A 51,399-nucleotide genomic window follows, 5' to 3' on the forward strand; every position below is an offset into this window, starting at 1 on the left:
TATTTTTTTCATCTAGTGATACGGTTGCATAGGCTAAGATTAAGTACTTATGTTATCCCAACCAAGAAAAAAGGTAAGTAGCAATGTAAATAAATATATTCGTGTATGTGCATTAAGTTTATGCGTTTAACTTCATCGGTTACATCATATACATGCAAACTGTACGTGAAATCACATTTTTTTTTCACACTTCATATATATATATATATATATATATATATATATATATATAAGATGAGATTTGAATTCTTTTGCATATTGTAAATTTTTTTATATCTAATTAATTGTGAGATTTCTAATCCACTAGTATTAAGAATTTGAATTTATAAAATTAACTTTTAAAATAATAAGGTTTACATTGATATGATATATTTGTTTCCAAGCGTGTGGTGTGGTATGGTATGGTTGATTAATTCATTGGTTTGTCATAAATATGTTATTGTTACTGGATGCATGTTTTTCTCTCTTTACTATTTAGATGGAAACAAATGAAAAGGCTAAATAATATATACCGTATTTAAAATTATGATATTAAAAACATGTGCTTATAACAATTTATAAGACAATTTCCCTTTTCTTCTTCAAAATAAAAGGAGACTAAAGTTTTCTTAAAATACACTCAAAACAACAAAATAATATGTATTAATCACTTCTAATTATATATTCCTAAAAATATTATAATTAACAATTTTTTAGTATATTTAAAAAGGTGTTTGGTTTCTCTTAAAACATAACATTGAAAATATGTTTCTTAAAACTATTAAATTGAAATTAATATGCCAATTAGCTAAAAAGAGAGAGAAGTAAAATGAGTTGATTCGTGGAGAATTTAATCTGTAATGCATGCATGGAATGAAAAAGTGAGAAAGATGTATATATATAGTGAAGGGAAATAGGAAATCCAAAATGGGTTCATCTTTGTAGGCTATTTAACAGCATATTGATGAAGGCATGGAAGTGATAGAAGCATGGTTGTAACACAAAGTGAAAAAGTGAGAAAATCTGCAGTTTTTCTGATGATGAAAAGGAAGCAACATGAAATCTGATTTTGAAAGCAGTCTAGACAATAATAATATATCACAAGATCCAAGATACTCTCAGTAGTTGCACCCAGCCATTGTGGTCCCATTTCTAAACTTTTTTAAACTAAAAAAATTACGTCTTTCAAAGTATATTTATTTTTTTGGAAAGAAAATTCAGAAGCAATTAAGACGAAGCAGTTACATTTATGGATATGCCATTTTTTTTTCTTACAACAGTTACCACTGCCATGTGAAGTTTGGTGTGCCGCATGTGAAAATTCCTTTTTTTTTTTTTATATATATATTATTTATTACTTTTCCTCATCTCTGCAATTAATTAATTACTGCACACCCTCATAAAGCTTCCATTAAAGTAAAAAAAGTAAACAACAGACAAACCTAAATTATCAACTGCATTCTTCAACACAATACTCACATGTTAGCTTAGTAAATCTATATTTTTATTCTCAAATCTTGCTCCTTCTTCTTCTTCTGTTCAATGCTTTATAGAATCAAAATAAATTGGCATAGATATAAAAACATATTCTAATATATCCAAAAATAATTTTACATTTTTAAGAGCAAAAAACAATTTAAATATACATTTATCTTTTGAGAATAAAATTATGAAGAAGTTATAAACTGTAAAACAGATAATATCTTATATAAATAATTAATTTTAAAGATATTATTTCAATGGGTTAGAACTTCAAACAAAGCATAAATTTATCTTAGTAGCATAAATAAAGTTATTCTTTTTCTCTTTATTTTTATAATTATAATAGAAATAATGTCATTTTGTAGCACTATAAGGATATATATATAAAGGCTTGAATATATAAGTGGTCCTATTTGTTGTTGTTTTAGTATTTTTTGTGTGGCATAGAAGTACTTATTGTATCTAACAAATTGACCATAATCCATATAGTTAGAAGAAAAAGGAAAAACATATGCATATAGGTAAGTTGCATACAGTTTATAGGCATGCAGATGAGAATAGAACTCTTTGCCAACAGACAAATTTTCATTGTTGATTTTCATGAACATAGGATAGATAAGGGACCACTCATGCTACCTCCAATTCTCTATTTTCTTCTTCAAATTATATCATTTTTTTTTCTTAGAGTAACTTTTTGGTGAACAATAGAAGAATTTAACAACTATTCAATGATGTTTTAAATACTTATTTTTGTGTTATTTATTTATTTATTTATTGGTGTTTCTTGGTTAGCAAATACAAAGTGTAATTTGTAAATAGTATAGAATATTTAATTTGTTTCTGGATTAATGAACTCTCATTCACACATCCCATTTTTAAAACATTGCCAAATGTCATTTTTTATAACTTAAAATGATCATTTTGGGGTGTGTATTTTTTTTCTTATTTCAGAAAAAGTAATTTGAAAATATAAAAATAGTTTCAAAATAAGTGTGTTTGATTTGATTAAAAATTGAAAAAGCATAAAAACATCAAAAGTAATAATTTTAAAGGGAAAAGCCCCCGGCGAGGATCGAACTCACGACCTTTCGCTTACGAAGCGAACGCACTACCACTATGCTACGGAGGCTAGTCGATATCAGAAATTTCTCATTTTATATTATTTTTTGCAAAACAGCAACATGTCTAAATTTATCAAATAAAATATAAGCACATTGATTTATTTGTCTTTCTCAGTCTGTAGCCATTATCTTCTAATTTCTCTACAACTATCCTTTTAATTAATTAATTTTATCTTTTCATTAACCGTTCAACTCCGAAGAAAGTTTGCAGCATAAGTTATTTTCAGTTGTAGCCATTGAGTACAAAATTCAGTGAAGTTGATTCTATGCCTACATTTTCCAGTTTTTTTCTCGCATGGAAATTGGTGGCCTTGCAGAAGACAAACTCAATATCAGAAGCCAAAGTTATAGCTGACACACAAGTTCAACCATCAATTTTTGAGAATACTGATGATGTAAATCCGTCTTAAAGTTACTTGCTTCACAGCTTAGGAAAAACAATCAAAGCTCTTAATCCTTAAACTTTCATGGATTGATACAAAAAATATTATTTGTAAATGAACAAATGAAATGAACTACTTTCCAAATAGCTTGCTGTGCCTACTGTACGTTATTCCCAAGCTTTCATCAATCACAAATTCATCAATTAAGTCCTTAAATATCTGTCTCTCAACATCCAACACAACCCCGGGTAATTCACCAAGGAAACCTGTCCAATTTTCCGAGTGACGCATCACATCTTCCCCTAGCATACTTTTCAGATCATCCCCTTCATCTTTGCTATCTGGTTTCACATATTTAAGTTTTTGTATCTCAAAGCATAGTTCTTTAAGAAGCTTTTGTGCAGTGACGAATTTCCTTGTAAGTCCATCAGGCTTGAACCATGGCTCACGAGAAGAGCCAAGCTTTGTACGAAGAATCTCATTCACAGTATCAAAGATTAGTTTCCTGTGCCACTTCTCTGTATTTAGCTTCCTGTAAGCAATTTTTCCATGGCTGCCCCCTTCTTTCGAAAGCAAACTACTTAACTTGGTTTGTTCCAACACAAGGAATAACTCAGGATTAATGGGATGACCTGATGAGTGATGTTGAAATGTCAGCAGCTCAGAACTCAAAGCTCTCAGAAGTAGACCTGAAGCCAATAGTATCTCAGCAATGTATCTGTGGTCTGAGTTTGTATTTTCACAAAGAGAAGCTATGTAATCGATTCTAGTTTCATCATGACTTGAGTTTAGCTGTCTAAGCTTTTGAATAAGACGACCTATGCTTTGCAATTTCTTGTGGTTGATCTCTCTATATCTTATATTGTTAATCAAGAGGCCTTCTGCTGGGCTCCACTGATCTGTATGATAATTTTCTTTAGATTCTTGAACCTTTTCAACTGCAGAATTTGAGCTTATAGGTAAATAGTCTATATGAACGGACAAATTTTGCTAATTATATATTAGACTATTACATGTGAAATATACACATTAAAATTTCTTTCTCTAGTGAAAATTAAGATTATGCCAGGAAGAAAACATAAAGCCTAAGACACCTTGAATGTGATGCTCATCGCACTTGCCTTTGAGAAAATTTGAACGTTACTTAATAAGGATGGCTACGAACCAGAAAAATCAGTGGCTCAAATACAGTTATGCATGGTCAACTCTAGTTGTGGTCAATCCATCACAAGAAAAGGATTTCTAATCTCTTACAGGAGGTAGCATTTCAGGTAGGATTTCTTGTAAACATAAAGTTGTAATCAATCTTGAGGATGAACTGACTGACAAAGCCAAGAATTTCTCTTTTTTAATCTGACTATAAAACTCAGTTTTTTTTTTCTTTTTTATTGTGATTTGGAAGACAGAAATATTACCTTTACGAGAATAGGATATATTCTTTACTGGGGATGGCATACCGAATTTGTATACTGAGACATCAACATCTGATCCGAGACTTGGATGATCAGAGACGTGTGTTGTAAGTTCTGCAATTGACTCATCCTCATCCCACCTCAGAGTTGATTTCTGCAAAATTAAGTAAAAATTACATATCGACTGATAATTGGAATATATTAATCCTAAAAGTTTTAATGTTCTCATTGAATTAATCAGAAATATTGAATGAAAAGAGCTCATCGTAGTTCTAACCTTATGCATGGATCCTGAAACCAAATGCTCAACAGCCTTCCTAGATGGGCATTGGCCATCAGCAACTTCAGCAGATTGTAAATTGCTGGTAACTTCAATATCCATCTTTGAGTCGAAAGAGATACTGTCTGATTGCAGAGATACTTCGTCCCACTGGCTACTTAAACTTCTTTGTTCATTGCTAGTCTCACTGAGTCTTTCATCACTGCTCTGTGAATTAGGGACTTTAGGTCTCAGTTTTTGACTGGGAGAACCTGAGTGTGTTGTCTGCTTAAAGAACTGCCTTCTGGGATTATTTGAATCTGATGATGGGGTAAGAAGGCAAGGTTGCTTCTCCGATGCTGACTTCTTCTGTTGCATTCTTGGGCTAGCAGATCCTGAACTCTTTACTGAGCTTGGGCCATTTTCTTTTGGAAATTGTGTAGAGCTTGGTAGGGATTGTGTGGATTTTATAGTCTTGATACTATTCGCTTTCTTTTCACTAAAACTGGTAGAAGCATCCTTGGGACTGTTTCTAGGAGACCGGTCTTTGGCTATTTGACTGGAAGGTGTCCCTTTTTTACCATGTACATGTACACCATCACTCTGAAGTTTGTCGGAATCAGAAAGTTCATGAATTGGAAAGACTGAAGAAGCAAAAGGTCCACTTTTTTCAACAATTTTTGCTGGTTTCATGATCACTATTGGTGACTCTATAGCCGTTGCAGAATCAGATTCCCAGACTGTTTCCTGCCTCGTAGAATGCTGAGTTGAGGTCGATTTTCGTTCATAGTCTCTTTTATTTCTAACAACATTTGGAGCTTGTTCTTCTTTTCTGGTCTCTAACAGACCCTTTACTTGCATTGTTTCTAATATCCGTTTGAGTGCTCTGAGATCCCTTCCAGATTGTTTAAATTCAAGATCCTTTAATCTATTCTCAATCTCACTATAAACTGAAGGAAATGAATCCAGGGTTCTTGCTGTAGGCTTTATGACCCTGGAAGTTAGTTTGTCAGAGCTTAGGTTCCCATCCTGCTGCTTCCATGGTGCAGGTTCAATGGGAAACCTTGTACTCAATATTGGTTTGACAACCAAATCAGGATTCTTCCACCGTGGGGAAGTCATCTCTTTCTCTTTCAATGGGAATTCAGTGAAATTAGAAACTGGAAGTGGTGTAACGAATCCATTTTTCCCAAACTGATCATTACCTTGAGTGGAGTCAGTTTCACTCAAACTTGACTTGGTATCAGTAGCCACATTTGATTCTGGCAATGCTTCCAAGCCCATTAACTTTGCTACAATACTAGGTGGCCGTCTCTGAGATGCTGAACGCTGTTGTAGACTAGAAATGTTGTCAACTGAGGTGGAGGCGTCACCTGTATTGGAAGTTCTTGAGAGGTTAGTGAGTTTTGAATCAGAGCCGTTTGCGCGCCATGAACCTTCCCTACTGTCCAGTGAAAGTCTAGGAAGCTCTTTTAGCTTTTGTGGGCATTTCAAGGTATCATGCAAATCAAAAGATACCTCACATGTTGTTCTTCCATCATAAGAAAACCGAGGAGCATCCTTTGAAATGGAATGCCAATGTCCATCTTTTACTTCATTTGATAATCTAGGAAGTTCTTTAGCTTCAACATAATGCCGAGGTGTTTCTCTAAGGATAGAAAGGACTCGCAAGGACTCCTTTAAATCAGTAGGAGTTTGCTTTCTATCAACAGATTTAGACATCTGAAATTGTCTAGGGGAATCCCTTTCTTTGCACAGTCCTCTGGCTTCCCTATATATACACTCCTTCACCACATCCCTCAGATCAAGGGATGGACATCCTAAATGGGGAGAGGTACTTGCTTGCTTCATGACTGGGTCCCTCATAGGAGTTTCAGGAAAACCAATCCGATCAAAGGGAGCATCTGCTTCAGCTTTATAGTCCAAAGAGGACATGGATGATGAACAAGACGAAGAGAATGAGGTTCTCGATGATTCAGCTGAAATTTTCTGCTTATCACTCATACCCCTCATATCCTGCAACAAACTCACGAAATGGCCTAAGTTTAGTTCCATTCAATTACGCGCACTTCAGACAAGATGGTAGTTTCAGCACATTACAGACAAGGGTGAAAACAGAATTTAAGCCACTAAATTTAGATGAAACAAACAAAATCAGAAAATCCTGGAACGATTTTCAGGAAGATAACAACCAATTCTCAGCCTTTTTACATCTGACACAAGTAGATAGTACAAATTTACTCCACCTAAATTTTGATCTGGTAGCATAACTTCCATTCCTCAAATTGAAATATTATTCAAGAACTTGTGAAGCATAAACGGTATACAATTTGTGAAACATGTAAAGGAAGGTTCTTACAGCTGTTGGTTGCGTCTGGTGTATGATATTAGAACCTCTTTCCAGACTGTCATAATTGAAGAGGGAATAACCTAAGACAAAAACAAAACGTTAGATTCGAACACTAGAATCCTTGTGACAAATCAACCATTAAGAAACAGCACTGGTGATAAAACATATGAAGTCGATGAGCTGACATAAAATAAATTTATAGAAACACGTGACTAGCAACTACCAAAGGATTACCTGGATGAAGCCTCTTCTGGGTAATGTGGGGAGAGGAAATAATGTGATGACGATCAAAGAGTTGGAAAATCCCAGTCATGCATCCTATCTGCTTTTTTAAATCTGGGTTGTCATCTGCTAAAGAATGCAAGAACTTTGCTGCCATATCTACCTCTTCTCGAATTAAACTCGACCTCTCAACTACCACAATCAATTACAATTACTCCCTCTTCATGAGAGCTTCATGATTTGTACTCCAAATCTACCAACACTACGAACTGCAAACGAAGCTTGCAGAGTCAGTTAAGCAACAATTAGTATAACACAGAATCCATTGTGGCTTAAAGATATAAATACTTGAGCCCCCTTTGCTCACTAAACTTTAGTCCAAACGCAGTTAATAAGACAACTACAACTCAATGGAGCAAGTCTCCTCGTCTGTGTTGTGCAGTTCCATATGCAGCATTCACAAAGAGGTTGAGTTCCATCCTAGCTACACATAAAAAAGTAATTTCTAAATTACAGGGCCACGGTAAATATTTCATGCAAAATATTCTCTAATTGATTTCATCAAATAATATATAGATTTGGTTCCTTCCAAAATAGAGTAAATCTTGCCGACAGTACTGTCTTTCCTAAAATTTTCAATTAGAACTTGTAATATCATCTGGGTATTGGTTTTACCAAAAAATAAAGAAACAGGCAAATTAAAAAGAGCCAATGCTCCTTAAATTTGCAGGAAAAAAACGCAGTGGAACAAATATACACAATAGCTTGAACCACCTAAATGAACTAGTTTCAACTAGTTTCATTATACAGTGCAAATGAATTTCTGCATATCCAAGAAGATTGTCTTAATGTTTCTCCTGAGAGAACAATTAGAGAATCGTGAAAATGGACACCCAATCTGGTCAGAGCTGGATCAGAAAGTCCATGTCTTTTGTTTTGGTTGTATATTATATATAGCATTTTCATTGTAAGAAAGACAACAAAATTGAGAAAAGTTTAGTGGGTCAATTCAGTTGTCCTCCATACTCAGATAGGCCATTTTTATTTCTCTTTCCCCCACAAATTAGGTGAGGGGACCATTTGCGTAAAACAGATATATATTTTTTAAAAGAATTTCAACTATATACATTTTTAAAAAATTTAAAACGCCATAATACATTTTTTTTTCTTTTTTTAGCAAATTGTATGTTTCAACCCGTCTTAAATTTCTTAAATCTTTCTGTTTGTGTAGATTACTTTTGTCCTACAATTGAGTTTTTTACTGCTTCAATTATGTAAAAAGTAAACTTTATGATATTGTGTTTGTTGTTGATCTAATATGTATCATTCCACATATATCAATATTGGTAATCTTATTTGTTAGTGAAAACATATAAAGTTTATTTCGAAGAAACATTTTGATGTCATGAAAAAAAAGAGTTAAATGCTATATCTTACAGTTAGATTAAGATACTGATAAAGATATTTTCTTAAAAATGTATTTATCACTCTTATAAAGAATACTGTTAAAACTTTGATATTTAATTCAACCAGTGTTTTGGAATATCAAGTTGTATTTTAGTGAGATTCATTAAACATATCACTCCACTAAGTGTAAAATTCTTATAAAATTACTCACATGTATCCAATTAAGCAGTTATGATATTGAGAGTTTTAGCATAATAACAAAATGTTAAGTGACTGAGTTAAAAAGAGTGTGTTTTAGGTTGATTATGGAGCTGGTTGGATTCTGAACTGATATGTAATAACCACAATAATATTTTAATTATATCGTGGATTAGATAGTATACTATTTCTATCTAATTTGTTTAAAACGGATATTAAAATATCCACTACTCATCATCCATAAATAATAAATATTTACAGATAATAACTACCCGCTACGAGTTTTATTCACGGATACATGTATTTGCAGGTTTTTTTGCCATACTAACTGTGACTTGGTAATTTATTCCCAACATCCAAAGCTTGGACTTTCTTTCAAACTATGTCAGCAAATATTGTTTAATGCAAAGTCTTAATCTTTAAAACGACAAAAGGTTAGTTTTGCAATCATGAAGAAAAAATTAAACCCCCTTTTGCTCAGAGGTTGCACCAAGCAAGAAATTAAAGTGTCGCACGTAAGAAACCATTATGTTCTTCTTTTTTTTTTTTTTTGTCAAGTCAAAGATAATTTCATAGTAGCACAAAGTTCCATTTCAATAGTCACTCCTACAGTGGAGACATTTACATTCTAAATCTACAACTCACTGTATTTATATTTATAGCTAATTTGATGATGAATAATATAATAGACCAGTAATCAATAAATTTGATTGGTATAGATTCTAAATAACTTTGATGTTAAAATCATTTTTAAATTTAATTTAATTCTATAAAATTGATTTATAAAATAAAATTTACATATTTTTATATAGTGTAAATTAATATTATAATTAATTAAGATGAGATCTTGAACATATACTTTAAGTATCTTTTAGTATTAAAATAATTCTCACTAGCATTATACATTTTGAAAATTAATTATACTTTATATTTAGACTGAACTTGCTCTATGTTAATTTCATATAAGGGAGAAAAATAACTTTACCTGTACTTTTTTTCTCCATCTTTTATTTCAAAATCTTGCTTATAAGTTTCAGTTTCTTCCTCTCACTATATACTTTTACTACTTCATTAATTTTCACTCTCTAAAATATTTTTGACTTTTATAAACTTTCTGCAGCGTAGAACATGGTGGAGGTCACCATTTGCTTAGAAGTAACAACCGATAGTAGAAAGAATGAAGGTTTACTTGTACAGGTTGATATTATAGTTGCAATGGAAATAGGAGTGATGACTTTTGCAGTGATTAGGAAGCTTCAATGGTAGAAAGTAAGAAAAAAAAACACGACAGAGGAGAATGCTGGACATTTTTTTGTGTTTCGTGTCAGTTTAAGAGTTGGTTTGACCAATTGTAATAAATGACAACTTTAATAAGTTAACACACAATGATTAATATAGTGATTAATATAGCCTTGACTTTGCACTAATTAGCGTCTTTAGTCTCACAATAAATGGGTGTTATATGACCAAATAAGGTGAAGAATGAGGGATAATTGGGAAAAGTAGTAAAAAAAAGAAGAGTTTTGATAGTAAGAAAAGATGTGTTCATCTATAATTAAAGCGATTTGACTTGATTGTACAAGTTGATATCATTGAATGAGTTAATGGTATGTGCACGCAGGCAATAAGATGATCACAGAGATTGCATTGATTTATCTGCGGTGCTAGTTGATTGAGTAGGGTCGAGAAATTGAAAGTGACGGTGATTGTAAATATGGTGTGACAGAAAAGTAAAGAGAGAGCAGATGAATCCAACCCCACGTCCATAAACACCAGCTAACCTATCATAATCATTTCGACCCCATTTTCCACCAAACATTTATTAACTTTCTTGTAAGCCCTTGCTCCTCCACCAGCAATACTCATCTCTACACTCTACACACCCACTTCAACCAGGGAAACAATTATAACATGCTTGCCTTGTCACGGGTGAAGTCTGCCATTATTTAATGACAGACGTTAGAATATTCAAGTAAATATCCAATGATAATAGTCAACAAAATTTAGATCAAACCTAATATGGTCATTGAAATGTAGCACATGTCAAGTTCAAGAAATTAGACAGAAAATCGCCGTCTAATTGTGTGCTTTTAGGTGAATAGGATTGGGAGAAGATGCCAGAGAGATCTGTACCGTGTCACTTTTAACATGGGATTTCTCGTGATTTTTATTTACTTGTTGGATTGTTACCATCATTTTGCTGCTTGAACAATGAAAACAGATCAAATATGTGGGCACAAGAAAGGTATGTTTTGCAATTGTTGCAAGCATGTACTAATAGAATTTTGTATGGTAGAAAATATGACTCAAACACTAAAGCATCCTTCCATTCATGGCCCAAGCTTTCAGGAAAGAAAGCTAATACTTGTGGACACCACAATTATACTTGAGACCTTCAAAGTATAAATAAATAAAAAATTAAGAAAAATAACATAAAACGTTATAGGAATAGAGGAATTGAGGAATATTAAGGAAGTAGATAAATGTTCATGAACATTCTTTTAAGGATAATGGTGTGGTTGGCATTTTGATAAAACTGAGCATCAAGATAATTCATCCTTTTCTTTCCAATTTCACACTGAATTCTGTTTTCTGTTTTCCCACTTTTAATCTACCCAGAAAATCCTCATCTACGCCACTTACAGCTTCAGTGCAGTAAACTTAATCCACAAGGACAGGGCGCCAGATTAGCAACAAATAACGGTGCTCATTACACCTCAGAGACACAAATGTCTCAATTCAACTTCAGAAAAATATGATAAAAGAAAGAGTCCTACAAGATGAAGAAAGAACAATATAGTAACTCTCGAGATTTGCAATTTAATAGGTAAAGCTGCATTTGGAAATAATATTGATGCCCAGGCACCAATGAAACAAAATTTTCTTTCCATGCAATAAATGAAGGCAGGCATGACGAAACTCGGTAAAATAGAACTGCTTCTATGACTACCTAAACCTAAAAGTAATAAAGGTTTTGTTCAATTAAAAGTTCAGATCAAAGGATGTCAATGAGCACCAGTGGAACATGTTAGCCTATTTCACCAGTCAGTTATATTGACCTCTACGATCACCTTGAGAAGAGGAATGTACAAATCCCTAGCAGACAAAATTATCACCAGCCATTATCTTATGTGTTCAAATTAATGTTGCTGCTTCGCTGCATTCTGTTGTTGGAGTTGTGGAATCCACCACTGCACCTACCAGTCATTGAAAAATTAATCTTACTGAAGAATTATGGTGCATAAACATTGTCAAGAAAAAAGAAATAACATCAAAATAAAATAGAAAATCCTCTGTAACAGAAATCTACTCTTTTTTACCGTATTCTTAAATAATACTTACCCTCTAAACATAATACCCCCTTTTAACATTAATTATTTTGAAATCTTAACTCAAAAATAATATAGATAAACTTGTGGTTGCATATCAATACAACATATACCTTGAATGCGCGATCAACATCTAGTCTACAAAAAAGAGCATTCTTTTCAGGGAAATGGGCACGTTCCATACCGCAATGGAATATTTAATCCAAGTTTTCAGGTTTTAAGTAATACAAACACATGTGAAAAAAAAAAAAGAGAAATGCATCCACCATCAAAATAATATCTCCTTATGCCAAAGAGTGATGGGAAGTGAAAGGGTAGAAAGAAAGAAAGAGAATTAGTGTGAAAAATTAAAAAATGAAGATTGTTAGGATGAATTGAAAGTAACATGATTTTATCTGTTACTAATGATTCATTTATTATTTTTAATATTATTTTAGCAAATTCTTTTTATTATTAGAAAAAAAAAACACTCAGTTGATTATGGTGGGCCGTAATCCCACAATCAATAAATAATATATACAAAAAACTCTTCAAAATTGTGTTGCATCTTCTACAACTCTACAACTCACCACAAGTCAATTCTGTTTCTTCTCATTTCTCACCAAAATAACATGATGATTTAGACTGTGAAGCCCACTAAACATTCTTATGAAATCACTGCAAATCACCAGTTCCAAATGCTCACGATTAGCACAAATCCACACACTTCCTTCTTTGCTAAAGTAAAAATAGACCCTCAGGGTTCTCCGGATTCAAGCTGGAAATGTTTGTTCCCTATCCAAGCCAGTTTGAAACCCTACCTCTGAAAATATGCTTTCACGTAACAATTTAAGATTCAGTGATAGTTGGTTCATGAGTTGGTATAGTTTTTAAAGCCTTTGAGTATGTAAGCAACTGTTCAACCCTTCCGATCCGTCCAATACAATTGGGCCCAGACAGGCATGTAGCATGAGATGGTATGTTAGATCTAACAGTTTAATTTTTGGAATAGTAGCTTTATGATTTAACCCCCCAAAACAAAAGTGATTTAATGAAAAAGACTAAGTGGACAAAGTACTTCATACCTTGATTTGACAGGCACAAAACACTCTCAGATGCAGCAGGTTTCTGAAATTCAGTGTTGTAATTTGGAGCATCAAATTTTGTATCATGTCTTGTAAGTTCAAAGTTGGAAATTGGCACATTTGTTTGATCATTTGTTTGCACCTCATCTCTGGAACATATCACATCATTTGCACCATCTTCTTTCAAGTTTTCACTTAAGGATATGGGTGTTTCATGTTTTTCATCATTTTGATTCAAAGCAGCAGCTTCTGGTTCTTGGTTGGCAGAAACCTGCATGATAGTAATGGATATAATTATATATAAAATAAACTTTATAAAAATATCACCCGAATGTTCCCAAGGATACAAAGTTATTTGATTGGCATCAAATCATCTGATGAGACTCATTTTCTCATTTCCCATCTTTCAAACATGCACACAATTAGATCTAAGCAAAGGAACTATTACTGCGAAACTGACAACATTTTATCACTGGAAAGTTACATTATATATAAAATTGAACATATTTTAACCCATGGAAAATTGGCAAGCAAAAAATCTTCATTGTACAGATGTCCCACGAATATATCAAATGAATTGCATCAACAATAGTTTTTCCTGAGAATTCTATTGACCAATCTGACAGCTGTAATCAGAGAAAAGATATAGGAATCATTACTCAGGCCTTTCTCTATAATTCTAAACAGAAGTAGAGAGAACAACTTCACCTTATGGGTATCAGAAGCATCAGCAGTCACTGGGTTACTTGACATTACCACTGCAATGGATTCAGTGCGGTGTTCATGAGATTCTGAACTGTCTCCATAAAATGCTTCTTGGTTTTCCATTTGATTTTGCTTGAGTACTTTAGGAGTCTTTAATTGGTTAGAGTGTATACCATTCAAGACAACACTATCAATCTCACTAAGAGTCCTTTTCCTGCTTTGTGATATAAGCATAAGTTTAAACAAACTTATATAAAAAAGGAACTTAATTTACCAACATATTGAAAGTGAAAGAGACTGGGGAGGGGAAGAACTCTAGAAAACATACCTACTGGGAGTATGAGCAGAAGAGTACAGAGAATTTGGCTTGTTTAAAAACAGTATTCCACGAAGAGGCTTTCCATCAATAACAGTTTCAATAGTATATCCTTCTGAGATGTTTTCAGTGACCTTGGCTTCAAACATTTTCTTTCCAGGAGGTAGGGATTGGTTTACTGGGATATTTAGCCTGCCTGCATTTATGATAGTGGATATTTAATTGTCCCTAAGTGGTACTATAAAATATAAATAGTCATTATCATTTTAATATTTTTGTGCTCCTGGCTCATAAATAACGGAAATCAAAAACTATTAGGAATCATTCTCTTATTCATCACTGACTTATTAATTGTCATAACTACAATCCATATCTAAGTTTGATACATAGTAGATGCAAGAACTAGATCTTCATGAACACAAACTTAATTAATTGAATGTCACGGAGAGTCCAACAAGGAACACCAATTCCTGCTGCCTTAAATTTAATTAGCCAAACTACACTAATATTTAACTGTGAGCCCCAACAGAATGTTGAAGAACTTTTTGAATCCCACTCCCACATACTAAGATAGATAGGATAAAAGTTTAAAAGTTGTGTTGGTAGATACAGGTAGGGGTACAATATGTATTTTTTAAAAATGTAGAAAATGGGTGTGATAATATGCACAAAATAAAACAAATCCATTTATCCATATATCGTATATCCTACTCAGGCAAAGGAAAGCAGCCATATAATATGCATATCAACATCTTATAAACGTACAGTATGGATATATCCATCCATATATCTTAGTTTAAAGCCACAGGGTTTAATTGCCCAGTTAGATAGCATGGAAATAGATGGAAAGAGTGAAAGTAATATTTTGGTTGAAAGGAAATATAGAGGAACGCACTGACTTCACATTTATTTCTCACCAATTTTCCTTTATCTTTCTATCTTTTTCCTTGTAGTTCACTACTTTTAACCAAACACCTTTAATATTCACTTTAATTCTAACATGTTTGCACTCACTTTATTTCATTTCCATCCACTCTTTTTCTTTTCTCTCAACCAAATGGACTCTAAGAGAAAAATGAGACTTTGCTATTCATGAATTAGAAATTTGTATAAAGACAACAAATTCTTACTTTGCTGGCTATAATTCAACACTGACATGATCTGGCCCATATCAGAACCAACACCATATCTTGCTAGAACTTGATTTTGGCTAGGATTGGGATTTTGTTCTTGGCACTTCAATTTCAATTGCTTCCTTAAAGATAACTTCTCTGGTCTCTGTTCACTTTCCCGTGCAATCCCTAAAAACAAGATATACATCACAATTAGTAAGAGATAATACAGAAATACCAAAACCAAAGGTTATGTCATAAAATTTAATACTAGCAAAAAAATGACACTTTGCTGAACCTGTATATAGGTAATACATATCATCCAGGGCCTCAAGACTTTTATTACAACCACCTATGAACACAAGAACACCCCCCTTAAAAGGGTCTAAACAGTCACCAGCCACAGAAAATCTAGCAGACGGACCATTGGTTGAAGATGTGACATTTGTCCAAGCGCCAGTGTCTATGGTTTAATAAGAAATGAAAGATTATATGAGGAATCCCGACTTAATCAACATTGATCAAAAAGACAAACTATCATGTAATTTTCAGAACAGAAAATAGGAATTGATTAATCAATTAAGTATAAGTCTTTCTAAAAATTGAGAAATTACCATATATATATATATATATAACATAATTGTCACTGAAACAGTAATTTGGGAAGAGTTGGAGCAAGACCCAACATTAATTTACAAGCTAAAATGACAAACGCGACCACTTCATCATCTCATGATTGAATATTTTCTAAAGAAATGTGGAAAGCTTTTTGCACCGATGAAATGTGCAGAAATAAGTTTGCCAAGTGCTGCTCCATCACGACTAAATTCTCAACTTAATAGGTAAGAATTATAAAAGTCACGGAAATGGCCTTCACAGTAAGGTTCTATTTAATTAAACAGTTAAACCACAGTACAACACATGCAAAATCTTAAAAGTGAAAAAATTATTCGTATAGGCTATAAAGAACATACCAATATCAAGCATATAAAGGTCATTATAGAGATTTTGGGCATCTGTAAATCCCCCAAAAACGAACAAGTTCTTGCCAAAAGAAACAGTTGAATGACCAGCTCGAGGAGGCAATAATTGGCCTGATGTACTCAGCTCTCTCCAGATTAAAGTATCTAATGATTACAGGCATTTCAAAGAAAATCATTATATTCTGAATAAAAATCCTTTATTTTGCACGATTAATTGTACATTTATATTTGTAATACAGGTACTACAATTCATTAAAATTGAAAGTAAAAGATGGAACAGATCGATACCAGTATCAAGGATATGGACATCGGACAAGTAATAATCATGTCCATCTTCACCTCCTACTACAATAATTTTATTTTTCCAAGATGAACAAGAGTGGCTATCACGAGGAGATGGTGGAGTGCCTGATGTAGTAGCACACTTCCACACAAATGTCTCTACAAAGGAATTATCAGCATAACTAATATGTAGTCATTAATCAAAAAGTAACAGACAAATTTTCAAATGCAATCGTGGAAGGAAAATATATGAAAAACCAACTAAAGTGCTGAAAAACTCCACAGTCAGAACCCCTACTTCTCTATGAGGTACCAAACAAGAGCCGTCTCATTTCATTCTCAACTGAAATCATAATAAGCATCTAAAAGCAAGGCAGGAAATATGCAATTGTGCCAAGTTCAGACATGTTCTTTCAAAAAGAAAATCAACAAACTTGGAAACACTAGGCAATTTTAACACTTTCACCGAATCATGTAGGAACTAACTTGTCCCCTAACCCACATTATGATATGAGAAAGTCACCTGTATTTAGTATGTAAAGATCATTGTAGTAGACCTCATTATTACTATCTGCAGATTTTCCACAACCACCAAAGATGAATAGGCGTTTTCCAACAACTGCTGCACTATGACCCTCACGTGCCGGTGGCCCTTGTCCTCTTATGGTGGGAGAAACCCATGTATGCAATGCTAACAATGATTTAACCTCAGTGAGTGAAATAGTAAATAGATAAATAACAGTCAATTAGACATAACTGCGTGACATTCTCAGATTTTAACTTAAGCAGTAGATTTCAATGTCATTGTCCATCAAAGGTTCGGGACCACGTCTGTCCAGGCTTACACATAGACCATTGTTTCAACTTGAGCTAAAGAACATAGATTATGGTTTTTGAAGACAAAGATGGGTGGATAATTTAGATATGAGAAAAAAGACTCACAAGTGTCCAATATGTGCAAATCCTTGAGAGGGTTCATCCCATCCGTACCCCCAAACACAAACAGATTATCACCAATGGCTGTGCAAGTGTGGCTGTCTCTAGGAGTAGGTGGGGAGCCTTTTACGGTGGGTTGGCTCCAAGTCTGCTTCACTGCAAATCACAAATGAGGAATCAGAAAATAAACAACACAAGACTATTTTCACATTATCTTGCCGGCCAGAGAGAGCCCTAGAACAACAACAAGCGCATAAAAAAAAACTGAAAAGTATAACATAAAATAATACACTCTATACCAACATCGAATACAAAAAGTATCCATTTTTCAGTTGCACAAAACCTATCAAATGAAAACGAAAAAACATATTCCAACAAGAAACGCATCATGGCATCAGGACATGAGGAAGAATAATTAAATAAAAGAGTGGAGGCAGTTACCAGTGTCAAAGACATGAACTTGGTTGGTTTGACAGTTATCTTTGCCGTATCCACCGAAGACATAGACAAGTCTACCACCTTTGACGGCGTTGCAGGTGTGACCCCACCTTTTCCCTGGCCCATATACTTCATTTCCACCTCCACCACCCTCTGTGCCTATCGCCTTCACCTCAACCTTTTCCCACCTCATTTTCGACAATACAAAGAAATCAATTTTTTCTCTCCACCCCGATAAAATATAATATTTAAAAAAAAAAAGATTTTTCAGATTTTTTTAATTCGAAAATATGAGAAAGAAGAAACTGAGTGAGGGTGAGGGCGAGGGTAAAATCAAAACAGAGGAAGATGACATACTTGCAAATGGGGAAAATTTGAAAAAAGAATGTCAAATAAAAGAAATCAGAGAGAGAGAGAGTGTGTGAAGCTGGTTTTGGCCTATAAAGACAAGGTCAGTAAAAAAAAAAATTAAGGAGAGAGATGGGGTGAATCTGATGAAGAAGGATGGGTATTTGTGTAAGAGGTGGATAATTTTCCATCGTCTGATGGATCTCCATTGTGAAACGTGGTAGCCATCGGTTAATTTTCTTTAATATATGATAATGAGTAAATAGAAAATGCAGTTAAAGAGTTCTAAAATATAGGTTTCTGTATAAGTTTATAAAGAAAATGTTTTGTTTAAGAAAATCCAAAGGGTTAAATTGTGTGAGAATCATGGATAAGATATTAAGAACTGATTATTATATTTGATTTGATAATAATTTAACAATATATGCTTTGATACGTTTAATAATAATAATAGTAATTATTATTATTATTATCATAGATTTTGAAATTGTTTATACTTTTACCTTTTATAAAAGAAATTATATTAATACAATATTGGTGTGTTTTCTTAATATAAATTTGTTAATTTTTATAGTTTTTCTTTCAAAAGGTATATACATTTTAGTTAATTTATACTATTTTTTTATTTGGCTAACTATAAAGAATAAAGCTGGACAATACATTAATTATCATTTAACTACAAAAAATTATATATGAAAATGTTTAATTTTTGTAATAATTATTTTGAAATTACAATAAGGATGACTAATGATTCTTATTCTTGCTGTGGAAGTGTATTAGTATTATTTAGGGAAAAAAAAATCTTTCTAACTTTTCTATTATTTTTCTGTCTATGTTTTATCCATGATCAATGATTTAGGTCTACGTATTATGCAATTGAAGATTTTTCCTTCTGCTAAGTTTTCAACAACGCAATATTAGAAATTGCACATCAAGGAAGTGAAGTCTGGTACATACATGTGGACAATAATATAAAAGAATGAACAACATTCGTTGTAAAATTGTTAGAAAAATATTTCAGACTTAAACATGTTTCCTTTTTATTTTTTTTTTTTTTAATTATCATAGTTTTTTTAGTTTTAAAAAATAAGTTAAGTTTGTTACTTTTATTCATACATTTTATTTAAAGGCTTATTTCTAAAAACACATTCTTAGTCAATGATTATTGTTTTTAAGTTTTATAAATTATAATATTTTCTGATTTAATAATGTAAGTTTTCACTCTTCTCCTTCAATATTTTTTCTCGTTACTTTATATTCATTCTTGTTCCCTATTAAAGGAGTTTGTTTTCTTATAAAATACCAATAAAAATCTTTCTCAGAGTTCAAAAAGACCAGACTTGCATTTTTAAAACCAGAGATTTTGACATAGCAATTTGTGCTACAGAAGTCAACTGTGTTTTGTATAGGTACTTACTGATTTTGACTTGAGCTTTACTTCAACTCTACCTGAATATAAACCTGCCTAACCACACTCTCATGTACCAGCAATTTTAACAACTTTTATGACGAACATTTATCTGAAAAGATATTCTTATCAAACTCACTGTTTCTCTTATTCTCATGTTTCTATTTTGAAACGGAAAATAAGCAGATGATTGTCAAGGGGAGTTCTGAACTATGCACTCTGATGAAGATTCTCTTAGTTCTCTTGACAAGCTCTGAATTTATTAACTGTTACAGATTTTTCATGCTGGTTTTCTACAAAGGTTGAAAATTAAGGCATATACTGAATGATTCGTATGTTTTTTATGTTTCTGAACCAAAATTGGAAAAGGTAAGGAGTTGATGCACTTAGCAATAATAAATTGTATGCTTCCTGATATATATATATATATATATATATATATATATATATATATATATATATATATATATNTATATATATATATATATATATATATATATATATATATATATATATATATATATATCATTGGATAAGGGTACTTACATATTCAGTTCTCAAGAAAACCACACACAGCTACTCTATCTCTTTATGTCAATATAGATTGCAAAACCTCTTTTACATCGTACTACTTAAAAAAATGGACCAAAAATCGTATGATGGACTAATTATCATGAAAATTTTGAACCTAACCCGAATATAGCAGTAAAAGAAAAACTGATCCTTCCAAGTTTATCATAACGGTACACCTTACTGCTAAACATTCAGCAAGGCAATTCTGCATCAAAAGATCCCTTTTCCTTTTCTTTTTCAATCAATCACGACACATTACTGAAATCTCCTCTCACTAATTCACCTAATAAGGATTTGAATTGAAGTGTAGCATAATCAGAAAACACAGCTAATGGTAGCTAACAAACTAACTTAAAAGTTTTACATCTTGCCACCTATCAGAAAATCTTGTAACAAGAATGAACCTTTTCCAAGTCGGAAACTAAAACGATGACATAGACTAAAATGATTAAACCTTCACAGTCTTAAACACTAAAACAGAAGCTTCAGTTAATGCAAAGAAACCCAATTTCACCACAAACACGTCACTGGAGGTTAAAAAAAGGTCTGGAACCGCAATATCTTATGGCACTGAAAGTGTTTTCCGGGCCTCCACAATGGTATCTCATTGGTCTGTAATTTTCTGTAATTTCCCGCAGCATCAATGATTGGGAATCGAAAATACTGCCCACTCTAATAACAACCAACAAGACAAGAATGACTCAAAAGAAGAAACTAAAACAAAATTAATAGCAGTAAATCACAGAACACATTATCATTATTTTCTTTTTTGCAACTTTTTTATACAGCATCGACTATGCGTACTCGTTGTGTTGGTGAATTTTTCAAACAGGTTGTGGGTGTATTAGGAGGGGGTGCTGGAGCGAAGCCTATAAACGATGCGTCCTTTGGAGGAGTCGTAGCGGCTGACCTCCACCTTAACCCTGTCACCGGGGAGGATTCGAACGTAATTTTTTCGGATTTTGCCGGAGATGTAGCCAAGGATGAGGTCCTCGTTGTCGAGGCGAACACGGAACATGCCGTTGGGGAGGGACTCCATGATAAGGCCCTCGTGGACCCACTTCTGCTCACCGGACTTGTCCGCCTTCGCGGCGGTCGAGATGGCGGGAAGCGCCGGGAGGAGCGGCGGAGGGGGGAGGAAGGAGAGGGTACGGTGGAAAGGTGGGAGGGTGAGAGGGGAGAAGTTGGTACGGAAGAGTGAGGAGGGAAGAGGGTGATGAAGGATTGGAGTGCGGAGGGAAGTGGGGGTTGAAGAAGTGAACATGTCGCTGCTCTGAGAGAGGATGAAGAGTGAAGAGAAGAAGAAGGTGAGACTGAATTTGAAGTTGGAAGATGAAAGATAATTGCTTGGTGCAGAGGAAAATTGGGGTTTTGGAGGGATAAGGTTTATTTAGGCTTTGCCAAAGGAAGATAGGAAGGTATAATAATATTTTAACACCATTTTGACACTGTAAAATTGTTGTTGTTTTTTTTTTTTTATTTGGTTGATTTCTTAATTTTCTTTTTAACAAGACTATTTCCAAATTCAATCAAAACTAACATGATTAAAGCTTTTTTACAATGATATTTTTTACTAAAAGTAAAATATGTAAAAATGTTTATTTACTTTAGCCCAATTTATTTTATATTTTTCTAAATAACATTTTTTTCAGGATAAATTAGCATTTAAAATAATAAATAATCTTATGTTAAGAAAAAATAGCTGGGTGAAAATATATTTTTAATTAGTATGAGAATATTTTTGCAGGGCTTATTTTTTTTTCTTCTACGTTTTCACTCATCTAAAGAACTGAAAGGATTTTTTTTTCGTTTCTTTCATTTTATTTCTATTAATTAAAATAACACATTTTTTTTATTTTATTTCCTTGCATTTTATTTCACTTCTAATCCAAATATAAAATTAATATTTAATTCTAGAATTTGAAATTTTAAAATCTTAAAAGTGGATTAAACTCTTAAAATTTAATGTAGACCAAAACCTATTTTTCTTCATCACAAAACCTTATTTTTATTGATAATCATCTATTCAAAATACAAGTAAATGGCTATTGATGGGTAGCATATAAAAAAATGTTCAATTAATATAAAAATCGATATAAATGAATAAATATATAATCAGAAAAAGTTATTCTTAAATAAACCAATTTCATAACTTGCAGAAAACTACATATAAATAAATTCGTTGCTGTATAAAATTCTAACCTAGCAATAGTTTTTTAAAAACAAAAAGTCATTGACAATTTTTGGGACAACTTTGATAATTTTTAAATTTAACTAAATTTTATAAAAAATTGCAATTAATGAAAAGAGGTATTGTTTAATAATGACTAATCAATGTTTTACAATATTACATTAACCGTATTTAAAGAGAGAAAAAAAAAACAAAAATCAAATTATTTGATACTTTTGTTAATATAATATCAAAATTAATTGGTTTATAATTAAATTAATTAAGATGATTATTTAGCTCATCTAAAATGAAAATAAAATACCTTCAATATGATGATATCAAAATTTAATTTTGATATCAAATTGGAATAAAAAGTATGGTTAACATTTAAAAAATAAAAAATTCAAATTCAAAACTTGATATAAGAGAAACAACTAGGTGAATAACCCCTAAAAACTACTTTGGTTAAAGAATGTAAATTTAAATGTCTAACGTAGGCAAAAATATTGAGGGGAAACATGTTTCTTTGGATGATAAATGGGATAACATTCTCTTTTTCAGTTTAGAAGACTAAAGTGTTTAACATTAATAATATATCATTCAAACCTGAAAAGAAAAGTAGTAAACCTGAAAGGAAAGATACACACAGTTTTCCAAGTTTTGAAAAGGGATTTAGAATCTTCCTTTCCGAACACCTGCCCAAGCTATGGCTGCAACCACAGCACCCCCCAAATGAACAGATCCTGATACTCGACTGTCTCCCTGCAATTTGACAGTCAACAACACTCTTTAGTATTCTGCCATAGATTGATAGACGACAACTGTAGTTCAAATAATATCATGTGATTACTTTTACTTACGTACAATGGGTTTTTAAAGTATCAGTTTTAGATAGTGTTAAAATATATGTGGTTACACATGGACAAAATACCACATGATATTAACATGGCAGCTTCTTGGGAAACGATGATCAAAGAAAATTCATTAAAATGGTTTGGACGTGCTCAAAGAAAACCAGTGAGGAGAGTACATCACACGGGATCATATTGTGAATACTCCTAAGAATTAGGTTTCTGATTAACCCAATGACCACCATGTGACTGATGATGAAGTTGTTTTGACAATTCATAGTTTAAAACTATCGCGTTAGGAGTTAAACATCATTTGTATGATATATATGTATAAGGCTATTTTTTCATTGTTTCTAAACCTTAATCAAATAGAATTTATGAAATTGGCTTGGCTATTTGTGATTAACCATTATGTTAAGACATCTAGATTGTAACAAAAAGATCTACTTGTTTATAAATAAATTACCATAGACCAGGACAACACCTATATTCAATCTTGAAACAGATTGTTCTTTTTAGTAGAATAGTGACAATAAGTTTAGAGCCGTGAATCTCGTATAAACTACCCAAAGCCATTACAACTAAGGCACCAACCCAATCCTAGTAATTCTGCAAAAATTATGCTGATGTCATTGAACTAGTTACAACTCTAGCATTTGATCATCTCTACAATAAAAATATTCGAGATGGAAAATATTATGAACGAGAGTAAGCCTTGGAGTTCACCATACCTCTAGTATCCTGAGCATATCTCTCCCAATAAAAAAGATGCCCTTAATTAACAAGAAATCATAAGAAAAGAATATGTAAGTATCTGCATCATAAACTGCACAATCTTGGCTTAACATGATAAAAGGTTGAGAAGAACATACCAGCAAGATCGCAGGAACTGGTATAAAGAAGTCAAGGTAGAGGGTTGCCTTTGGAAAGAGAAATATGTCAAGTAGCATAACAGCATTCACAGCTCCACTTGCGCCCTAACGATTGCCAAGTTCTAGTTCAATTAATCACAGGCAATGATTTTAACTAATGTCTTAAGCTATACAAAAACAGTAATTTTCTATGTCTATACTTAAATAACTCGATATTCTAGTTATAATGATAGGAATATCCTCTTTACTGGATTATGAACAGAAGTTATTTCAAGAAATCAACAAAGTTTAAAAGTAAAAGGTAAAACATAATTCCATGAAAACATAGCTGGTAAGTCAAACCAAAAACGTGTTTTAGCACAAAGCACGTCCAATATTCCTTAAAGAAGAGGAACCCATTATATAGTTTCTAAAAGCTTACCAATGCTAATTCCCTTGTCGCAATCATAGCTGTCAAATCCTGTTGCAAACAGAAAGCAGAGGAACGTTGAAATTCAATAAGAGATAAAGTATTCACTTTTGCTCATATGATGAAATTATTTGCTAGCCAGTAATCACCACCTAGGAATAAATATGTTTATCAATTTACCATTGCATACTAAAGTAAAATAACTTATTGGAAAATCATTTATAGAATTTTGTTCTAAATTAAATGCACAAAACATTCCAAGAAAAGTTTTAACTTCATGAGTAAACTTACAACCTTACATGTACGTAAATCAAAATATTGGGAAAGGTTATGATTTGAAGAAGTAGTTTATGAAGTAGGCAGAAATCATTTTTTTTGTTGATTTATTTGATCTGAAAGAGGAAAGAAAGAATAATAGAATAGCTCAAGAGGCATTGCATTCAAATTGTAATCATGGGACCTTTGATGTTTGCGCTTTATAGGCCTGGTGTATTAAGTAAAAAACAGCGCCAACAACTGCCCCTGCAAGATACAGCTTCAGCAGAAATTCGGGTCCAAAATTTCTTCCAACCTGCCCAAAACCCAATGGGAATGGTTAAAGAGTAATAGATGATTAAAACACAGTATTTATTGAAGAAAAGCAGGATAAAAGCTTATCAACCAAGTGATGGCATCTAAATTAAACTGACTTTTTTAACAAGCCAACTAACCAAGCTATATGCTATAAGAACAATTGTAGGAATAAATGATAGAGCTACATGATGGAATCCCTGTGTGTCTCAAGCACGAAAAAAGCCTATTATATATAGAATGTACATTGTATTAGATAGAGGCCTAGGTCCATATCGTAAAATACATCTAGCACTCCTCTCAAGCTAGCATATGCACCAAGCTCTGTTACAAATATAATTAATTTTAGGACCCCACAGTGATATGATAAAGATATCTTTCAACTAATCATTGGAGTTAACAAACTAAGTAGTAGTATCTCCAAATACAATCTCTTCGTGAATGAAGAAACAAACTATTTCAATATGTTTAGTTCTCTTGTGGAATATTGGATTTGAGGTAATATTAAGGAAAACTTGGTTATCACAAATGAGTTTGTCACTAGTGAGGTTGGCTGAAACGATGCCAAATGCCCCACCACAGGTGGCTTTCAGTGAGGGAAAAAGAAAAAAGTTGCTTGCTTCTAGGCAAGTATGAGGCCTTATGGCATCACCAACTTTGGCAGCACAATGGTCATTTGGGTAGGGCAATTCTAATGTGGGGTCATTGGTTGGAAAGCTGGAGATGACGGCAACAGATAGTGGCAGTGGAAAATGGCAGAAAATGGCTGGAAAAAGAAGGCACAACAATGAGACGATACCAAAAATTGGAAAGAAACATGATATTTGAAGAAAAAATGGCATTGATAAGCAATGGTTTTACCAAGAGGGCACAAATTCAACTAGGCTCAAGATATCATGTAGGAATAAATGATAGAAAATCAAATGATGGAACCCCTGTGTCTCAGGCACAACAAATGAATTTGTTATCTATGCTAATAGATAAAGAGGATACCAATTCTGAAAACTGCTTCTTGTATACACGTTTCATTGTACAACTTACCTTTATTGTTTTGGTAACTACTTCTATAGATAATTGTTTTCTATTTCTATATTACTTTAACTAATGTTGATATGTTTTTCATATATACATTTTGTAGTACATTTACACTTATTGTTTTTGTAAAGACCTAAAAAATTGTGTTTTAGAAATGGTAGAGGTTTAAAAATAGTGAGACTCAACTATTTTAATATTAAAAGGTTTTAATGTAAATGGATTTGTTATAAACGAGTTTAATTATTTTAAAACACACTATCTCTCTAGAAACCACTTTTTTAGAGTTTTGTAACTCTGTCTAGGAGTTCTTCTTCTCTGTTCATCTAATTGAAGAACTGAGATCGTAGGAGTGATCCTAACGGCGAGCTATTCAATTTAGACCGATCAGTTTCTCCATCTGTGTAAGTTAAATTTCGACCCATTTTCTTTGGTCCTTTTTTTCTTCTGTTGCATGTGGGCCCGTTCATTTTGCATATAATGTTTGAGTCTTCTATAAGACTCTTTGTACTAACAGGATACCCTGATCGTGTTTCTATTGTTTGTAGGTACATATAGAGCTATTTGAGCTGTGTGAGCGGAATAGAGTTTTCTAGAACGGTTGGTCTTCTAAAAGGTAAAAGAAACTAATTTGTTTGTCTTTAATTTGTATTATGAAGCATGAACTGCTAGTTAATGGTACATGGAATTAATGTATGTTGATTGTTATACTTGAAATGATGGTTTTTAGTATTAAGTGTGTTTGGATGCATGTAATTGGTTGAATGATTGTTTATGGACTTTGATGTTTCTGTTGGACTTGAATATTGTCATGAATGTTGTGATTGTGAAGTTAGGGATGTAATATATGTGGTAATGTTGAAGAGAAAGGAATTAGGCTGAGTTATATGTCAATTTTTTTTGGGTTAAATGGAGGTTTTGATAGGTGAGTTTTAGAAGTAAAGGTCTAAGGAGAGAAACTGTAATCTAAGATATGTTGTAGGGTCAATTGAGACTTGTTGCTAACTATAGTGGCTAAAAATCTGATATGGAAATGAGTATGAGTCAATAGGGTGGTTTAGGAAGGTTTTTAGACTTAATTTAGGGGTTTGGGAGAGTGAGATTTTGTTTTGGTAGGTTTCAGGCATGTTTGAGTGTTTGAGGTCTGTCTTTGAGTCATTTGTGACTTGTTCAGAGGCCTAAGTAGTTTAGTCATGAGCTAAAACTTGTAGAATTGAATTATGGTCTCTAAAGAGAGGTTTTGGTTAATTTGAGTTGGAATCTTGTTGTAAAATGAGTTTAAAACTAGTTTAATTTAGTTCGCACACTTTTTGTTAGGACAATTATAGCTTAGAATTCTATCAAGGAGTGGTAGAAGTTGGTAAAAGTGATTAGGATAGGTCATGAGGGGTTGAGGGGTGCAAATTCTGCAAACTTTAGTGCTCAGAATTATGCAAAGTGGCTAGGCGAGAAAAAAGGGTTCGCTGGGCGAGTATATAAGGATCCTGGCAGCGAGTTTCAGTGGCTAGGCGAGCCAGTTCACTCGACTTGTGGAGTTCACTGTTTTGGCTCTCGTTGGGCGAGTGGATACTGCTCATTGGGCGAGTTTTAAGGGGTTTTGGTAGTGAGTTTCAGAGGCTAGGCGAGTCAACTCACTGGGCTGGAGAAGCCCTCTACCTCTGTTCTCGCTAGGCAAGTGGTTTGGTTCGATGGGCGAACCTGTGCTAGCTAGGAATTTTGTTTCTGGTGTTGGACGAGTGGGTATGAGTCTAATTGGTCGTTTCAACTTCCTTTCTCTTATGTGCATAGTTTTAAATGGTATGATGGTTAATTTTATGATTTGTGGTATGGTTTGGAACATATGATTGGATGGATGAAAGGTTTGTAAGAGTTCTAAGAAGAATTCTTAATGGTTGTATTACAGTGTTGTTGGTATGAATATAGGGAGCTCAGTCTTGGGAGTTATTCTAACACTCTAATGATCATTCATTCTCAATTAGAGATGAGTGATACATGTGGTGAAAGTAGCAGGAGGTATTAGCCTAGGTACTTCTAGTATGGCCTAAGACGCGGTATAGACTAACCTTGTGAGTGTGGTAGGGTGAAACCCATTAGCAATGGCTCTGCAGAGCAGTAGAGGTCACAACAAGTGCATGACCCGCCATAGCTCGACATTCATACCTTATCCAGATGGTTAGGTCTAGGTTCATGGTATGCCTAGGATGTTTGTTTAATTTGGTATGAACTTCATGTATGATGAATTTTGATATCCTGTATTTGTTTCTTTTAATATTAGCTTACCCTTACTTTTGTGTTGTTTGTTTGGGTGTTTTGTCTTCTGTTTTGCAATGATAACCTTAATGGTGTGAGCTCAGGGGAATGTCAGTGGTGAGCAAGTGTTAGGAAACGGTGGAGTTAAAGCGTAAAATAGAAAGTTTGGTGTTAGTTTTCTCTAGTTCATGTAAAGGTTTTTTGTTTAAGTTTAAAAAATTTTGGAATGTTACAATTTTGGTAATTACTTTTATGTTACGATAATTATTTTCAGTTATCTTACCTAATGTGGACACATACGCTATTGCGTTAGTGTTTCCACCAGTATATAAAATGCACATTATTTAAATAGAGATTTATCTCGACCCATATAGTAGAGTACATCTGCCAATAATAATTAAATAAACTTATTGTGTATTTTCAATGAGAATAGTATCCTTCTTGTTTCTAAATCATGGCTTCAAATCTTATTGATCCAAAGGTTAACTCCAAGTTCTAACATATAGTAGTAATTTAACTCCTTACACACATGGTGGCAACAAAAAGGAAGAGATACATACACCTATCAATACGACAATATAATTTTTTCAAGAAAAGAAAAACAAGTATTAAATAAAGATAAAAACTAGTGAAAAATAATGATACAAAAGTGGCCACTTACATTCAATCCAAAGAAGTAGAGACCAACCATATTGGAAACTATATGCCAGGTATCTACGTGACTAAATGCATTGGTAATCAAAGTGTGCAAACGTCCACTCTTAATATTGTCCAAAGAGATCTGTTCACAACAAGTAATTGAATTAGAAGTCTAGATGGTGTTTAATTCATACAGACAATAACATTGAAGGTTGAAACAACACATTTCTCAATTCCATCATTCAACAGCGGATAAAGTGCAACACTCTTTGATGTTTTGATTATATCATTTGAAATTATCCAAGGTTTAGGTATAGAGTGGTGGAGAAAGATAAATGGGATTGAAACACATTGATATTAATTTAGATGTATTACAACATATGGACATATTAGTGTGATTTATATTTTGTACAACCTACAACAGTAATCTTTATTTATAGTATATATTAATCAAAATCCTAACTAATTAGGGAAACAATTTATGATAAGATGAAATGCAATACCTAATTCAAAGAGCTAATAAGGAAATAAGGAAAATAATCATGCGTAGAGGATAATCTAAGATCTGATGAGATATTTTTTCATGTGCTAACAAAATCGATATTGTCATGAAACAGCTTAAATCAAACTCATTACAAAAGTGTTTACCACGTAAATGATACACAGATAACAGAGAATCCGAAAATGTAAACTAAGGACAGGAAAGAATCTACACAACAATAACATGGTTCAATTTAAGTGTTAATAAACTTCAATGTACACCAACGACACAATCTGCTATGAATAGAGATTACAACTTGAAATTTCTCTCTCAGTGAATTCTAGCTCAACTCTCACGGTTTCTTGTTAATATACTTGGACAACAACTCTCAATTAACAATAATTGTAGATACAGGTTCCTATTTATTCAACATAACCATAACTAACTTTAGTGAAACATGCTTGAACTAATGAGAGAAGACACACGAAGAGTGCTTCCTCCTACTAATTTGAAACGTCAATTTAGGCAGCTTCTTCAGACAGAAGTTCTAGTGAGACTATCCACCACATAGGCTAGAAGTTGCATATCTTTTGTTGGAGGGTTTAGCATAGCTAAACGGTCTAGGAACATTAACAAGACCTTACTGAATCAATCTTCACAGTATATATAAATCAGGTGTGAATTTGCTTCGAGCATCCCATAGTATCTCTAAAAAATAAACTTCGACTTCAAAATGAGGATGTAATGGTTGTCAGGAATTAATTAAAACTTCAAAACTCTAGGATTTTCCCTTTCTATCCTTGACAAAAAAAATTGCGTTGATAAAGCTGCAAAGACATTAGTGATATATTATGCCACTATAACACCATCTTATGATGAAGGTTGGCTAAGAAACAAGTGATTGACCAACACCGGTGGGCCAAAGCAAGTCTCAGGAAATTATTTCTACCAGTGGCAAAATCAAGTTGTAAATCAAGAAACTCACGGTAAAATTGTTCATCATAAACTTCTCATCTGCTATCCTCCACAATAAAAAAATACCAACATTAGCTATAATCAAGCCCAAAACCACGTCATTAGATGTTAGCCCACGGAGCCATGATCTCCTGCAAACAGGATCAAATTTATTACTGAAATGACCATATTAAATGTAAAATTGCAAACAGACTAAACAAGTGTACTACAGTTTAGACACCCTGACCTTTCTAAAATATATGCTAAACATACCATGTTCTCGAAATGAAATTAATGTTTAAAAAGTTAGGCAGTTTTGGGCCTCAAGTACTTATAGAGAAGAAGACAATAAAAAGGTAAAATGAATTAAATTCATTTCACTGGCTAAATTCAAAGTTGTTTCTCGAAAAGAGAGAGAGATTTCTTACAAGAATTTTTTAAACCACTTTTTGTGGTCGGTAGTACTTCCGGGATTCTTATGGTACCACATTAATTTTAAGAAATTCATAATCAGTCTTGCTCCAGGAGTAAGAGATTTCAAAACAATTCAAGAAACTCACAATTTTATATTTTTTTTTTATTTCACTTAATTAAATTTCAAATATATTCGACTTGGAAATTGTTTAGTTTGGGAACAGTGATGTTAAAGAAACTGACAAGAAACTTTCCTTTAAGTTAAGATCGTGTAATGTAGAATCTCTCCAATGATAAAAATATCTTCAATTTTTGGTTTCTTCACGTCTAGGTCAAGTAACTCGTTAACCAACCATTTAGAAGGATGGTTGAACTTAACTTTTAGAAGCTCAAGCATAAGAGTTAATGTTAACTAGAATGTGATGCTCAATTCATCAGTATACCGTCTAGTTAATCAAAGAATGATAACTCAGTATGATGACCCCAATGAGCATTCAACCTCGCGGTACAATCAGGCAAGGAATATATACTTTGTTTCAGAAAACAGAAGAAAATGACAAATAAAAAAAAAAAACCTAATTAAACAAGAAAAGACGAAGCTATAATTACCAGGAACGCCGGGAGAATTCAGTATTGTGGTTAAAATTGAAGTTGTGCCGACGAAAATACTGAAGAATTGACCTGTGATCTAGTGAGGGGCTTCTGGCGCGGACTCCGAGGAGAGAGTTGAAGGCGAAGCAACGCGAGATCATTGATCGGGAGAGAAAGGGGCGGAGTTTGGAGGAAAATGAGGGACATGAGTGGAAGTGGAGAGATTGGTGAGTGAGGAAGGAAGAGGGAATGTGGTTGCGTTGATGCAAATGGGGTTGTGAAGGTTTGAGAATAGAGGAGAAGGTGCAGAAGATACTGTGAGATTTGGCGCCACCGTGGGGGTTCTGTTCCACCACCACTCTGCGAACTAAACTCTGCATTTTTTTCAAATTGTTACAATGTAACAGACCTTCCATGGAAAAGGGGTTAAATTTTTAAAATTTATTTATGTGAATAATTTGCAAATTTTCTTTTACATAGTATCAAGAAGGGGTATATAGTTTTTAATATTTTTAATGGAAGTAATGTTTTTTTAAATGACTTTTACTTTTTAAAAGTTTTATTAATAGAAGTAATGTTTAATATTTTTAAATGGAAATTGTGATTTTATACACTACTATTTTTTTTTCTAATGTTGACCCTAGTTCACCTGTTTCAATTTTTGTTTGTTATTGTCTCTCTCTTTTACTTGATATTATTTTTTTTTATGGTAAACAATTCTTATTTAATTTTTGTATATTATTATTTAATGTGAGAAATGCTTTTTTTTTCTTACATAACGATTTATTTTATTGTTTCTTTTATAATATTTGTGGATTTAATATTTAGAAAAAATTAAGGAAAGAAAATGAGATAACAGCTAAAAAATATATTAGTGAAAAATACAAATATTATAATATATAATTTTTAATACTTAGATAATTTGTCCTATAATAGTAAGGTTTAAACAAAAGCTTTAGTTGCATAAAAATATCTATCATGTGAAAGCCTAAGTAAATGCTTATATATATAGAGAGAGAGAGAATAAAGATGAAGATAACATTGGAATTTTACTCTAAAGTTAAAGAATTTTTATTTTCGGAATGAAGATAAGATAATGCCGTTCTAGTTTGACTAATTTTATCCAATTCAATAATATAACTCAATTGCAAATAAAAATATAAATAATGTTTACAGGGGTAAAGCAGCTATAATATACAAGTTTTTACATTAATTATAGTCATTAAATTTTATATTATTTTGTCACATATAAATTTCAATTTTCATTTTATAACTTTTATTTAGCTCAAATTGCTCATTTACTATATTTAAATGGAGAAGTTCTTTTGGATTAAAAAGTTTCCGTGGAAAATTTATAATCAGACATTCTGCCAGTCTTATAAAGGTTAAAACTTATTAGAACAGAAAATAAGTAAAGTGGACTTAGCAAGGATTAGTTCTGAATAGAGATCACTATGAATTCAAATATTGAAGTTTTGAATTTTTTATTCTTTTACATATTTTTGTTTATCTATTTTATAAAAAAGAAAAACAGTAAGAAATAATTATACAAATATAACCGTATAAACACACAAACACACATAAATTAGTATAATTGAACTTAAATTTAGTTTATTTCCTTAATAAATTCATTTTGTAAATTAAATTCAGCTCATTTGATTTATGAATTAACTTCAATAAATCAATATATTTTTTAAAGTATGCCTCAAAAACCGTTTAGAAAAGAGACCCGAATTATGAAAAACGAATATAAAGCAAAAGTGTTTTTTAAAGCACTGTAAGCATAACCATTTCAACACTATTATCTTCTATTACAAATTTGAAGGTGCAGTGGAAGAAAGAAAATGGGATAATGACACGTCTTCTCTTAGTTGGTTGAGTAAAATTAAAGGGAAAAAGAAACTCAAAATCGCCTTTCTTCCTCTTTCCAATTGGATTTAATTTGCAATTTCTTTCTGGCTTCCCTCGTCTTTGGTCTGAATCAAACAGAAGGTGTAAGTTGTATCCGTGGAAGTGAAGGTCTTCCTAGGAGGTCGAGTCTGAGCATCATATGCCACTGTTCTTGCGAGTTGGTTGGTTTGGTTATTCATAATTTGGTGGGGCCAGACTAGATTTCGACTTTTGTTGTTGTTTGTAGTTGTCTCTTGACTAATGCAGTATAGACACCTTCCTTGCTAAGAAGCTCATCATGGGTGCCACTCTCAACTATTTGGCCATCAGATACAACTGCAACGGTGTTAGCAGTTTTAACAGTTGATAACCTATGAGCAATGACTAGAACTGTTCTTCCTTTCATGAGAGACTCCATGGCATCCTGCTCCAAATCATCACCATGAGCATATTATGCAAGAGAAAAAACAAGTTTATGTGAGCATGAAGGTGGAAAAAGAACCGCAAACTCACCTGCACTAGGTATTCACTTTCAGCATCTAGGGCACTGGTAGCTTCATCCAAGAGGAGAATTTTTGGGTTCATAAGAAGGGCTCTAGCAATTGCTATTCTCTGTTTCTGCCCACCAGAAAGCCTTACCCCACGCTCTCCAACAAAGGTCTGGTATTTCTCTGGGAACTTTGATATAAATTCATGTGCATTGGCCATTTTCTGCATTCAAATTCATACCAACAATGAGCAAATGAGAGTAGAGGGAAAGAGCTGTCTTATTGCAGAAAGAAGATAGAAAATATTACAGAAGCATTCTCTAAATCAACAGGGTCCACTTTGCCATCAAATCCATAAGCTATGTTCTCCTCTATGGAACAGTTGAAGAGTGTAGGCTCCTGACTCACTATACTGATCTGCAAAGACATGAGCAAACAGCATTAATTTAAGTTATCCAAATCACGAAAGAAATGTAAATTTTGAGGAGTCCAATCTTGTTACCATCGGCGTATTAGATTAAACCTGTAATACTCGCTCAAGCACCAAACTTTACATTTTCAGTATCAAACTCAATTGCAAGGCAATCACACAGCACAGTAAAAAATGTAGCAGTAGTAAGTCACAACAAGATAGGTAGTACAAGGCGTGAATTAATAAATAGTTTTGCATCTCGACTTCTTATTAAGTCAATATACCAGGATTTTATCTTATACTCATCAATGCATAATACTGTAAGACATTACGTTCCTAAAACTTAAAAACACGAGACTGCAAGTCTACAACACTAAATTGGGTAAATCATTGTCAGTAGTGTATGAATGTCTTATATAAAGTTAATATTTACTGAAATATACGTGTGATATTCATCTGCTAAATATTATAAATGTGTTGTATTCTGTAAAATGTACTTTTGATATTCATTTGCTAAAATGTTAAGATTTATTGTGTCCTACACTCAAACAGCTGCTGCAGTGCTAACCTAAAAATCTATGGCCTGTGTTTGACAGTAAATAGAAATGATAAAATAAATTTGTATTATTTAAATTCAAACACTTGATTGTATCGAAAAATAAATAAAGAAATAAAATTAAAATCTGAAATTAAAAAAAAAAAAAAAAAAAACTGTGGTCAAGTTACCTTTCTGTGTAAATGCTTGTGTGATATTTCTACCAAAGGAACCCCATTCAGTAGAATCTTTCCCTTGGTTGGGTCGTAAAATCTTTCAATTAAGTTCGCAATTGTACTCTGCAAAAATAAAAAACAAATTAATGTGCATGATTTTTTCTCTTTCACTTCACCTTGCTAACCTTTCTACGGCTCTTCAACCCAAGCTCATTAAATAAGAACCTTTTAGAATGATTATCTCCAAAAATAAACAGCAAGAAAGGGAAAACTGCGTGTACTATACCTTTCCACCACCACTTGGACCAACAAGAGCAACCTTTGATCCAGGATGCAATTTCAACGTAATGCCCTAAAGATGAATAGTGCAGTATAATTTGATTAATTATTTACCGGATTCCAGAACATTTGCAATGACCGAACATAAAACTAAAGGGAAGTTGTTACCTTGAGCACTGGATGATTAGGGCGTGATGGATAGGCAAACCACACATCATCTAGTTCTACTTCCCCATCTTGATCACTACAATAAAAGGCATTCAGTGCCATTTCTCATTCAAAGGAATAAAAGTTTAAGCTAAAAGTGTTAGGCATGGAAGTAATGAGAGGGTTAGGAAGAAATTTAGAGATAAAAATAATAAAATGGGTAGTTGTAAAGGGGGTGGACGGGGTGCTGGGAGACTTTCTAGAAAAGCCTTTATATTCTTCTCTTGTGGGATGTTGGGGGATTCTTTTGTATGGATAGTCTTTTCACTTTGGGAGGGAGAATACCCTTCGTCAAAGGAAAGCAATTTTCCTTTGAAAGCTTTGGCTTATACGGCTAATGGTGAATAATTCAGTTTGAGAGTTTTTCTTAGTTCTTTTCAGTCTTGTTTTTCTCCTCACAGTTTTTGGGTTCCTAACAATTTGGTCCGGCCTGTTGGATTTGAGAAGGGGAAATCATGGAAAAGAGAATAGCTGCTTTGGTGAAATTGGCCAGAGAACATGGAAGGATGATTTTGGAGATGCAAGAAAACTTCCAAGAAATTAAAGAATTACTGTGTCATTCAAGAAGAGAGAAAGAAGTTCTGAAAGAAGTGAGAACTCCATTAATGGGGGAAGGAGAGGAGAAAAAAACGGTGCTCAGTGAGGATTTCGACAAAGAAGAGGAAGAAGTACATAGGCATTGGATGTTAAGGGTGGAATTACCCACCTTTGAAAGGAACGATCCAATGGGGTAGACAGCAAGGGCTGAAAATGTTTTCGAAATTCAGGAAATTGCTCCAAAAGAGAAGTTGCGCCCAGCCATCATTAGCATGGAAGGAAATGCAGGCTAATAGGCTAAAATCTGGCAACAAAATCATGGGAAGATCTTGCAACAACTCAACTACGGATAGTTGGAGGCACTAGGAGAAGCATGTTATTTGAGAGTTTGGCAGCAGTGACCCAGACACGGAGTGGGAAAATTTTATTTGAGAGTTTGGCAACAGTAACACGGACAGAGAGGCGGGAAAATTTTCATCCAAGATTTCAAGATATTGGTGTCACAAGTAAATCCAACTCCAAAAGCTCAGTTGAAGGAGTATTTCTTTGCAAAGTTGCAGGCCCTAAAAAGAGATTCCCACCAACATCACATATGTGGACACGACTGACGCACTCATTGCTCTCCATCAAGTTGATGCATTGGATGAAATTGTGAATCCAATCGCGGTTGATGCATTGGATGAAATTGTGAATCCAATCGCGGTTGATGCTGCACTGGTGGGAGAAGAGCTATTAATCATTCGGTTTCGGTTTGCACCACCAAGATTGAGACCCCTAGTAGTATTTCATTACAAAAAACATATAGAAAAAGGAGGGTGGTTAGATTGTGGGAGAATGGCTTGTACGAGATGAGTTTGATTGATGATGGTGTTTTTCAAGAAATGAGTAATGTTTTTCCCCGAGTAGAAGACTCGCCAAATACTGAAAAAGGATCTAGTATGCAGATAGGTTTGATGGTGGGTTCCGAAAATACTCTTAGTTCGAAGAGCAAAACAATGAATATGGAGGCCAATCATACGATTCTAGAGTAGATGTAAAATGGGCTTGTGATAGAAATTGACACGGTGGTTGAACCACACAATTCAGATGAAGCTGAACTAGAGAAAATCAACTGCTTGGAGCTGGGGACTGAACCAAATGCATTAGTTGAAGCAAGATATGAGTTGTTACCTGTCTGAAGGAAACTTGTAATGTTTCAGAACTGGCAACTAAAAATAAGGAATTTGTTGGAGCCTTCCAAGAAAGTTTTCTTGTCAAAGAATCCACAAATGTTATTATGGAGGTTACTGCCTTAGAAATTGCTGATAGGGGTCCTGCCTCCTATTTGGTGAAATTCACGAGTGACTCCACTCGATGACAGGGGTCCTGCCTCCTATTTGGTGGGTACCACGTTAATTTCACCCTACTGTACAAAGTGTGTTGTCTTGTGTTTTTAGAATTTCTCAAAGTTATATTTTAGGAATTATATGAAACTGACCCCAGTGGACATTTACTTCCTGGCTCTGGCATGGATGAGGTACGATCCAAAAGTTGAAATACCCTTCTGCTAGCACCGGCAGCTTTCATAACTACTGTATACAATCCTGACAGACCAGATATAGAAGAACCCACTGCAAGAAGGCAAAGGAGCTGAGTCAATATCAATACAACACAGGTAGTTCAAATACAACAGTTAAAATATCACTGAAATAGATCAAGAGAATAAACAAGAAGAATATTAACCAACTAATAGAAAATATCAATGGATCATGCATACTTTCAATGTGAATGTTTTCCAGGTTTCATTCTAATGTAAATGGGAGAAATAGAAAAAAGAACTTACCTGAGAGACTATAAAGAATGAAAGATGTAAGATCACCAGAGGACATATTACCCCTGATTGTCAAATTAGCTCCATATATAACAACTACGATAACTGAAAGTGTAGATGCAGCATTAAGGCCTCCAGAAAAGAGTCCAACAACTTTCTGCATTGCCAAAGAGATACATATAAGATTAAATGTTGTTAAGGTAAACAAAAGAAGTTACACAATGTATCAAAATATAATTGGCTAACTCACAGCTTGTTTAAGTCCAAGACTGAGTGTTTCATTAACTTTCTCTGAGTAGCGCGTTATTTCAAAATCTTCTTGGGCAAATGATCTTACTGTTCTTATTGCACCAAAGGATTCCTGTGCAACACAGATAAAATTAATATAAGTTAAACTATCTTTTCCTATGATATCTGTTTAGTGAAAAAGACATACCTCCGCAATTGATGAAGCTAATGCAGCAGCAGCTTGAGTTTTATGAGAAAGTTCACGCAGGTAACGGCCAAACTTGCGAACAGCAACGGAAAGAACAGGTACAACAGCCAAAGCCAACACTGCAAGAGTTGATGAAAACGAGAGAAGTTAGGATAATGGATAAGAAAACCCGGGTGAACCAGTTTGGCCAGAAAACCAGTGAAGTGGCTCAGTTTTCAATCTAGAAAAATTGAAAGATCAGACACTTAGAGAACCACTAAAACCAGTGGCAAAAAACCAGTTTGGACAAGTTTTTATTATTATTATTTATTTACTTCTTTTATCCTTTATTCAACCAACGATATGTTTCTGAGACAAATAATAATAAATGAATAAGGTCCACTCTCGCCAAATGTGGTTAACTATTATTTATTATTTTTCTGTCTACGCAGGATTTACAATACGGTCCTTTTATGCTAATGCTATATTTTGTCTGATTTTATTTCTTATCATTTTATGTTAATTCATTGCTTAATAAATTGTACGATTTGAAATATTTAATTAACTTCACAGGTTTGACTATAGTTAAATCATGAATGAACCAAGTTGCCACCATTTCAATGACCGGTTTTTTTTGTAAACATTGATTAGGATATACATAATTTCGTGTTTGCGTTTCTTCAATGTTGAATAACTCACACGTTAACTTCCATGACGTTGCAAACATGAAGCTCAAACCAATAAATGCAGTTGAAAAGTTTCTCAGGGCCTCAGAAAGATTGGTAGTCGCAGCATTCTTTATGATCTGTGTATCTTCAGATAGCCTACTTAAAAGTTCCCCGGTTCGAGTAACATCAAAGAAAGCTATCTCCTGAGAATTCATAATACATAATAAACAAGCCTGCTCAGTGCTCAGAGAAAGTAAAGAGATTCAAAGCAAGAGTCATTACTGTTATACCTGGTTTACCAGGTGACTGAACAAATTCTTTCTCAACCGTGCAACAACCCTTTCACTGGCAGTATAAAAAAGCCAGGCTCGAAGTGCAGTGCAAATTGATCTGGAAAACCATGAAAACTCAGTGATAAGTTAAAAATTATGTCTATGATAAATTAAAAAGTACTTATTAGATATATTAGATTATTAGATATCTTACATAAATACTTTATTTTCTCTTGTATCTTCAGTTACTTTATTATTGATCTTTCTTTGTGTTTTGAATTTAGTTCATATTCTTTTAATTATAAAAAGAACATGTTATGCATATTTTTAATAGAAGGGAGATAAATCTCATACAAATTTTTCACTATATTTCAATAGTACTCAAGCAAGGATCATACCCAAAGACAACTATCAGAAAGATTTCTAGTATGGTGCTCTTAACAGCATCCAAAGCTTCATCTCTCTCCTTTGGAGTCCGGAGATCCCCGGAGACAATGTCAATTATTTTCCCACCAAATTTTTGCTGCAGCAAGAATATTTCCATGTTCATTAGAAAGCAGGTAGAAACTTATATTCAGCAATGGTGACAGCAAATAACATAAATACACGCTGACAGAATATTTAGTATCTCTGTATGTGAGATGGAACGGAAAAGGGAGGTATTAAAAGAAACATACAACTAAGATACTTGATGTGGCTGCAATCAGAAGAGCCACAGTACCGATCACCAGCTTTCCAGCCTCAGGTTTTGCCTGCAATCAATTTCAAACGAACAAAAGAAGAAGCTTTAATAATGAAAATAACATGACAGCAATTCATTCAAAGAAACATTGGCCACTTACGAGTGAAAACACTCGACAGAATCCCACATTCGCCGCCTGTAATGTACACGCATTAAGTTAGCAAATGCAAATGTTCACATGATGCTAATGCTATGAGATATCACAGAGAGAATTAAATTATGCGTGGACAGTAATTACCGGCACTGCGTCACCGTGTTCAAGGTCTGAGACTTGATCTTCCGAGCCACCATCCCTCTTTCCTCGTCCCTGTATTGTTTCAAAAATTAATGGAACCACATCGATAAATGCAGTCGCAGAAATATGTCCACTTTCGCAAATTTTTACATTGACTGTACCTAATCCATAACCATACAATTCACGAAAGAAAAATGCATGACCATACCAAGAATTGGGGACGTGATTAATAGTTTCAGGGAGCAAGAGTGACTGGGTAAAACCTAAGCCAGTATAGCATGCACGAGTTCCTCAAAGTGTGGAACCGTTACAAATCCATGACCTCTCGTGTAAACTTTAATCTCATTCATGCCTCAAAATGAAAGAAAAAACAAATAAAAATCCGAAAAATGACAAAAAACAGTAAAGACTTCAACTCTGTCTTCAACTGAACACAGTTTCCACAACACAACTTAACAGAAAGTGATATATACACAGAAGAACAAGTTTAAACAACTACAAAAAAAATTACAAAATAAGTTTTAATTCAATTAAAAGAGTACAATAGGATTTATCATCATCATCATCATCATACGGAGGCAGTGGATTACATTGAATAAGCGTGCGATTTTGAATTGATGACAGAAGTAGGAACGAATGACAGTGTTGTAGTAGAGAAGGAGCAATCAAAGAAAAGCGAAGAAAAATTGTGGAGAGGAAGAGAAATTGACTTACGCCACGCTGAGATTCCAAGAGAGGAGCTCGTTCACTTCTTAATCCGTTCATTTTCAATCTCTCAATTAATGTTTTTCTCACTTCCACTCTCTCTATATAGATACTGATACAACAACGACACCCAATCGTTACCTCTGTTCTTTCTCACCATAAAAAATTAAATAAAATAAAATGAAATTGTGTTAGTTGGGAGTTAGTCAACATGCACTCTCTATCCTTCCAAAATAATTTTTCATATATTTTCTTTTTGGAAACTATTTTCCCTCATTGCCCGAGGCATTGGCTAGGGTTAGGCATGCAAAGAGTGTGTGTGTGTCCATTTATTTCAACTTATTAAATATTATTTAAAAATTCTATAAATATTATTCCTCCAATTTAACCTTTTAAAAAAATCAAATCAATGAATTCATCACATTATGAAAATTAGTCAGAGATGCTCAAATAAAAAACTTATGTAATTGTGTAAATATTGTTTGTGTTATTTTCTAATTTAAATTAAAGTCTTATTTTCATATTCTGTTTAATAAAAAAAATTGTTAAATAATTATACAATTTACCAATACCAGTAGAGATGACTTATCAATGGTCATGTTCGCAATAACAGAGAAGGTGCCATCTGAACTGAATATTTTTTCAATAAACCAAATATTATTTTTAAAAAGTCATTCACAGGTCTGAAGTTGTTATCACCGACTAAATATATTAAAAGTCATTTATTTTATTTATTATAAGTAAAAATATATTTGTTTTTTATTATAGGTAATTAACTTAATTGAATATATAACTAAATATATAATAATTAAAAATAAGTATTTTAATTTATAGAATAATTAAATTTAAATCAATACTCATTTAAAAATTAAAATTAAAATGTAATTATTTTAATTTAAAAGAATGAAGTGTATATTATAATAGCCTATTCCAGTGAAAAAAAATTATTTTTTATATATTTTAAAATTAAATATATTTTTGTTGTTAACTTTTACTAAAAATACTTTTAATTTTAAAATGTATAGATTTAATATTTTTAATCAAATTTTATTAAATTCATTTGATATTTTAAAAAGTTATATTGTTTATGTGTTTTCACATATTTTTGTTTTACTGATAATTAAAAATTGCATTTAAAATGTAAAAAAAAATTATTAAAAGTTAAAAGAAAATATATTAATCTTATATTTTATATAAGTATAAAAGTATTAGTCTTTTTCTGTGATGACGTAGGTAGTGATGTACACGGCGATAATGTAGGTCCTTTTTGTTTTTTTTCGCGTTGTTTTTTTCAATTCATTACAATTTTTCTTAAAGAAATAGAAACATGTGGTCCCGACATTCCACGAAGGAAATACGTGGTTTTCTTTTGCTTACTCAAAGCACGTGTTTTGACGTGGATAAAGCAGAAAAAAAATTCAGACTAAAAGAATTATTTGACAAAATCAAAAAATTTGAGTTTATTTAATTTTTTAAGACCATAAGAGTAATCTTATTGCTTAAGTAGAAGTTATATTAATTTGCTTTAACACATTAATCTTTTTTTAGTAGTTATTCTAAAGATCAAAATACATTTATATAGTGACAACACATATATTACACATATGTGTTATTTTTTCTTATAATAATAATAATAATAAAATGATAATTATAAAAATAAAAATAAATATTTTTTATAATTTTATTGTAAATATTTTTTTATTCATTTTGTAGGTAATATTTTATTATTTATTTTGTAGGTAATATTTTATTATAGATAGTTATTTTAGTTTAAAAGAAGATTAAATTAAAAAAATAGTTAAATTTAAAAAAATGTTACTTAATAAAGGATAAATTTAGAAAAGAACAAACACTATAATCACAAAATTAATAAATAATTTTTATAATTTTATTGTCACTGGTTTTTACTTATTTTGTAGGTAACTTTTTTAAATAAAAAATTGTAAAATTTAAAATTTTAATTTAAGAAAAATATTTAAAATATAAAATTATATATATATATATATATATATATATATATATATACTAAAAACTATGAATCCTTTCTAATAAAGGTATATAATAATAATAATAATTACTATAATAATAATTATATTTTGAACTTATTTTAAAAATTTTAAGATTATATATGAATTATATAATAATATATATTACGTTTATTTAAAATGATCATAAATAAATAATTTTTTATATTTAAAAAATATATAAGAAATGTTAATGGAAAAAAGGTTTTATATGTGTGAAAGTATATTTTGTTAGAAAAAAATGCTTTGGAAAGGATGATATCACACACCATGCGCATTAAATGATGTGTTATTGTACGTGGAAAACACGTAACCTTCAAAAGTGGCTTTAACTAAAAGAAAACAATGTAAAAGAAAAAGTAATATTGAAATTGTCCTATTATGTGACAAACAATTAAGAACTTATTGACAAAATAATAACTATATTACAATGTTACCATTTTGAAAAAATTTATTGTGGTGTTTCAAAGCTCAATCGGGTCGGGGCCACCATTAAATCCTGACTTTTACCCTAGGCACCTCTATGATTTCTTTCTGCACCTCTTCGTCATCACATAGTCATGAAAAAGACCTTTTAAAATGTTTATACTTTTAAAAAATATGATTAAGAATGTATTAAAAGTTTCCTGATCACATATTTTATAGATTTTACCATAAAATATTTAAAATTTAATTCAGAATTAATTTTTAACATTTTATAATTTTTTTATAATAAAGATTATTCATTTTGAATAAATATTCCAAAATATGCCATAAACTATTTTGAATATATCATAATAAGATTGGCACTGGCCTCTGTGGAATTTTGCATGGGAAAAATATTTTAAACATGAATAAAAATATCTTGATTAAATATAAATATTGAGTATAATTTGATATTTGGACATGAAATGTATTCGCAACGCGTCTGTCTGAGTCATCGAAGACAACATTTGTATAGTATTAGCCAATTTGCATGATGTTGTCATTTCCAACACATCAACATGGACCAAACTCTTCTAGTAATTTGAGCAGCTTTTAATTAATAACTAGAGAAGCTACTCCAACTAGCCGGTAACTTCACTAAAATTTCTTTTATTTTAATATATTTCTTTAGTATCCTTAAATTATTATTATTATTTATTTTATAAATACAAATAATTAATAGACTATTTTTAATATTTGTCAGGTTACTTACTAAATTTTATGTAGTTCAAATAAAAAAAAAATATTTGATATTACACCGATGTTCTTTGTATAAAAATTATAAAAAATTAAGATTGTAAAAGTCAATGTAACAGAAATTTAGAGAGAGGAATAAGAAATGTGTATCTACTTACATGTTGGTTTTTGTTTGTATATTTATTAGAAAAGATTTAGAGGCTAAAGAAATAAATAATAAGTACTTTTAAATTTATAATTAAGTTTTGAATCAGGGTTTATATTTTTTTTATTAAAAGATATTTAGAAGTTGAAAAATAAATATTAAATAGTTTTAAATTTATAATTAAATTTTGAATAGAATCAAATGATTTATAGGTTTAAAAAGTAAAATATATCTAAAAAAAGTATAAATAGTATATTTTTTAAAAAAATACAAATGATATATAATGAACAAAAATATAGAGTAAATTTTTTAAAAATATAAAGGATGATTATTAAAATATGTAAATTAATTAAAAATATAAATTAGTATATAAACAAACTAGTTTAATGTGTATTATTAGACTCGTCTAATAGGTACACTAATAAATTCATATAATATGTATTGTTAAACTTGTTTAATTAGTATACATACACCTCGTCTAATATGTATTGTTATACTAGTCAAATTAACACATGGACAAACGTGTCTAATGTATATTGTAAAACTCCTCTAATCAAATAATGGATAAAAGAGTCTGATATGTATCAATATAATCATTTAATACGTTATGAATAGACTCATCTGATGTATATTAATAGACTCGTTTAATCAGTATATGAACAAACTGGTCTAAAGTGTTACAAAATTCATTTGATTAATGTATGGATATACTTGTCTAATGTGTATTATTGAACTTGTATAACAAATATACGTGTATGAAATGACTTATCTGATGTCTTTTGTTATACTTATTTAATCAGTACATGAATAAACTCGTTATATTATTAGACCATCAAATGTTTCTTGTTAATCTCGTTTATTTAATATATAAATACACTCATCTAACATATATTATAATTGATTTAATAAGTGAATGAACAATTTTTTTAATAAAAATAGACTTATTTAAAATTATTTAATCAATATATTAGCGATTTGTATAATATGTAAACTATTCTAATTAAAATATCGATTAATAGTTTACATAATAAATATATAAAAAATATCAAAAATAAGAATACTAACATTTTAATTTAATATAAAAAATATTATGGTGGCTGAGTAGAGCGTGTGACCACATTGAAGTACTAAAGTTATTCGTTCTAAATCCCGTTTTCATTTCTTTAGGAAAGATTGTAATGAATTATAAAAAGAAAACATACGAAAGAAACAAAAATGACTTGTATTATCGCCATGTACATCACCAGGTACGTCATCACAGAAAAGACTAATACTTTATATACTTATATAAAATATAAAAAGAGAAATACTTTTTTTTTCATTGGAGTAGCTAATATAGTATATACTTACATGATATCCATACTTTTTTTATTCTTTTAAATTAAAATAATGATACTTTTATTTTTATTTTTAAATGACTGTTAATTGAAATTTAATTATTCTTTAAATTAAAATAATTATTTATTTAAATTTAGTTATATATTTTTAATTAAATAACTATCGATAATAAAAAAACAAGTGTATTTTCACTAATAATAAATAAAATAAATTATTTTTTAATATATTTAGTCGGTCATTGGAAATTCGGGCCTCGTGAACGACTTTTTAAAAATAATATTTGGTTTATTGAAAAAATACAGTTCAGATGGCACTTCTCTGTTCTTGTAAACATGACAATTGAACTTTCTCATATCAAAGTCGTCTCTACTGGTATTGGTAAATTGTATAATTATTTAACAAAAAATTTCATTAAACAGAGTGGGAAAATAAGAGTATAATTTAAATTAGAAACCGTGTTCAGTCGAAGACAGAGTTGAAATCTTTACTGTTGTTTTATGTCATTTTTCGGAAATATAGAAACAAGGAAAGAGGGATGGTGGCTCGGAAGGTCAAGTCGCAGACTTTGAACACCCAGTGCCGGTAATTACTGTCCACGCATAAGTTAATTCTCTCCGTAACATCATAGCATTAGCATCATGTTAACATCTGCATTTGCTAACTTGCGTGTACATTACAGGCGGCAAATGTGGGATTCTGTCGAGTGTTTTAACTCCTAAGTGGCCAACTTTTCTTTGAATCATGTTAGTGTGATTATTAAAGATTCTTCTTTTGTTCGTTAGAAATTGATTGCAGGCAAAAGCTGAGGCTGGAAAGCTGGTGATGGTTACTGTAGCTCTTCTGATTGCAGCCACATCAAGTATATCTTAGTTGTATGCTTCTTTTAATACCTCCCTTTTCCGATCCATTTCACATACAAAGATACTAAATATTCTGTCAGCGTGTATTTATGTTATTTGCACTCACCATTGCTGAATGTAAGTTTCTACATGCTTTCTAATGAACATGGAAATATTCTTGCTGCACCAAAAATTTGGTGGGAAGATAATTGACACTGTCTCTAGGGACCTCCGGGCTCCAGAGGATAATGATGAAGCTTTTAGATGCATCGTACTAGAAATCTTTCTCATTGATCGTTGTCTTTGGGTATGATATCGCTCGAGTACTATTGAATACAATCAAAAGTTATATACGAAATTATTTTTTTGACTAATATTATTTTATTAATAAAAAATATGGATTAAAATATAAGTCAAATATATATAATAACAAAGTAATTAAAGACAATAGATAAATAAATATAAGATATGTATCTAAAACATTTAATAATTTAATATATTTAATGCTAATCATGATATATATATATATATATATATATATATATATATATATATATATATATATATAACTCATATATATTAAACTTGTTACAAAGTATTAATGAATTCTCGATTACATAAAGACTAGGTGAAAATATATTCTAATTTTGAGTTAACGAATTCAATCTCGATGTTTTATAAGATATAGTTTTTTCTCAAATGATATGACAATCAATTTCAATGTGTTTGATTCTCTTATGAAAGACGAAATTATAAATAATATGAAAAACAACATGATTGTCAAATATAAGTTTAATTTGAATGACATCTCCAAATTTTAATTTTTTGAGTAATTGTTTAAGCCAAACAAACTTACAAGTGACTGAGACCATAACTCTATATTATTCTTCTGCACTAGATCTTGCTACAACACTTTGTTTCGTACTTTTCTAAGAGATCGAGTTCCCATCAACGAAGACACAATATCAAGACATATACATTCAATCAGAATGAGATTCTTCCTAATTAGCATCTGAACAACAAACAACTCTTGTATGATTATTCAGACCATGTAACAACTTTTTTTCCAATATATCCTTTAATATACACATGATTTCATTCCAGTGATAATTAAGAAATTGACTTATCACATTGACTAAAAAGGAAATGTCAAAATGAGTTTTGTAAAATAATTAAATTTTATAACTAGTCTTTTTATATGGCTCGAGACCTCACATAAGCTCCCATGATTTGGTAGAAGTTTAGTATTATAATCCACGAGTGTGTCAACAAGTTTTGAATTCATCAACTCAATTTTTTCTAAAATGTACACTGCATACTTCTTTTGAGATATAAGGATATTATCATTTGATTGTGCCATCTCAATATCCAATAAATATTTGAGTTTGTCGAGATCTTTGGTCTGAAATAGTTGCAAAGATGTCGTTTCATTTGGGAGATGTCATGATTGTTACTGCCTTTAAGAACAATGTCATCAACATATACTATCAAGTAGATACATTCAACACTTAAATGATAATAAAGATCAGTCTCACACTGATTTATTCCAAATTGTTGAACAACGTTGCTAAATTTTCCAAAAGTACTAAGAGACTGATTTAGGCCATATAAATATTTGCGAACAAGACATGTCAACCCAAAATGGGTCAAACACACTAGTGGCAAAAGAGATATGAGAAGATACAACAACGGATGGAGCCATAAATGAAGGAAAGAAAGAAACCCTAAAAAACCAATATTCTCTAATCAATGCAACAAGCCAAATCTAAAAAGAGGAGGTCGTGACGAGTCCAACAATAATGATTCGAGCCGGAGAAGACGACACATGCTTCGCCATGTGTGGTCAGAAAAGTCGACATATGTGAACTTGAACCGACACATACTAGCGCGTTTGTACTCTAATGGAGGCATCTTAACGGTGTTGCGATCACCTGGCCAAGACGAGCATAATCATGTGGTTTTCAATTGAAACTAAAGCTCTAGCAACAATGACGACAATGGTGATTATAGTGGACGTAGGTGATGAAGAATTTTCAAAAGAAGCTTAGACCCTGATTCCATATTGAATATAATGAAAAACTATGTATGAAATTAATCTTCCTTGTATAGAAGATACACATAAGATCATGAACTATAAAAGAAATATAAACAAAACTTAAAATACAAATAAAGAATAATAACAATTAAACTAAATTTAAAAAATAAAAAAATGTTTATGTAAAATATTTAATAATTAATATATATTAGAAATAATTTCTAATTTATCATAGACATAGTTTTTAACTTATTACTAAGTTTTCATGGTTTTCCATATCAATACGCACTGAACTTTGAGCATGACTTGTATATGTCCAACAAACAATAAATATCGTTGGGATATGCTTTAACGATGATTTTTATACTATGATAGAAGTGAACTTTAAGCTTAACTTATTTCCACAAAACTGACTTGTATAAGGTGAGGTTTGCATCCATTTATATATTATGAACTGACCTTATCTCTAATTGATGTAAGACTTCCAAGATACTAAGATTATTTATTATGTATTATAAGTTTTCAGGACATACCTTTCTTATGTTACTCAAACCAAAGGACTTTTAAGTAGGCTATCTAAAGATACACAGGTCATAAAGAACGTTACGACTACTTATCTTTCGAAGGTCTGGAGAAACTTTTCAACTACATATATTGGTTTGAGTGTCACGTTTGCAACATCATGGAAGTTAACGCGTGAGTTACTCAACAAATATAAACACCTCAATTTTAATATTTTTATTTATTATTTATTTCTTTCAAATAAAAATATTTTGATCTCAATTTAAATGTTTAATGGCATAAATAATTCATTTATTAGACAATATAAACTTCTTTTTTATTTTCTTATTCTTAATTTTTATTTTTTTAAAAAATATTTTACTAAAACAATTTTAATTATCTCTTAATCATTCGACTACTTTAATATATGAAAATTTTTTGTAGAGCTTTTAAAAATATTTTTTATCTTATCATATTCTTAATTATATAATTATTTTTTCTTGCATGATTTCATTTAGTGATGTATCAAATTGTTTCTAAGACACACATTTAAGTTTTTTTTAAAATATTTTTATTTGTTATTTATTTTTATCATGTAAAATACTGTTTTGATATTTTTTATATAATTATTTTTATTTTCTAACTCATTATATAAGTGTAATTCTATAATTACAAATATATAAAAAAAATAATTTATTATAATATAATAATTTAATGACTATTTTTTATCACCATCCAAAATATATTATCGAAGATCAAATATTTATATTAAATTTCAATAGTTTTTAATTTAATCTTTGTCTTTTGTGTGATTTTATTTAAGTGGTGTATTACAATTTTTATTATTTATTAAAAAAGTATTTCATTAGAATTTGAAATATAAGATTAAAAAGACATTTAAAATATTTTGAATTTAATTATCTAATTTTTTAATCTTTTAAAAATATTTTTATGTTTTATCCACTTAGTTTCATTTAATTTGCTAATTTAATAAATGTTTTTGTTTCATGAAATTTTATTTAATACTTTGATTTGAAATATATATAGTTATAATTTTTTACTCTAATTTAAAGTATATATAATTATAATTTATTTCTAAATATTTGATATTGAAAATATATTCTTTTGATATTGAATACGTGATAAAATTATGTTTTCTTTGTAAACTTTTTTTTTATAAAAATTAATTAATTATATTAAATAGAAAAAAGACAAGTATAGCACAAGTATGAATATGTAATTGTTACTTGGTCACTAGTGCAAAAACGGTGTTTAACATCGGTTAATTTGGACTTTTAACGTCACTTTCCCAACCGACGTCTATACGGGTGACGTCTATGTGACGTCGGAATTCAACCCACCGACATCTATATACACGTCAGTTAACGATATCCACCGACGTCTATATATATGTCTGATTATACTCAAACCGACGTCTATTTACTTCATATAGACGTTCGTCTATTCCTAAACCGACGTCAACATGAATATATAGAGATTGTAAATAACACTAACCGACGTGTATGTTCTTATAGACGTTGGACCATGCACTAACCGACGTTTAACAAAGGCGTTGTGTTTTAGAGCAGTTTTGATCCAGACTTTCGGTAACATTGTGTAACACTCTCCTCTCGCTAGTTTGCCCACAAAAAAAGCTTGCGTCTTTTGAATCTTCTATGGCATTCAACCCAAAACCGAACCTGGGTCCATGACTACTTCCCATTATTCAACCGCAAAATAAAAAAATTACGGTGACACGAGAACTATACAAGGATCCAAGTTCCATTTTGGGTCGGAAGCCATAGAAAACTCAAAAGATCGCCACTCTATTTGTGACGAAATCATCAAAGGGAGAATGTTACACTATGTTACCCAAAGAGAGGATCAAAACTGCACTAAAACACAACACAAAGAAAACAAATTTTAATCAATTGAACCACAAAATAATCGATAAAAAACTAAAGAAAGTTTAAACGGTAAGCATTAAAAAAAAACACTCACCTGGGATGCAAGAGAGAAAGAGGACGAAAACAATAACATATTGAGAAACGACAATGCAATGCCGCAAGAGATAAAAAGAAAAGGACGAGATCAGAAACTGAATGGTGAGAAGAGTCTGCGGTCTATTTAAAATGAAATGGGGCGTCGGTTGTTCCAGAAACCGACGTCTATAGACGTCGGTGTTTCAGGGGATCCGACATCTAGGAAGCTGAAAAGATTGATGTTTTGGTTTCCTATCATGGTAGTTCACGTCGGTGCCCCTCACAGCCGACGTCTATAACCCTCGAATTTGGTGAAAATACAGGAACCTTGACGTAGGTGCCCCTCATATCCGACGTCTACATTGAAGAATTTTTGTCTTCCCGCCTTCTAGACAGGCCTTAGACGTCGGCGTTTGACTACGTGACGTCTAATTGCCTGGGGAATTAGGTGAACAACATTAAT

General features: G+C 31.8%; 5 protein-coding genes and 1 non-coding gene across 15 annotated transcripts; all 6 read right to left on the bottom strand.

The window, feature by feature from the left end:
• Positions 1–2,518: 2,518 nt before the first annotated feature.
• Positions 2,519–2,590, bottom strand: TRNAT-CGU. Its single transcript has one exon. It is a non-coding gene; the product is annotated as a tRNA-Thr (tRNA).
• Positions 2,591–2,945: 355 nt separating this feature from the next.
• LOC106768753 (protein LONGIFOLIA 2) lies at positions 2,946–8,145 on the bottom strand. Of its 6 annotated transcripts, none has more exons than XM_014654048.2 (6): positions 7,983–8,145; positions 7,221–7,692; positions 6,996–7,066; positions 4,655–6,652; positions 4,381–4,531; positions 2,946–3,903 (listed from the first exon to the last, which is right to left on the bottom strand). In XM_014654048.2, exons 2-6 carry the CDS (start codon positions 7,363–7,365, stop codon positions 3,098–3,100), a joined length of 3,171 nt encoding a protein of 1,056 aa, XP_014509534.1. In that variant the 5' UTR covers positions 7,366–7,692; positions 7,983–8,145; the 3' UTR covers positions 2,946–3,097. The 6 variants fall into 6 exon arrangements, with proteins under 6 accessions (XP_014509534.1, XP_022639357.1, XP_014509536.1 ...); XM_022783636.1 differs by having other exon boundaries at positions 7,966–8,145; XM_014654050.2 differs by having other exon boundaries at positions 7,221–7,477; positions 7,581–8,145.
• A 2,890-nt stretch (positions 8,146–11,035) lies between these two features.
• Positions 11,036–18,435, bottom strand: LOC106769476 (tip elongation aberrant protein 1). 5 transcript variants are annotated; one of them, XR_002668706.1, is made up of 12 exons: positions 17,982–18,434; positions 17,547–17,696; positions 17,128–17,295; positions 16,611–16,763; positions 16,314–16,466; positions 15,638–15,802; positions 15,358–15,528; positions 14,240–14,423; positions 13,915–14,128; positions 13,207–13,477; positions 11,885–12,010; positions 11,036–11,586 (listed from the first exon to the last, which is right to left on the bottom strand). XR_002668706.1 is itself a non-coding variant. In XM_022783638.1 (11 exons), the coding sequence occupies exons 1-11, from the start codon at positions 18,169–18,171 to the stop codon at positions 11,949–11,951; spliced, it is 1,875 nt and encodes a 624-aa protein (XP_022639359.1). In that variant the 5' UTR covers positions 18,172–18,435; the 3' UTR covers positions 11,593–11,948. The 5 variants fall into 5 exon arrangements, 3 of the variants coding, with proteins under 3 accessions (XP_022639359.1, XP_022639358.1, XP_014510594.1); XR_002668707.1 differs by lacking the exon at positions 11,036–11,586 and adding an exon at positions 12,712–12,799 and having other exon boundaries at positions 11,593–12,010; positions 17,982–18,435; XM_022783638.1 differs by lacking the exon at positions 11,036–11,586 and having other exon boundaries at positions 11,593–12,004; positions 17,982–18,435.
• A 1,999-nt stretch (positions 18,436–20,434) lies between these two features.
• LOC106767134 (translation initiation factor IF-1, chloroplastic) lies at positions 20,435–21,692 on the bottom strand. The gene is made up of 2 exons (XM_022783639.1): positions 21,112–21,692; positions 20,435–20,979 (listed from the first exon to the last, which is right to left on the bottom strand). Exon 1 carries the CDS (start codon positions 21,569–21,571, stop codon positions 21,152–21,154), a length of 420 nt encoding a protein of 139 aa, XP_022639360.1. The 5' UTR covers positions 21,572–21,692; the 3' UTR covers positions 20,435–20,979; positions 21,112–21,151.
• Positions 21,693–23,053: 1,361 nt separating this feature from the next.
• Positions 23,054–31,961, bottom strand: LOC106767388 (RHOMBOID-like protein 12, mitochondrial). The gene is made up of 8 exons (XM_014652269.2): positions 31,559–31,961; positions 30,567–30,687; positions 29,123–29,242; positions 25,070–25,180; positions 24,622–24,660; positions 24,201–24,305; positions 24,060–24,101; positions 23,054–23,239 (listed from the first exon to the last, which is right to left on the bottom strand). Exons 1-8 carry the CDS (start codon positions 31,954–31,956, stop codon positions 23,150–23,152), a joined length of 1,026 nt encoding a protein of 341 aa, XP_014507755.2. The 5' UTR covers positions 31,957–31,961; the 3' UTR covers positions 23,054–23,149.
• Positions 31,962–33,290: 1,329 nt separating this feature from the next.
• Positions 33,291–41,121, bottom strand: LOC106768221 (ABC transporter B family member 25). Its single transcript, XM_014653222.2, has 17 exons — positions 40,921–41,121; positions 40,210–40,278; positions 40,072–40,107; positions 39,907–39,981; positions 39,628–39,752; positions 39,248–39,347; positions 38,989–39,160; positions 38,311–38,429; positions 38,125–38,235; positions 37,887–38,031; positions 37,542–37,674; positions 35,489–35,564; positions 35,328–35,393; positions 35,057–35,164; positions 34,228–34,335; positions 33,944–34,141; positions 33,291–33,854 (listed from the first exon to the last, which is right to left on the bottom strand). The coding sequence occupies exons 1-17, from the start codon at positions 40,969–40,971 to the stop codon at positions 33,648–33,650; spliced, it is 1,899 nt and encodes a 632-aa protein (XP_014508708.1). The 5' UTR covers positions 40,972–41,121; the 3' UTR covers positions 33,291–33,647.
• Between the last annotated feature and the right edge of the window lie 10,278 nt (positions 41,122–51,399).

The sequence above is a fragment of the Vigna radiata genome, chromosome 7, assembly GCF_000741045.1.
Source record: "Vigna radiata var. radiata cultivar VC1973A chromosome 7, Vradiata_ver6, whole genome shotgun sequence".
Lineage (NCBI taxonomy): Eukaryota > Viridiplantae > Streptophyta > Magnoliopsida > Fabales > Fabaceae > Vigna > Vigna radiata.

Excerpts from the sequence above, each read along its gene's own strand:
- LOC106767134 (XM_022783639.1), bottom strand. The coding sequence starts at position 21,571 with ATGTTCACTTCTTCAACCCCCACTTCCCTCCGCACTCCAATCCTTCAT.
- LOC106768753 (XM_014654048.2), bottom strand. The coding sequence starts at position 7,365 with ATGGCAGCAAAGTTCTTGCATTCTTTAGCAGATGACAACCCAGATTTA. Across the intron at positions 7,067-7,220 it reads CCAGAAGAGGCTTCATCCAG|GTTATTCCCTCTTCAATTAT; the intron begins GTAATCCTTTGG and ends TTTTTGTCTTAG. Across the intron at positions 3,904-4,380 it reads TATATCCTATTCTCGTAAAG|TTGAAAAGGTTCAAGAATCT; the intron begins GTAATATTTCTG and ends CAAATTCTGCAG.
- LOC106767388 (XM_014652269.2), bottom strand. The coding sequence starts at position 31,956 with ATGGAAGGTCTGTTACATTGTAACAATTTGAAAAAAATGCAGAGTTTA. Across the intron at positions 24,661-25,069 it reads ATAAAGCGCAAACATCAAAG|GATTTGACAGCTATGATTGC; the intron begins GTCCCATGATTA and ends TGTTTGCAACAG. Across the intron at positions 23,240-24,059 it reads ATATGCTCAGGATACTAGAG|GGAGACAGTCGAGTATCAGG; the intron begins GTATGGTGAACT and ends GTCAAATTGCAG.
- LOC106768221 (XM_014653222.2), bottom strand. The coding sequence starts at position 40,971 with ATGAACGGATTAAGAAGTGAACGAGCTCCTCTCTTGGAATCTCAGCGT. Across the intron at positions 39,161-39,247 it reads TCAGTCACCTGGTAAACCAG|GAGATAGCTTTCTTTGATGT; the intron begins GTATAACAGTAA and ends ATGAATTCTCAG. Across the intron at positions 34,142-34,227 it reads TTGATTTAGAGAATGCTTCT|AAAATGGCCAATGCACATGA; the intron begins GTAATATTTTCT and ends ATTTGAATGCAG.
- LOC106769476 (XM_022783637.1), bottom strand. The coding sequence starts at position 18,171 with ATGAGGTGGGAAAAGGTTGAGGTGAAGGCGATAGGCACAGAGGGTGGT. Across the intron at positions 17,296-17,546 it reads TTTGCACATATTGGACACTT|CATTGCATACATGGGTTTCT; the intron begins GTGAGTCTTTTT and ends AATCATTGTTAG. Across the intron at positions 13,478-13,914 it reads ATGCTTCTGATACCCATAAG|GTTTCTGCCAACCAAGAACC; the intron begins GTGAAGTTGTTC and ends ACTATCATGCAG.